Below are 69,370 nucleotides of genomic sequence, written 5' to 3'. Positions count from 1 at the left end.
TGATAAAACAAACAAAGTAATCAAACCAGCTTGCACCCGTATATTATATTGAGATAGAGTCTGAATTGATCACAGAAGCTATTTCAAGAAGGCAGTCTATATGTGCATGCTATCCAGCACGCATATATATGTAGTTAGACTTATTGTAAATAATTTGATTAAATACATAAACTTGGTACAAGCATTATAGAGAAAAATTAAATCCAATATGTTTCTACACTCCCCGCAAAAAAATAAATGTTTCTACACTAAACATTTCTGAGTTTATCAAATAAAAGCATGTTGTGCCCATGCAGATCGATGCACGGTTGATGACTACTACATTCGTTTCATATTATAAGTCGTTTTGAGGTTTTTTTAAGTTAAAATTCTTCAAGATTGATCAAGTTTATATAAAAAAATACAGTAACATTTTCAACACAAATCAAATATATTATAAAAATATATCAAAGTTAGTTTTAATGAAACTAATATGGTGTTGTAGATGTATTAAATTTTTCTATAAACTTGATCAAACTTAAAAAAAATAATAAAAAAGAAAAATCAAAACGAATTATAATACTGGTATGAAACAGAGGGAGCATTATATATATAAACATATTGAAGGAATAAAATGGAATGTGTATAATTGATTTGTACCATATATCTATATCCAAAATATATAATTGCCGAAGGACTAGTAGTTAATTAGTAGTACTAGCTAGGCAGACCTAATGAGGGTTAGATGCAAAGCACCAGGTAAAGATTCTTTTGTGATCTGCCTTCTGCTACTTAAGTCATCCTGACAATGTCGTTGCTATCGCTAGAAACATTACAACTATCGCATAAAACCAGCCAATAGTAATCAATGGGCATCTTAGTCATCATGCCATACCTACTCTCTCCTGGAGTCCTGGTCTCTCCTAAACTATAAGGCCTAATTATCTTCTCACCACACAAGTACTACTTAGTAGAGTAATTGCTAACAACACAATTATCAGTTCCATCAAAGCTATAGCATATATAAGCAAAAATGCCAGTGGGTTCTCCACCAGTAAGTACCCCCAATAAAAATATGATTTTTTTCAGACCAATCAACAACAGTGGTTTGCTTCCATACATATACAATTAATTAATTAATACTCCCAAAAGTTCAGTAGTTGCACAAATAATCCTCAAGCTCAGTCAGGCAACGCCAATTAAATTAATGTTACCAAAATCTGCACTTAAAAATTACTGATCAGACTAACAGGGAGCTAGTCAGCTAGCTTAGTCTGATTGGCACCTAACCAACACTACTAGTACTGGCTAAGCTCCCCAAACCAACATTTATCTTTCTTTTTTATATATGTTTTTTTACTATCAGTAAATAATAATCATCCGCAATTAATACTTCCTCTACTCTCCCCTCCACCACTCCACTGGATAGGCACCATCTAATTCTACTAGAGCTTGAGAGGACATTCTTTCTTCTTCCCCTTCCCTACCTAGGCCAACCCTTCTCCTATAAGTACAACCCCTCACAAGGACATGAGTGTGCAAGCATGGTTTAATTGTTGTTGCCTCCTCTCAAGCTAGCTAGCTATACTACTCCGATCCTCTCTCGCTTATTGAAACCTAGCTACTGCTTCACACGTAGCGCGTGCTGCAACTCGTGTTGTGTCACTCACACACACATCCAAGAACCAAGATTCCGAGGTAACCAACGCTCGATCTTTTACTTACCCTATCTCCCGACGATCGATCGATCGATCGATGGAGGGGAGCAGTAATAGCCCGGATAGGCAGTCGTCGGGCGGCAGCCCGCCGGAGGAGCGCGGCGGCGGGGGAAGCGGTGGAGGAGGAGGGCGGAGCGCCGCCGGCGAGCCGGTGCGGTCGCGGTGGACGCCCAAGCCGGAGCAGATACTGATCCTGGAGTCCATCTTCAACAGCGGCATGGTCAACCCGCCCAAGGACGAGACCGTCCGCATCCGCAAGCTGCTCGAGAGGTTCGGCGCCGTCGGCGACGCCAACGTCTTCTACTGGTTCCAGAACCGCCGCTCGCGCTCGCGCCGCCGCCAGCGCCAGATGCAGGCGGCCGCCGCCGCCGCCGCAGCGGCGGCCTCTTCCTCTTCCCCATCCGCCAACACCTCTCCCGCAGCCGCGAGCGCCGCCACCGTGCAGGTGGGCCTCCCGCCCGGCGCCGTCGTCCACACCATGGCCATGGGTGGGAGCGCGTGCCAGTACGAGCAGCAGGCGAGCTCGTCGTCGTCGTCCGGCAGCACGGGAGGTTCGTCGCTGGGGCTGTTCGCGCACGGCGCGGGGGCCTCCGGCGCCGGCGGGTACCTGCAGGCGTCGTGCGGCGCGTCCGCGTCGGCGTCGTCGGCGCTGGCGCCCGGGCTGATGGGGGATGTGGTGGACAGCGGGGGAAGCGACGATCTCTTCGCCATCTCGAGGCAGATGGGGTTTGTGGGGAGCCCTCGCTGCTCGCCGGCCAGCTCGCCGGCGACGCCGAGCTCCGCGGCCACCGCCGCGCAGCAGCAGTTCTACTCATGCCAATTACCTGCAGGTGATTTGATCAGTTACCACATCAATCTTGGTTTTGGCCATTGCTAATTTGCTATTTCTTCCCTTCAATATTTGGTTGGTTAGCTACTCAGTACTCACCGATCAATCTCGTATTCTCATGCATGTGTTTCCCATGTCTCGATCGCTTAAGGGATTAGGTTATTTATTAATTTGTTCATCTTTTCATCGAAATGGCTCTAATCTTAACACACTTACTCTTGTGATTTTACAAGTTATTGTGATTTCTACTACTATACTGCATATATCACCTGATCGAAGAAACTTATGAAGGTGTAAATATGCTGATCATTTCACCACTAAAATTTTGTTTGTTTGTATTGTAGTGCTGCAGAATTCAAGGAGATCTAGTTTGGATCTTTTGCGTGTGCATACTTTATTTGGCCTTCCATATAATTAATTGTGTCAGTTCTTGTTCTTTAGCTCTTCACTATACTATTTCGGTTACAACTTACACTTCCTAGCTAGTGTACCGGCACATAAGATCATACTACATAATAATTCACCATGCATGACACTTTCCTTTTGAAAGATCACAATGATATGTTCCTACGTTTTGCGAAGCCTTGCTCTTGTGTCTAGCTATGTTCTTAATTACTTGTACGGTGTATTCCAGACTGAATTGTACAATTTTCAAAATTTTAGGGAGCCTTGCCTGGGGTGTTAATGATATGCATACACTAGAAATTACTCCCTCCATCTTAAAAATATAAGAATCTAGTAATGGATGGAACATATCCTACTTCGAATCTGGATAGATAGTCTATCCAAATTCGTAGTATTAGAATGTGTCCCATCTAATATTATGTTGCTATATTATAGGACGGAGGAAATACTCCTATAATTCTAGGATGTATCATACAATTTTAAAAATTAACCAATACCCAAAAATGAGAATTACAAAATAAACACATTAGTAATTTTCCATAGATTCTAAGCATGCATGCACTCACCCAACTGTCTTCAGATTCTTCTCACCGTGTATATGTTTTTTTGTCAATTATATCCATTTGAAGCTCCATGTAGCACACAATAGAGTTAGCACACATGTTTATGAATGATCCAATCATTTGATGCCTGTATGTCAAATAGTAAATTAATTTTGGCAATGTAACTTTGGTTACATTATTATGATTTACTAAATGCATGCATGCATGAGCAATCCATCCTACTTTGGTAATTTTTCTTGCTTTCTTACTGACATGTTATATGTACAATCTATCATCAATTAATTTACCAACTAGCTACTTAATTCTGAGCTAAAAACAAGCCACAGTATAATTCATGCATGTCGCATGCATGCAAATGTGTGTAATGCCCATGCATGCTATTGCAGATGGAGCAACAATATAATTTCAGAATATCCTCTCATGCATTTGCAGAACTCTTATTGGAATCAAATAGACTAGGTGCATATGCCAATATGATAAAGGATTAGAGGTCCCAAAGTCCCAACTCCCAACTGGGGAGTAAACGGTAGTACCGAGTACCGACCAACTAATTAACGATATTGATAATCTCATCATTGGATAATTTGTTTGGCTAGCTTCTGCATCTGTTTGTTGCTAATTTTGTCGTCAATGAGCTGTTGATATTTCTTGTGAGTGGATTATATATATGCTGGCTAGATGCTGATTGGTTGCTGGTTTGATTGCCTGCTAATTCCAGCGACGATCACGGTGTTCATCAACGGAGTCCCAATGGAGATGCCGAGGGGTCCAATAGACTTGCGAGCCATGTTCGGCCAGGATGTGATGCTCGTCCACTCTACTGGGGCCCTCCTCCCAGTCAACGACTATGGAATCCTAATGCAGAGCCTCCAAATCGGAGAGAGCTACTTTCTGGTAACCATCCATCTCCAAGCTCTTACTAGCTGGTCTCATCGCTCTCTCTCTACTCCGATCAGTCAATGCAGTTTCGTCTTCATGAAAGCACCACATTTTTAGGCATGCATTCATGCTTATATATGTGTATCATGTTTGAAATGTGCAAAACTAATTACTATTAATTTAATTAATTGCATGCATGTTTGTGTGAATTGTGAAATGCATAGCTAGCTATTGTTGTGATCTTCTTAATTTCCTGCTTAATGAGGAGTACATTTATATGTGTGTATGTGTGTTTCTGATCATCTTCAATGTGTTGTGTTTCCTGATCGACAGGTCGCTAGGCCAACTTAAAAACGAGCTCTCGATCTATCCTTGCAGTAGATAGTCAGATATATATCTCTACTCGATACTCGTTGGATCAGATGCATGAGCCGGCCGGGGTGCAGCTAGTTCTCAGTTAATCATCAATCAAGAATGCTGTCTTGGATTCAAGACCTTGGAGTATGTCTAAATCGATCAATCGTCTATCGAGAACAAGACTATATATATTAGCTAGGTACGAGAAGCAAATTAATGCATGCATTGTAGCATATCGATCGGCAAAAGTACAACTACGTACTTATATATATGCCCCTTATTTAAAAACCTATGAAAGCGTGGGCGGTCGAGTTTGTTGTCCTTAGAATACAGATTACAATATGGTCGCGTCTCTTCTCATCATTTTCGCAATTCCATTACAATATGCATGTATGCATGCCTGCCCTTGGCAGTCGAGCTATATATATTCTTTAATTTGTGCTAGCTATAGATGCACGTTTGTATTGTTTTTTTTTTTTACCGTGTGATGTAATGCTATATGTGTCAGCCAAACGCGCCTGGAATGTTGGTGCTTGATTCAAGGCCGGTTGGAATTTAAACTACCATTTTTCTTTGTACTTAATTTGTCTTTAGCGTGCAGCCGTGCATATGTCGGCAAAGGCTTGACTCCTTTTCACTCTACAGCTAAGCTATCAATGTTCAAGTGTATACTATATATGATATCAACAATATATTGAGTAGTGAAGATTCTAATGTTTGTATGCATCATGCATATTTCAAATAATGTTCAGGTGTAGGGTTTGTTGCACCAGGGTATGTGTGTGTATGACCAATAGTGCAGACCATATGGCCCATATGCATGCATATATACATGAAACAAACACTAGTGATCACCAAAAAGTTTTGGTGTTATATATACAGTGCAAGAAAATTTGTAGTCGATCGATGGAGCCAAACAACGCCGGGTGGCCGCGACTAAAAAAAAGTAAGAAGCACTCGAGCACATGATCGTACTTGGTGTCGTCTCATCATCCAGCATGGTTTCCACGAAGCTTAGTCCATGTTACACTTTTGCTAAGCAAAAGGTTAAGGCTTCAATTCCTTTGGCTAATCCTCCCCCTGATGTTTCCCCTTTTAAATTGTTCCCCGTCTAGGTGTCAAGACCGTGGCACCCAGCACATGCATGTTGCACATGAACTCACATGCCTGCAGGAGATCACCACAAATATCATAATGTTTTTTGTTTCACACTCCGGCCCGTCGTCGCATGCATGCATGAGGGGATCAAATTGATAAATACTCTCAGGTAGTATGTACTTTTCGCAATTATGTCACTGATTCGCAGCGACGGGTACCGGTGCATTGAACATTGCTGCAATATAATGTGATGCGATCGATGAGCAGGTTAAGAAGTGGTTAATTAACCGATTTCAATTCCGGACGGGACGCGATCTGTATACGTGCAGGTGCAGCGGCCGTGGGCGAAATCAGGACGTGTCAAGCCCCAGCGCGCGCGGCCGGCGCCGCACGCGCGCGTGCTGGTCGCTGGCCGGCACGGCATGGGATGCGCCTGTGCAGTGGCGCACCCGGCGGCCCGCATCGCCACCGCCCCATGTAGCCTATCGCGACGGGAATCGCGTCGGTTTCCTGCGATTGTTTCGGGCCGCCCCGCACGACGGTTTTTGGGCGTTTTCTGCTGGCGAACACGCGGTTTTGGAGCCTTGGATCTGGTGGGTAAATTAAAACTAGCTCGTATATATGTATGATTAAACCAAATCTGCTCCTTGGAAGTACAATGTGCGTTGCATGCGGTTGGGTTAGTTAAAGGTTAAGCTAAAATTTACATAGGATCTGCGAATTTATCCTAAGCTGTGAGGAGATCGATGACGAGATGTCGATCGGGTGTCATATCATGTTCTCTGGTACCCATCATCCTTCCTAGCTTTCCTTCCTCGTCTTGCCAAATTAAGTTTGGCGTTCTCTAGCTACCAAAGGCAGCTGGGCCTTGTGGAATAAAGGCATTTCCGCCATCCCAAGCAAGCGAGTCAAATTATTTTAGACTATTCTCTCGGTTGCTTTGAATAGTCACCAGAATTCAGATTTTTATTTTTCATGCATGCATGTATACCGATGTACCAGCTGTCAGCCTGTCGAACTGCTTGCCTAACATTGAGATCGGTCACTCTCGCGATCCGTCCGACTGGTCTTAGTTTGTGCATACAACAATAATGCACAACATATGTCCTGCATCACAAACGATGAGATTAATTGTCGTGGCCCTTATACCTGTAGATTTTGATTCTTTTGATGAGGAGCCAGAAATGATCACTGTAACTAGTACTGTATGTCTGTATCTATCTTCTCTCTAGATCAATGTGCGTATTTAACATCGGTGCAGATATATAGATGCTGGGTGAAGAACAACTGAACATTGAGCACGCTATAGCTAGAGTACTGTTATTTATCTCTTCTCTAGAAGCATATCCCTAACTACTCCTGCAGTGACCAATCTGAATGCCAGAAGTAATATTAAGTTCCATTTGGAGGACAAGCTAGGACAAAGTAATGAAAGTGCAAAGCAGGAGTCTGACGTAGCAAGCCGAAAAGGAGCGATGCTAGTTGCCATCCTACATTACCTTCGCTAGCTATCTCATCTCCGAAGAACTTAATTAGAGTACTTAGCTAGTGAATCATAAAGTGTGCTTTACGACTTGAGCGGCTTGATAAGAAATTAAGATGCTGACAGGAAAGCATCATGCGAGAGGATGATGATCGATGGAGCTTGGATAATACGCATTAAGCGAACTGATGTGTGGACTAATCGCACTGCAGAGTTCGCAGAGTGGCCAAGTCAAGCGTAGGTAGAGTAGTCTATTCCAAAGTAGCATTTGAAAGAAAAGCACCAGGGGTTATCATCCATGCCGGATCGAGAGTGAGTGCGTGCAGAATTAGGCAGCCAAATTCTGCAACGACCTGCAGTTGCGGTACAGCTAAACTGAAGAGGACCCTAAGCTCATAGACGGCCTACCTCCTGTGTGAGATGAATAATCTTTTGTCAATACTTGCCAGTTGCATCGGCCTTTTTTTCTGGCTGGGTTAGCTTAGCATTTGACACAATTCTACTACTAGATTGGTAGCTTGGTGAATGTTTTTGGTAGAGCCGGGACAGCGGCACGAATGCAGAGCTAACTGACGGCCGGTGTACGCTGCATGCCGCTGCGCATGATCAGCGACATCTATCTCTGCATGATTAACTGGTACGTGGTGCTCAGATGGATCATGTCTTGGCGTGGTGTGTGTATCCAGGTTGGTTCGTAGGTTAGCTCGCACATGATCCTGGCCATGTGATTGAAATGCACAGGAGGATTAACAGAATTTTGCGGCGCTAATGCTGGGTCGGTGTATCGGTCAGTTCGGAAAGCAGAGTAACATGCTGGAGCTTTTTTTTTTCTTGAAACCCCATATTGTACTTAGATCATCCTTAAACACTGAATTATTTAATTATTCCCTATGCTTTAAATATAATAATATTTAACTATATATAAGTATATATTCAAATATACAACTAAAAGACTAGTATATTTTAAAATGGATGTAGTAATTCAACTATACATTTGATTATTTTTACTCAAGAGAAGGAAGGAACTACCGAACTGATGAGCTAAAATATGGAGATAAAAGTTCACTTTTGGTATCTCATCTAAGGGCATGTTGACTGGTCCTCATCCAATATGACGCTTCAAGCCTACATGGGCTGAAAAGGTGGGCCAAATTCTCTTCAAGGCCCAGCTTAGTACAGAAAGGACAAATGGGCCAGCACCAGAAGCTACCTCATGCTGGCCTTCTAGCAACCGGCGGCCCTCAAAAAAAAAGAAAGAAAGAAAGAAAGAAAGAAATGCAACACCGGCGGCGGCGCGGCGGCTCTCCCTCCCAGGGTAGCGGAGGAGGCGGCTGTGTAGGGGCGGCGAGCTAGGGGAGGGGCCACTTGCTACCTCACCATGGAGCTCGACGCCGCCGCTGGGAGATTCCTCGCCGGGAGATCGATGCCGTCGCGCAGCCCGCCGGTGCGTGTTTTTCCTTCTTTTTTTGTTATTATTTGTTTGGGAGCCCTATTTGTTTCCAGATTCGATTTGGTTTTCTGTATTTCTTTCCCGGATACTTCGCGCATGCACCGACGATACAATACAATCATACAAGTGCTAGACCGATGGTTATAATCAGCGTTACACTGATGAAACAGAAACAACCAAATGAAGCATCTGAAGCTCTCTCTGATGCTTTGTGCTACAGTTAAATTTAGGCTAGCTGCACCCAACTAATCGGTAGCCATCGTTTATATCCAAGTCTAGTAATGTAGTTAATCATTGGATTTGTATCTGGGCATCGCGCTCTCGGATTGCCATCGCAAATATGGTCATGACGAAAGAAATTAAGACGGTTGTGCTTCAGGATGCAGTAATCGTTAATTTCTGGAGGAGAGTCAAGAGTGTAAGGAAGATGCGTAAGTCCACCCTCCGCAGTCTCGTGGATCGATAAATTCCAGAGTCTAAGCATGACATATTGCTAATGGAACAAAGAGAGCAAAAGATCAGTTCAATGGCACGGCCAATTGACAGTAGTAACTAGTAATCATTAGCTCAAATGGAATTTTTAACAAAATTTGTTATATTTCTATGGTACAAACTACAATCACGGTAAGGCAGAATAATGGAGAATGCCAAGTTCTCAAATGCTATCGACTCCGGGAATGGGATCTACATGGCCAAATTGGTAACTTGTGTGGTGCACAAGAAGCATCTTATCGCTAATTCCATCACTTATTTCAGTGAATTACCATTTTATAACAGCAGAGATGGTCAAATTGTGAAGTGGCGTTGATCTTTCAATCGAAGGCATGGCAATACCATTGATCATCGGAAGAAAAAATCTGTTTTCACTTGTTCTCACTGATAGTGCTAAAGGACATGGCAATTGTTAGTGCTCATTTCCTAGGCCCAGCTGAACCCGTTTAAATCAAATTTCTTGCAGTGTTTAGGCCCGTCATAAGTGTCGTTCATGTTCAGATCCAAGTTTGCTGTCTGGCATGACATACTAAAGCCACCTCTCCTCTGACACCTTTCTGGATGATTTGAAGGCCTTCTGTTTAGCTTGTTGAGAAACAAATCCTCACTTCCTCTTTCTTTCACATGCATATCAAATGACATGCAACCAATCTCTTTTCCTTTTTGGGCTGAAAGGCTAATTGATAGGATATCTTGATCCTTCTGGGAACCATCACATGCAGTTAAACAGCTGTCAACCGATCCATCACCGAGATGCATGGTGTGCCCTTGTAGCATTTGTGAACTTTCAATCTCCTCAAAGCCTGAAAAAGCATGCTGGAGGCATTCGGTTGATACTTTGGAGACCAATTCTGACAGTTCCATCTTTGCAGTTTCAAGACCAACCGAACCTGCATTCTGCTTTGCAAGTGTCTCCTGTGCCTTTTCCAGCACCGATTGTAGATACTTTCCTTGTGCTTCAATTCGGAGTTGCAGGTGTCTCTGTACCTGTTCAAAAGCCATTGTTAGCTCTTTGTATTTATTGGATATTTAATCATAAAATCCAACCTATATTATGTGCGCCTCTTTGCATTAATTTTTCAACCAAAATGTAATATTTCAATGAATTCAAAGGGATGTCAAAAGTGTTTGTGTTTATTACAATAAATATAAATTTATGTTATGAACTCGTGCTGTTTTTGTACCTCTAGTTGCTCATGTAGCCGTCTCTGAACTTCAATTTGCATTTGAAGGGCTTCACCTATGTGCACAGATCTGATAGAAATACAAAAGGGTGTTAACCTTCTGCGAACGCGCTTGAGCAAAAGTACACTTGTCTCTTACTTGTTTGTCTGGGTTCCAAGGTTTAGGTGACTAACTGGTGATCCATTTGCTTCAGATGGTTTCTCTGTTGCTGTGGTGCAGACTAGCGCTGACAAAATGGAAAGGAAGTTCAGTATTGAGCTTTATGGTAAGCTGATCATTTGAGAACTGAAATTTACCATTTTTCACATTTCCCGCATTGGCTTGAGCGTGGAGATTTTTGCTTAGTCTGTATTTCTAGTGCAAAAGAGAAAAAAAAATCAGTATATTGCTTGAAGGCATGTAAAATGAAAAGAAACCGAGTGGTGTCCCATTAAAACAAAGAGATGAAAGAACTGTGATACTAAGTTCCATGTATACCTGAAGATGACTCTTGAGATGATACAGTGTTAATCCAGGGACGCCCATGAGCCTCATGATTGTTTTTGGGGTAGCTTCTGCAAGATTGAAGTGTTTAGATGATGATTTTTATGTGCTTGCTCTTATGGCAGAAAGGTTTAATCGAATGCTCACTTTCTGGACCACCAAGTTGATTTACTGCCTCCACAAATCGCTCATGTAGCTCAGGGGTCCATTTTAACCTAGGCTTTGCATCAGTTGAGAGAACAAGCCCTGATTCCCCTGAAACACTTCCTCCTTGCATAAGCAAGTGCCGTTCTGAAGGGAAACTCTGCCTAGATGGCAAGAGTTGGTTGTGGCTTTGGAGCTGTTGTTGATGATGATACATCTGGCAAGAATATATCTCATGTTAGGATCTATACAAGATATCTCTTTTTCTATGTTTGAACAAACCAAACTTACTTGCAACACATAAACACATAACTCATACCTCTTTCAATTCCTCTTATGTACAATTTGCTTGTAGACTGCCACAACCCCCCTGTGAGGAACCGCCTGGTGATGTTTTATCAGCCCTCTGTTTCTGGTAATCAGGGGTAGTTCATGGTACGTTGCAGTTCTATTCTTTGGGAGTCAGATGGCCTTTAGCTGCTCTAACTAACTATGGCTACTCATGTCAAGATATTATGCAGAGACTGGTCTTATAAGGCAGGCAAGTGAGCAGAGAATTTCGAATCGTTGGAACAAACACTCAAGCCTGACCCAATCTTTGCATCAACTGAAAAGAGATATTATCCTTATTCCTTTAGGTACCTGTGGACCCTATGCACACTGATCTTTTTATTTGTCAATTCCATGAACACTCTTGCATTCTGATTCTGCACTAGCAAATATAGTTTATATTGCGTTAACTTGGCACACATGAATTGAAGGGAGAGGGGGAATTAGAGACAGTCATGTTATTTATTGGTGTTATAGATGAAAGTGAGAATCTTGTTCTCTTGAGAACTTTTGGGCTGTGGTTTGTAGTGTTGTCTTTACTAGATTCCTGGATTACATCTTACTCGTTGAGAACTAATTCCACTCTCCACTGCACTTATATTGTGAAATGAAAGGGCACCATTTACGGTTGGTCGGCATTGATTAGGATTCTGTATGTTCTGCAATCAGATATGGTATTGCATGTTGATATATGTTCAGCGTACACAAGTATTATAACAATTAATTAAGGAATATTTCTATCGGTTCACAAGAGAGCAAAGTTTTAAAATTCCTTCTTGACCAGATGCATCCAGAAGAAGAATTGGATAAAGTTTTGCATACAAACAAAGCGAAAAAGGAATTCATTCTATTAGTGATGCCTTTCTTGGAACTGCACAAAAGCAAAGCATGGAATAATAGAATAAGCATATGGTTCCCTTTTGTTTTCCTCTGGTAAGTTTTGTACTTGTTCAGCTATCAGGCAAAAGGAAAGTAGATAGGCGAATCTAATAGGACGTGCATGTGTATGAAACAGTCCTCTGAGTTTGATTGTTATCTGTTTGACATAGGGCGCAGAAAGTAGGAGCTTAAAATTGACGGTTCATTTTCTTGTATTCAGTTATGTTGCTTTTGCTTTATAGATGCGCTTCTACAGATGATTGCTTCTCTTACAATCTTATTCGCACTATTTTTCCTCCATGTTTTGACAAAAACTACAAGTCTAAGTCAAGTTTAACTGGCATACGTCAACAGTTTATACAATACACTGATCGGTTTTTACTAACTTTAGAGATCATACAATTTGGGAGGTTGGCGTTTGATGGATTGCCCCTCTATATATCTCACTGACATCTGGATCCTTGCCACAAGTGACAGACACAGGAATATAAAATCAACAAATCCTCCTTATAGAATTCAACCTGCTGTCATTCCTACCCTATTGATTTGTCCTGCAGTCCGTTTAATTTTCATGCTATGTTCTGTATTTTATTTGGAGGGTGCATCCCAATATTGCAAAAAGAATACGGCATGGTAAATAAAATAAAATAAAATTTAGTGAAATCTGATATTGTAGGACCTACTAAAAAAGAAAAAGCTTGACAAGCTTGTTCTTTCGAAAGTATAACTGATATGAGTGGTCCTTGCTGTTCTTTACAGTCTTCTGCTGGTTGTGTGCTACTGTGGTTTGCCTGCTTCTATTATGTGGATCAAACAGTCTTCCCCAAAGTTGTTCAGGGATTCCCTGTACTTAGCAATTGCGGTTGTCCTCTGCTCATTTGTTAAGACAAGCAGAAATGGTCCATGCGATATGATGATTGTACCTCGGTTCCTGTTCTAGTGCGGCATGCCGGTGCATATCTGTTGCTCCGAATTGCTGCTTGGTGCCTCGAGCATCGGCTTGGAATTGTGAACAATGATGGTCGATCATCAGGAGCATAAACTAAAACTACTATGCATTAGAACAATGGAATAAGCTCTTTCTGGCCATAGCTTTATCTTTTGTACTGAATCCAATGAAAGGGAGCCGCGGGGGGGGGGGGGGGGGGGGGGGGCCGCGGAGAACTTTACCTTTGTGCATGTATTAAATAGGTAGATTACATTCAGTTGTTACTTGTTAAGAGCTTGGAATCATATTCTCTCTATTTCTCTTCCTGTCCTTAGCTGAGCTCTTGACATAGCATCATCGTTTTGCGCAGGCAGGCACGCGATCACGGAAGGAGGAGTAAGGGAAAGTGATGCTGACAAAGCTGAAAGGAATCGCGACGCCGGCTCCTTTTTCCTTCGTAAAGATGAGGAGGAATATATCACCTCTTGAGGAGTTGAGAGTTGAGTGCGCGTGGCTGTTTTGTTCTCCGCTTATTAGCCTCCTTGTTCTCGGCGCCGGCGGTGCTATTCAAATGAACAGCACGTGTGAACTGTTGTTTGTGTAGGTGGGTAGGTTGGCTCTGGCTATATGTGTGTAGGTTGTAAAAGTGTTTCAAGTTCTTGTGCTGTAGTATTAAACTTGTGTCAGAAAGTGAACCAGAACAGCAGTGTTGGGAGTCTGTATGCAGACCATAGCTTTTCTCTTCTCTCTTTGGGGCAATTGTGTTTCTACCCTTAATTTACATCTCAATTGTGATTTTACCCCTACTTTTTAGGGTTTGTGATTTTGCCCCTGTTTTTTTTTTTAACGAAGCAGCCGTTTGGTTTGGACGGTAGTTTCGTGGGCCCGGGATTTCTGAATTAAACGATGAAAGAAAATGCTATTATAATTTGTGAATGACTATTCTAGCCTTGCTTCAATGAAACAACTAAATCCCCAAACCTTGCTGTCCCCGATCCAATCGAAAAACCATGCAAGCGGCGGCGGCAGGGGCTTACGCGATAGGCGGCGGTGCGCGGCAGGGAGGAGCGGCGGCTCGGGCCAGCGCGCGGTGGAGTCGGGCGCGGGCAGGCGCGGCGCGGCGGCCCCGAGGAGCAGCGCCTCCGTCGACGCGACGGTGCGGCGGCCCTGCGGAGCGGCGGTTCCGTCGGCGCGGCGGCGCGGCGGCCCCGCGGGTTGCAAGCGCAGGGAGGCACGGCGGCCGGCGGCCCCGTGACCGAGGAGCGGCGGAAAGGAGCGGCACGGCTCTGTCGGCGCGTCGGCGCGGCGGCTCCGTCGGTGCGGCCCCGCGGTGTTGCACGCGCAGGAGACGCGGCGGCCGGCGGCGCCGCGGCCGAGGAGCAGCGGAGAGGAGCGGCGGCTCCGTCGGCGCGTCGGCGCGGCGGCTCCGTAGGCGCGGCCCCGCGGTGTTGCACGCGCAGGGAGACGCCACGGCCGGCGGCCCCGCAGCCAGCCAGCTAGCAAGCAGCGAGCAGGAAGTGTGCTTGCAGCGAGCTAGCAAGCAGCGAGCAGAAATTAGTGCTGAAATTTTGTCCTTGATAGTGTGCTGTTATCTTCTATAATTTGTGTCCAAATTATTGATGAATTTCTGTCAAAATTTTGTCAAAAATATTGTTCTGACATCGTTTATAAACTGTGTTCAAATTATTGCGAAAATTCTATCAAAATTATCCAAAATATTGTGTTCTGTCAACTTTTACAAAATTTGTGAACATTTATTTCCCATATGAAATTTGCTCAAAATTAACTTGAAACATGTATCCTGTGCAAGCCCAAACATGTCCAGGGGTATACTTGTCCATTCACCACACATTTAACACCGTTACCATCAGTTAACAGAGTAGGGGCATGCAGCTGCTTCGTTTAAAAAAAACAGGGGCAAAATCACAAACCCTAAAAAACAGGGATAAAATCACAATTGAGATGTAAAGTAAGGGCAGAAACACAATTGCCCCTTTCTCTTTACATGCTATATGGTTTATGTAGGTGATGCCTTCATGAGCATCATATGTAGGCCCTTTGTTTCAGATGCTTTGTTTTGATTGGGTGCGACGCGAACTTGGTGAGGCAAAGCAGCAAAGGTGAGAAAGAGAAGCTCTCGATCATGTCGCTGTTGGGCTCGCTGATGTGACTGAGAACGAACTAAGGCTTGGCGACCAGCAATCGCGCGGCCTATTTTTTCTGTTTACCCACCATATTATTGTTACAACTTATTTGTTCTTGAATCCATAAAATATGATTTATCATATAATTTTATTCTACTACATTTGTTAGACCACTTATTTTAAGCTGTTTGTTAGGCTTATAATATATAGTATTTAATAGGAATAAGTCTACATAACCCCCCAACCTATTACCAGGTGATTGCTTAAACCCCTCACCTAACAAACCAGGTATTTAACCCCCTAACCTTACTAAAATCATTTAATTAACCCCTGACGGTGGTTTTGCACTCTTGTTTTGCCCAGCTGGCAGGCCACGCTTGCCTAGCTTGCCACGGTGGATCGACGCGTGTGTGGAGGATGGCGTGAATAAAAACATGAGCGAGAAAACGAGGCGAACAATCTGCTGATGACAAGGAGTGGATCCACTTGATTGGATTGCAGGGTGAGGTAAAGGTGAGTCTCCACAATCCGTTTCTGTGTTTTTTTTTCCAACCAGATTATCTCTTCAAGGATTAGGGTTAAATCTACAAGGTCTTTTAGTGTGGATTATGTATTTTCTCTGTGAAATTTGGATAGTGCTATGTTGTAGGTAGTAAAATTCTCATCACCTTTTGTGAATTTCTCGGTAATTTTACCGTCTTGATGATTTTAGGTTTAGGGCTTATGAACACAGAAATTTGCTCCTATGTTGGTACTAGAGGACACATAAATTTGTTCTGTTTTGTGTATGATCTTGCTTTGGTTTTTTTAAGACTAACGGAGGCTAGAAGCCTCAGATAATATATAGTGTACGATCTTGCTGGTTGTAGTAATATAATCTCATCAAAAGTTAGGATTAATTTTGTTTCTTATTTTTGCAGGAATGGATCCATCGGATTTTCTTCCGGTCAGGTTTCACTATGGTGGGGAATTCATGTTTTCTAGGGGGCAATTGCATTATGTGGCAGAGCGTACTGCATTGTCATACATAGAACTTGATAAGATATCTTTACCTGAGATTATAGGTTTCCTCAGTGACCACATGCCAGTTAGTGGATTGTTACACTTGCATTGGCTATATCCTGGAAAGCAGTTGTCAGATGGGCTAAGGTTTTTGCTTGATGACAATGCTTGCATAGAAATGGCAAATCATATGTCTAATAATGGTCAAGTTGCAGAAATTTATGTTGAGCACGTAGCAATTGATGAGGGTCAAGATGATAATCAGATTGCTGATTGGGGCTATGACATGGTAGAAGCTGACGATGAAGCGAAATCAGATTCAGAAGCAGAGGCAGAGCTACATCCTACTGTTGTTCTATGTACAGATAAGAAGGGAAAATTGAAACCAAGAAGAGCATCATCTCAAATTCTAGAGAAGCCTGAAGATGTAGATGGGCCTGAAACTAATAGCAACCCTGAAGGGCAAGTATTTGATAGTTCAGACTCTGATTATAGGCAACCTATAGAGCAAAATAGCTTTGGAGATGATGAGGAAGCTGAACAACTTAGGAAATTTGCAAAGGAAATCAAGAGAAACATCAAGGCAAGGAAGCTAGGAGTGCATAGCAGCCAGGCTGTAGAGATACTTGATGATGCACTGGTGCCTGAAAATGTCAACTTAGAAGATGATGGCAGTCCATATTATAACTCAAGTGATGACTACTCCTATGAGGAGAATAGTGAAGGAGAAACAATTAGATGGAAGAGCACTAACAATAGGTTTGACAGAAATGCATCAGTTCATGTGTTCTCTCTTGGCATGGCATTTAGATCAAGTAGACAGTTCAAGAAGGCACTAGTGAAGTATGGGTTGACAACACACAGGCATATTATATTCCCAAAGGATGAAAGGGACAAGGTTAGGGCAACCTGCTCTTGGCCAGGATGTAAATGGCTAATATATGGGTCAAAGACAAGTAAGTCTGAATGGTTTCAAGTGGCCAGTTTTAATAATGAGCATTGTTGTCCACCTAGCTAGGAGAGATAACAAGCTAGTCACATCCTGGATCATAGCAAATAAATATTTTGATGTTATCAAGGATAATCCAACATGGAAAGTGGAACATATTAAGAAGTCAGTTCTAAAGGACATGCTTGCTGATGTGTCCATTTCGAAGTGCAAGCGGGCCAAAGCCTTGGTGCTACAGGAAGCATTGGATAAAACTAGGGGAGAGTACTCAAGAGTGTATGATTACCAATTGGAGTTGTTAAGGAGCAACCCTGGGAGTACTGTAGTTGTGACCCTTAATCCAGATATACTTGATAAGAAAGTATTTGAGAGGTTTTATGTATGCTTTGAGGCTTGCAGAAAAGGGTTTCTTGCTGGCTGTAGGAGAGTAATTGGGCTAGATGGTTGTTTCATCAAGGGTGCTTGTAATGGTGAGCTAATATGTGCTATTGGAAGAGATGCTAATAATCAGATGTATCCCATTGCATGGGCTTCGGTGGAGAAAGAAAGATATGATTCCTGGTATTGGTTTATTGGGTTGCTAAAAAAGATCTCAATATAAATGATGGAGGTGAAGGATGGGTGATAATTTCTGAGCAGTAAAAGGTATGATTTTTAACTGTTTATCTTTTAACAAAATGTGCAATAGGTCATAAGTTGTAATAAATATTTTGAATTTTGTCTTTTAGGGACTCTTGAAGGCAGTGGCTGAGCTTATCCCTAGAGTAGAACATAGGATGTGTGCAAGGCATATATATGCAAACTGGAGGAAAAAGTACACTAATCAGAAGCTTCAGAAAAAGTTTTGGAACTGTGCAAAGTCATCTTGTAGGGAGCTTTTCAACTATAATAGAGCAAAGCTAGCACAAGATACCCCTCAAGGAGCTAAGGACATGATTACCACTGCACCTGAACATTGGAGCAGGGCATTCTTCCAGCTAGGGTCAAATTGTGACTCCGTTGATAACAACATGTGTGAGTCTTTCAACAACTCTATCATGGATTCAAGGTTCTTTCCAGTCATCTCTATGAATGAGGCCATAAGATGCAAAGTTATGGTTAGAATTGCTGACAATATGACAAAGGCAGATAAGTGGCAAGGTACAATATGCCCAAACATATTCAAGAAGCTGAAACTTAACATTGAGAGATCTGGCCAGTGTTATGTGTTGTGGAATGGACAACATGGATTTGAGGTTCAAGAGAAAGAGAACAAGAAGTACACAGTCAACTTAGGACAGAAAACATGCAGCTGCAGGTATTGGCAACTATTAGGACTACCATGTTGTCATGCTATTAGTGCAATATACAAGGCATCCAAACAATTGGATGACTACATAGCATCAAGCTTCTCTATCTCAGAGTACATGAACACATACCAACATTGCTTGCAGCCTGTTGAAGGGCAGGACAAATGGCCAGTTTCTGACATGCCAAAGCCACATTCACCTGCTTATGTTAAAATGCCTGGGAGGCCTGAAGCATCTAGGCCCCCGGTGTTAATTTTGGTAATTAATGACAAGCACTAATTGTGGACTAACCGTTGTCTTTGAGCTATACATTTTAAGTTAGGTCCACGTCATATGTGCGCATGGATGATTATCGATGGATTAAAATTGATGGCGCAAAGCAAAGGGAAAGAAGACGGTAAAACTAGCGGTTTAATTTAGAATTGATCGAGGTGTAGGGCGATCAAATTTGCTAGTTTAATTTTAGTTTCGCCGTACTATTAAGAGGGGTAATGACCTAGCAAAGAGATGATTTTAATTGCCACATTAGGTCATTGCATTTTCATTTGTGCTCTCTTTTTCATTACACACACATTCACTTGCAAATTCACTAGGTTCGGCCTGACCAGGGGCGGTCAGACCGGCCACATAGTGGTGGTCTGACCGGCGTGCCCTGGCCGGTCAAACCGGCTACATAGTGGCGGTCTGACCGGCGGCACTTTCCCGGTCAGACCGGCCCCCTGGAGGCCGAGATGATGCTACTCGGGATGGCCGATACAGAGCCGATGGAGCCGTAGTCGGTCAGACCGAGCTGATGGCGGTCTGACCGAGCCGAGGCCGGTCTGACCGGCCACCCCATGTCGGTTTAACCGGTCAGGCCGATGGGGCCCTCTGACAGCACTTCAACGGCTAGTTTTCTAGCCGTTGCAGAGTAGCACGGTCTGACCGGCCACATACCTTCGGTCAGACCGACAGAGCACAAAGTTGGGGGATTTCGCCACCAACGGCTAGTTTTGGTGGGTGGGAGTATAAATACTCCCCCACCAACAGCAAGGGGGCTCTCTTGGCACCCAATTCAATTGCATACACCCCTTGCACCTCTCTCACACTCACTTGAGCTTTATGTTCATCCATCTAGTGTGTTAGAGGGTTGTTTAGCCAAGAGTCAAGTGCATTTGCTTCCATTGTAGAGCTAGTGTGGCACTTGATCATCTCCACACCGGGTCATTGCTTGTTACTCTTGGAGGTTGCCGCCTCCTAGACGGCTTGTGGAGGAGTTGCCCGGTGACCTCTCCGAGAAGATTGTGGAGGAGGCCCGACACCGGTTTGTGAGTGGTTTGGAGTTCACCACCTTCAGAGTGAAGGAAGAACTACCCCGAGTGATCGAGGCTTGGGTAGTCCTCTCCATGGGCCGGCTCCCGCCTTGCCCACCCCTTGACGAAGGGGGCGTGCGGTGGCTTCGTGGTTGAGCGGTGGAGTTGGGCTCGCCTCAACGGGGAGTAGGAAACCGGCGAGTTTCTGAACCTCGGTGAAAAATCTCTTGTCTCATTGTCTCATTTGATTGTCGCATTTACATTTGTGCAATTTACATTTCTAGAGACACACTTGAGATCATATCACCCTAGGATTGCAAAACATTTTACATAGGAGCGTGATTTACTTTCCTAGAGATATAATTGAGCCACTATCACCCTAGGTTTGCAAAACATAACTTAGTTGCTTAGTTAGAGTTCACCCTCACCAAGCCTAGCAACTTAGGTTAGATTTGATTAGGTGTTATTTAGTTTTAAATCGCCTATTCATCCCCCCTCTAGTCGACATCTCGATCCTACAAGGCCCAAAACTCAGAGAACAAGAGAGCCAACTGAGAAACCTAAGGGAGCTAAGGTAAGCAAGGTTGGCATCAAGATGAGATGTAAATTGTGCCACCAAACTAGTCATAACAGCCGGACCTGTGCTCGGAATAAAGAAGATGGGAGTAAGAGGAATGGTTATATCAGGAGGGATGCTACAAGAAAACGGAAGCAAAGTGAGGCAACAACTTCTGCTGCTGCTACTTCATTCACCATGGTATTATAAAGTTGTTATTCTCAGATTTTCTGTTGTTTTGCTCATTGGCTTAACCTAACTAAAGTATGTTTTTTTTCATCTTGTAGGGTGATGTGGGCACCCAACAGAGCATTAGCAGAAGCTCTCTGCCTCCAAGTGTTGCTGCTCCAAGCTCTGCTCCACTTGTGCAACAGAAGTGCAGGAAGAGGGCTAGACCAGCTTGAAACACTTCGAGACTTGCCCACCTACTGTTTTACTCTAGCATATGGAAATATAACCAGCATATGGAATTAAAACCAAAGATGTGTGTTGGGGAAAGATGAGATATTTGTTTTTTTATCAGGAATTAAATGCATCCTACTACATGTCTCTTGTTTTGTGAGAGATACTTGCTACTCTGCTTTGTCAAACCTGAATGCTACTTAGTCATTTTTTTTCTACTTGTTTCATGAAAGATTGTGGAGCATATTTGTGTGTGTAAATGGTTTGTCTAAAAATTTATGTTATGCCTCTTATTTTGTTCATGGTACTGAATTCTTGCACTTGTATGCAATTCCAACTTCAATGGCAATGTCAGGAACCATAAAAATGGTATAGATTTTCAATGTAAATAGAGGGATAGAGGAGAAGGCCTCGCCAGAGAAAATCAAGCGACCCTCACAGCATGCCTGTCAATCCATTTGTCCAACGTGGCATGCCAGCAAGGCAAAACCATCATAAGGGGTTAATTAAACGGTTTTAGTAAGATTAGGGGGTTAAATACCTGGTTTGTAAGGTGAGGGGGTTAAGTAATCTCCTGATAATAGGTTGGGGGGTTATGTAGACTTATTCCTATTTAATATAAGCTGTTGAGCATGATCTTCAAGACAGAGCTTATAAGGAGAATCTCTTACTATCGAAATCTGCGCAAATTAGAGGGCAATTAGCGAGGCCACGTGGCACAGCCCGATTCATGGGTTTGGTCCCTCGTGCGCAGCCGTCGGATCAAGTATGTACGGTGATATATCATGCGGTGGATGTCGTTGTAAAATAAAATCTTGAGAGGGAGTTTAATGCAAAAGTGTTGAGTATCCAAGCTCCAGAAACCCCTCGTTCGCTCATTCCCATCCGCCGCCAAGGCTCCAGCCTCCGCCTGTTCACCTCCCTCCCCCTCCGTAGCTCCGCCTTACCACGCCGCGGCCATCGCCTCGCTGTCGCCGGGCGGCTGCCGATCCCGCGCCATCAGCCCGCCTTTCTTCTGGCACGCCGTCGTTGAATCGTGCACAACGTCACCGTCGGATCGAGGGCGCCGCCTCGCCCCCAAGATTGTTGGCCCGTCGCTACTCTCCACATTCTCCTCACAATGGGGCGGCGCCGCTCCTACACCTCTTCATCAGCCGCGACGTCTGCTTTCTCCGCCACCGGCAGCGGAGGCGCTGCCTTCGCCCACATCGCAGCATTGACTTCTCCAGGTTGGCTCACCAAGTCCATCGGCTGTTCCAGGTCATCCACCATCTCACCCCTCTCAATGGCAAACTAATAGAGAACTTTTACGGTACAATATACTACCGGTATATACTACTGATAGTATATAGAAGGGTATATTAGGAATTCGATAGAAAATAAAATAACACTTTAGTAATTTTTAGTTCAGATTGAATCTAATTGGGAGTACCTGGTCCTAGATCTTATCGTGCACTAGGGGAGGAGCATCCTGAGCGCCATCCGATGACAAAGCACGTGACGATAGCACGATTTGATGATAGAATAACGAAGAAAAGACAAAATTACCCTTTCAAATTTTATACTGCAAGCTAATTAACTAAAAAATCAAATCAATCTATACCGTTAGATCATATATACTTGCAGTATATACTATCAGTATATACCGTAAAATTTCCCAACTAATATCCCCTGCTGCACTCTGCTTGTTTGTTTTAATGCTTATTAGTGGAAAATAGTTCAACAATGCCATCTGCCAACGATTAGTAAAACCTACTATGTGAATCCATGTGTTGTTTGCCTATGACCACTGAAAGTTTAATAATGCTTATTAATATTTTGGCATGCGAATGCTTCTAACAGTCCAAAATGTAGTCTCTGATTTTCTTGGGTTTCTTTATAACCATCTGAATTTAAATCAGTAGATTACTTATCTGTTGTATGTAAGGAATAGATTTCAGAAGTTTAAAATTGCAAACGTCAAGATGGGGCTATCTCATGATAACCTTAAGTGGTGAGATGAGGTTGGGGGGTACAATTCATATCAATATTTTACTGATCTGTACAAATTATCATGTACAATTTTAAAATGACACAAATAAATATTATATAGACATGAACAGCGAAAACATATATGGTGATTACATACTTGGATCAATGAGAGAGAATCCTTGCTTACTTAGGTGGTGCAAGATTAAAGATTAAAACAAACAGTAAAGTCATCCTTTCACCTTGAGGGGGTTTTTTTTTTTTTTGGTGATTTCACCTTGAGGGGTTGAGAAGTGTTTTAGGGTCTGTTTACTTTATTACTACTTTCAACCCTACCAAATTTTGATAGGGTAACAATCATTACCTTACCAATGCCATCCTACAAAAATTTGGTAGTTCCGTAACTTTCCTCTCACATCAAACTACTAAATTTTGTAAAGGCATCAAACTAGATACATCCAACGCTACTAAAATTTAGTAGTACCAAAACTTAACAAAATTTGGTATTGCCATAATTTGGTAAGGTTGAAATTGGCAACAAAGTGACCAGACCCTTAAAACAATAGGGTATTGAGAAATCTCCCTCATAAATTGAGGAAGGTGACACTGCAGAATTGGGTATTGTATAATGTAGCTGTATATTTGTACTGTTCTCTTATTTAGTAACATTTTTTTAGATATTATCTCTGCTTCATTCTGCCTTCTGAATCTAAATAGGTTAGAATATTTCTAATATCTAGGCTGAATATATCATTGTGTGTTATGAATGGAATGTGCTAGGCCTGTTTATGGGGTTACAGTGTCCATGCTTGTTTGTTGTAGGGTTTATTGGTTACAAATTTGGATTGAGGTCCTACTCACCATGGCACTTTCCGGATGATGGTTGACAGTTCAGCTGCATATATAAATTACAATGTGCAATATGTAAGACCAAGCTTTTTTGCAATCATTTATCCACGAAGCATCAAGTAGTAGAAGAGGATTAGGCGGCACCAGCATCTTCTCCTCCTGCTTGAGGTAAACGCTATTCCAAAATTTTAAACGAATAATCAATTCCTCAATCTCCTTGTGTAAACTGAAATGCACTCAAAACGTGATGTTTAAATAATAATAAGAGAAAGTTATTAAAAAAATATTTCCTGAGTTCTTATAGACATGTGGAGGGATAAAATGAAGATAAGTACTTTCATCACTTTGATTCATTGGAATTTAGAATTTGTGCGCACATATTCAACTTTCAACTTATGTCCACTAACTCACTGTCTTGCAGCCTTCGATTGATCCGAATAAAACTTATGCCAGAACCTATGTCATATCCTAGAACAATTAGATATTGGAAGTAAATTAAATTCATATTACAGAGCAAAAATTGGTACTAGAATTGTTATGTCGTTAGCATTATTATGGTACTCTACATTGCAGATTGTTTCTGCATTTTCTCAGCACACAAGTGGAAAATTGAAGCTGGAAATATGTAAATTAATAAATTTGTAAACTAATAAATAACCTATGGAGAACTTCCTCATACATTGTAGTGTCGTCGAAACGGAAGTATTGTTGAATTATTACCATGATTAATTGTAGCTTCATGCACCTTTTCTTTTGGGCAATGGTCTCTATGTGTACTCTTTTATTCATGCAATGACGACATGATACTGAATACCGAGTATTGAGTTCTTAAACTGAACTGGCATTATTTTGTAGAAAAAAATAAAGATAAGTAAAAAATCCCAATCATGTTATCATATTAAGCAACAAGATCAGTGATCAGGGCTCAAGTTGATATGGAGCCATATTATTAAATGTTTAATTTTGATTTGTTTTCCTAGCCAGGTACTGAAGTACTGTCTAATTAATGACCCTGGCATATGCAATTTGACCTCTTTGAAGTACTTGTCATTTGATTTTTTTTCTACCTTTGCCATGACGATTTTGTAAGGTTTCCTTTTGTGATACCTGTACAGTTAGATGCAACATTTAACCAATCGAAGTAGACGCATTTTTGTGTATTTCTTAATATTATTTTTTGCTTTTCAGAAATCCAGAAGAAACACAAATTGCAAAATTTGACGCTAACAAAGCATCCATCCAGGGTATTACATTGTTTTTTCATGTTAGAAATGGTGTAATTAATACTCACCTGGTAAATACATACAATATATTCATTGCCAATGGTACTATCGAGTCCATTTTCTTGCTCGTGTGCAAGAACATTTTATTTTCCTTGCACAATTGTGATCTCAAGACCCAACGCCTATTAATTCATTTGTTTATGTTTTTGTTCAAACCTTGAAATAAGTTAACGTGGCACACCATATGCTCGATCCTAAATAAGGCTGTTGACAAAATAGATTGGCCTAATCTAAATTGGGCGTGGCAAGGCCGCGCGTCGTTTCTAATACAACATCTAAAATATTGTCAACGCTTGTTCAGAACACCAAACTAGGTTTTTACTCGAAGGGAGAGAAAGCCACATGAAAATGCCTCTAAGGAGGAAAACGGTGCACCATAGACGTTTGATGTTGTTAGCACCACCAGCCAGAGACCGGGCAAGATTTTCACCATAAGCTCTTTCAACTACTGATCACCTCTACGTTCTTAAGAGACTTAGAGTAAAAGCGTTGTGGGTTATTGTTGCCTAGTTAGCCACATCCAATGCAATAGCTCCAATTCTGCCACAACTCTAAAGATATTGCACCGATGAAACAAACAATACTATTCCACACACACCAAACTACGTTGCTAGAACAAAGGGGGTTGGAAATTTTCAATGCTGAGCAAGCCACACGCGACCAAACAGTTCCGACTCTGCCCCAACTATGAACGTTTGGCTGTGCAGAAGAAATATCATAGACCGGCACTCCCCCATACGAATCTGCGCCCTGCATGAGCTAGGTGATCATAACACATCTCTCAGTCTTTCACCTGGTAGCCTTTCGCACATATTTAGTGTATATTTTTTATTTTATTATATATAAGAGTAATTGTCTACACTAATTTCACTTTGTAACAAGATATACCAAAAGACCTATAGAAAATCTCATAAAATCCCATAAAAGACACGTGAGAATGTCCATCCTTAAGAAACTTAGTCGAAATTGGCGCAGGTCCTATGGTACCATAATTAGAGCCCTAACTCTCACACGGCCAGGTAGCATTTCGCACGGGACGGCGGGACCACCCAAAATCATGCGCAAAATATGCTACTCTACCGTTCATTCATACTTCATGGGGCAGGTTGATTCTGCTTTCTTCGGAGATTCTGCACCTCCTTGCTCCTGATGCTGCTGCTCCTGCTGCAGCTGCTGCCTGGTTACATGATCCCAAACTTTCTTCAATCTTTCAACTGAAAATACAGCAGAGAATATCAGCTCTTCGGTAAAAAAAACTTTTGACCCAAGAAACAAATAAATATGACGTCACAATTACGACAAGAATGTATTCGATCAGAAACCAGGTCTAGAGCCATATGTAACATTAGAAACCAGGTATATGTGACATAAATAACACAAAACACCAATTTTTAAGCTCCACACACTGACACTTGTCTGGTGATTACAGCAGCGTTGAACTGCTGTCTAGCAGTAGATGGACGGAGCAACCCCATGGCGACCACAGAATACACAAGCATCGACATGATCGGACGCAGGTTTACACAGTTCCGAGATGGCCTTCCGTTTCGGGCTCTGGCGGAATGACGGTTTTCGATAGAAAGCCGGTAGATTCCGAAAAAAATTCATAAACCAAAATTTGACTACAAATTCCCAAAAACCAGTCGGCTTTAGCAAAATTTCGAGCGAAATAATCGAAATTTCAATCAGTAACTAGAAAAGGAGGTAAGCTAATTTTTTTCCTTTTTTTAATTCGTTATTCTTTTATTTTCTAATGTAAATTTTAGTAAATACACAGAATACATCATTTTTTTTCGAAAACTTGCATCCAATAGGTTTTATGAATATCATATTGTTTATAAGATTTTTTTCCCTTTTTATCAATTCAAATTTAAATTTGGATGAAACTCATCGAAATCTCAGACGACTTCTACTTTCGAGCCTCGTTGAAACCTTGAAATTTCGTAGAACTCGACCGGTTTTCGTCAAAATTGTGAACCTGATCGGACGATCCCAAAGACAGAAGACCAAACATGAGCCAAGTGATGGCGATTCGGTGCAGTTTGGTCTGGATTGGTGGAGATCGTTGGTTTTAGCTCCACGGACCTATGTCACTATGAAGGTTAAAGAACTGGTGTTTTGTGTAATATGTGTCACATAACAAGTTTTATATGAGGCAAAAAAAAAAATGGAAACTGGTGTTTTGTGTTACATATGGCTGTTTTCATGGTGTTTTGCAAAAATTTGCTCACTTTTATATAGCCTGGACAAAAGAAACATCCTATCCAATTATTGCGATTGAAGGATACTCCATAGATTACAGTACGTACCGGTGCTACGCGTGACGGGAATCATAGACAAGCTGAATCAAAAGAAGAGAGGGGTATTAGGCCTTCCAAAATTTAAGGATATGCAAAATAAGTCACCTGCTCTTATTAGCAGCAATCGCCTTCTCCTGCCTTAAGCATGTTGATACAAAGTCAGGCCCTTTAAAGACAAGAAATCACAACGGTTATATGTAAGCTGAGAGCAACTGGTTAACCCTTCAACCAAGATTTATAAGCATTATAAAATGGTTAAATATTCTATGGAGAAACGCCTAAAAAGATAATTAGTTCCCCATAAAACCAAGTGGTCCATGTGACTTATACGCACGAGAGCGTATTCTATTCGCAAAAGCTTTCCATGCATATCAACTAGCAAATATCATAGAAAATTCTATAAAAAATTGAACACATACTTCCAATAGTATTACACATATGTGTTAAATTTTATCTTTAAATCCATTATAGTTTAGCCTAAAAAAAGATAAAATTCGAACGGATTTGTCAGATTTTTCAAATTTTGTTACAGTTAAAATATAATGTATTTGAATATGGGATTTTACAGATATATGTAATACTATTGGAAGTACATGTCAATATTTTTTAAAAAAAAATTTGTGACATTTGCTAGCTAGTTGGTATGCATAGGATATGTTCCCATGCACAAATGTAAAAGATATACCCCCCCCCCCCGGCCTATATAATGAATTCTAGCATTTAAAATTTATCTCGGCGAGTTCATCTATTTTCTCATATCTTATTTAATTTCTTCGTAACTATCACACATTCACACTATCTAACTCATAAAGCATTCCAGAATTTGTGAATCTTCAAGGTAAAATTATTTGGAAACCAGGGCAGGATTTCTGGTCTTGTTTTAGTTCAGGGGTTCTGATTATTTTTATATATTTATTTGTTTTTGAAACAGGATTCTGAAGTTTTTGATAGAGGTTCAATGTGCTTATATCAACACAACTGCCAGTAGCTCGGTGAAATTAATCCATGCTAATGATAATTGGCAGGAACGTCTGAACACACAAGCTATCGTCATCTGAACGCACCAAGATAAAGAGATGGAAGGGCAGAGACGAACAAAATATACATACGACTGCTTGAAGGACCATACTGCCATGCGTGGACGAAGTGGGAGGAGCGCTTCAGCCGAAGTTCACGCGGCGGGTCGAGCATCTCCAACCGATCGAACGCCACCATCTTCCTCAGCCGTAGCCCGTAGGTCGACGGCGAAGATGCAAGATCGGAGGAAGAAGAAGACCCCGTCCGGATCCGTGGGGTGGAGGAGCTTAAGTGCAGGGACGCTCAGCTCCGCGGCAGCATGGCGTCCGCGTAGTTCCGGTCCATCCAGACCTCGGCCAATGGCACGCTGCGCTCGGGGTTCCACCTGCAGGTGGATTCGGCGAGCGCCCACGTGCTGACCACCGGCGCGTCGGGTTCGCCGTGGATCTGCGCGTACCTCAGCCTTCCTCCGCTCACCTTCACCGCAGCGATGGCCGCCGCGGTCAGGCCGACCGTGAAAGGGAGCTGCTCGTCGGGGGGACACGCGGGAGCGGGACGTGGAGCAGGTTGGGCTCCTCGGCGAAGGGATCGCAGGCGAGGAGGCCCTAGGAGAGGTCGATCCACCAGAGCATCGTCCCGACGTGGGAGACGACGCCCTCGATCGGGGTACCAGTCCCGGGTGAGCAGGGCCGAGCAGGTGGTGAGCTCCCTCTCGCGCCACTCGCAGCACTCCCCGACCTTGTAGCTGTGTGCAGCGTGGCGCCGCCGGTGGCGTCTCGCACCGGGGCTGGAGCTCAGCGACCATACAGGTAGTCAGGTACAGCCGCCGCCGTCGTCGTCCTTCACGATGAGGCCGACGTTGGCGGCGCCGTAGAAGGCCATGGGGCGCCGCGTTAGGTCGCGCTCGCGGAGGGAGACTACCTTGCAGGTGCGCGCGTCGCAGATGTGGCAGGAGACCATAGGTGGAGGCGGAGGTGACAGAGGATGCGTGCCGAGGAGGATGAGAAGGCCGGAGCCGTCGGCGGCGGCGATCGTAGGGGTAGGATCCAAGGCAGGCCGGGACTCCGGGAGGGAGATGTGGAGCGGCACGGTGAGGACGGAGGCCCGCGGGACGTCGTTGCGGTCGACAGAGATGTCGGCCCACCACGTTGGGGATTGTGGCCAGGATGGCCCAGGGGCTCCTGCGCCGGCGGCGGCATGGCTGCATTTATAATCTCTTAGTTGCTTGTTTGTGATTACGTTGTGCTTATGTCGGAATCATAAAGTTTTACACTTAACGGCATTATGTTACTTTATTGCTTGCTTGTGATTAATTACCTTGTGTTCATATCGGAATCATAAAGTTTTAGACTTAGCGGCATCCTGTTATTTTGTGATTATAATGTTGGTGTTTATGGTTCTGATTAGATGGCATGAATAAGTAAAAATTTAAACTTTAGACTTTGTAACTTGTCTTGATGACATAATCATAAATATTTAGACTTTGACTTTGTGGGTTTCTCCTGGAATCTAGGAGGTTCAAATTTAGGTTTTAGTGTATTTTCAGAATATGAGCACTCTGTTTTATTGTCAAGGGGACCTGCACGATTTGGCATTATATTTCTTTTATATTATTACTATTTCTTTTGCCAAGGCATATGATTATTGTTGGCATATTTATTGCATATGCAACTGACAAATCCTTATATAATTGGCACCAAAAGCTTGACATGCATTGAGCCACATCATCTAGAAAATAGTAGCTTTTGGATCTCTCTCATGCTTTAATCTCAACCATCCAATCATCATATGCATTTACAACCCACTAAGTGTAGTTGTTGCTGTAAAACTTAATGGGCATTGAACCATGAGTCCATGACAAAAAAAAATAAAGAGTAAATTGCATCCATGGTGCATCAACTTGGCATGTGGGTGCAATTTGGTGCAATAACTTGAGAAATGAGCGTTCTAGTGCAACAACTTGGTAGATAGGTGCAATTTAGTATAAGAACTTTGTAAGTAATCGTATAAATGCAACAGCTTGCAAGGTAGATATGATTTTGATACAATAAATTAAAAAGTTATACGGCAACTTAATTATTTGGAGCATTTTTTATATAAATTCAATTTTTAAGTACTTATTTTGACAATATAGTAGCACGGATTTGTATAAGTATATTTATATTTTTATCCTAATAAATAATAATTGAAAGTCAATTAAAGTGGATGTAAAAATTATTATATTTTGGTTGATATTTGAGAAGGTGAAGAAAACAAAAAAAAATCTTAAAGGTAATTGGATGTAAATTGTACTAGAACGCACCCATTTGTCAAGTTATTACACTCAGACGTTCAATTCCCAAGTTCTTGCACTACCGCACCCACCTGCTAATTTGTTGTATTGTGGGTGCAATTTACTCAAAAATAAAAAATAAAAGTCATACATAACTATCCAAGTGCCATGTAGAATTATAATTTCACATCAACTACTACTATACAAATATTGTTCATTTAGATATTACAAGTATACAATTTACAAATTGTTTTCTTCGAGTGTTCTTTAATGTATTTCTAAATTCTCCGCTGCAACGTGTGTTTTCCACTAGTTAGGATTTATTTCACTGCCATATGTTGCTTATTACGTTAGGTTACTACATTTGGTTTCATGCAATGCATAAAGCTATTTGAACATCCATCAAAATTCAATGTGGTGACGGAGAATGAAGAAATATGCAAAATTGTTTCTTTATTGTGCATGAAATTAACTATGTTTGCAACAGGGACCAGAGATCCGCACAGGCTTTTTGAAAGATGGCAAACCCATACAGATGAAGCAGGGGAAAGAAATTACCATCACCATAGATTATTCCATAAAGGGGGATGAGAACTTGATTTCCATGAGCTACCATAAGTTGGCTATAGACTTGAAGCCTGGGAGCACTATACTATGTGCTGATGGCACCATCGCACTCACGGTGCTTTCTTGTGATTGTGAGCAAGGCCTAGTTCGGTGTCGATGTGAGAATTCTGCTATGCTAGGTGAGAGAAAGAATGTCAATCTTCCTGGGGTTATTGTGGATCTCCCAACACTAACAGAAAAGGACAAGGTGGACATCCTTCAATGGGGTGTGCCAAATAAGATTGACATGATTGCACTCTCCTTTGTGCGTAAAGGATCAGACCTTATGCTGGTTCGAAGTGTGCTCGGTGAACATGCTAAGTCGATTCTACTCATGTCAAAGGTTAGTTTCTCTTTACATGCTTTACACATTTGTTATTATATGTTGATGTTAATCTGTTATGATGTTTTTTTGTGTAGGTTGAAAATCAAGAAGGTGTTGCTAATGTTGATGAAATAATTGCAAATTCAGATGCTTTCATGGATGCAAGAGGAGATTTGGGAATGGAGATCCCAATTGAGAAGATATTCTATGCACAAAAGGTGATGATTCATAAATGCAATATACATGGAAAGCCTGTTGTTACTGCAACCCAGATGCTTGAATCAATGATTAAATCCCCTCGTCCTACACGGGCAGAGGCTACTGATGTAGCTAATGCTGTCCTTGATGGAACTGACTGCGTGATGTTTAGTGGTGAGACTGCAGCAGGGGCATATCCAGAGTTAGCAGTGCAGACCATGGCGAATATTTGTTTAAGAGCAGAGTCATACCTGGACTACCCTTTCATTTTCAAGAAACTTAGTTCAGAAGCTCCAGTTCCTCTTAGCCCACTTGAGAGTTTGGCATCATCAGCCGTTCAGACAGCCAATATATCCAAAGCTTCACTCATCTTGGTTCTTACCAGGGGTGGTACAACTGCAAGGCTCATTGCGAAGTACAGGCCAGCCATGCCGGTGCTGTCTGTGGTTGTTCCAGAACTAAAAGCTGATGATAGTTTTAACTGGACTTGCAGTGATGAGGCACCTGCAAGACAGAGTCTCATTGTCAGGGGTTTGATCCCAATGCTGAGCACCGCTACACCAAAGGCATTTGATATTGAATCCACCGATGAAGCTATATTATCTGGCATAGATTATGCAAAGAAACTTGGTCTTTGCAATTCAAGAGATTCAGTCGTTGTGATGCATCGCATCGGCGGATATTCTATAGTTAAGATAGTGACCGTCAACTAGTTCATAGTGATCATTCATTTTCATTTAGTGATGAGAGTAATTTTTTGTGAGAGAAAGTATGTTGGGATGTTTGCTTTTATTTGGTTAGCTAATTCTAACGTGCTAGTACTATGTATATATTACCTACGTACTACGTTTAGCTACCTGTCTTATTGTGTACTTTGTGTTCAGCTACCCATTTTATGCTTTTCGTTTGTGTTTTTCCTTTTTAGAAAAAGGAAATGGTGTATATTTTTGTTCTGGTCTGATTGTTACATGAGGTTGTTGCGTAGCACCTCTATGAAAGCACAACACAGCCAGCCACTGGGATTGCCCGATGTCCGTGACAGGTACATATCCCCTCCCCAGCCGTTAGCTGCGAAACATGGTTAAGTTGAAATTATTTATATGTATAGATAAATTTCAGATACGTGCGGGAGCTACAAGCTACTAGTTCTTAAATAAACTTTCATAAACTCTCTATAAACAATACAATAGTTAAACTTTGTGTTATATGCCCTCGGTAAGTCTTGTTGATCCATTGATTTGGTTGTTTATGAATACACACTGATGTAAAGATTTATAACTTTTTTTAATTAACATGTGAAGATATAAAGATTTATACTAGGATCGTCTATTGATCTGGTTGTTTGTGTTATACTCCCTCCGTTTCGAAATATTTGACGCTGTTGACTTTTTTAAACATGTTTGACCGTTCGTCTTATTCTAATTATTAATTATTTTCCTATCATTTGATTCATTGTTAAATATATTTTTATGTAGGCATATAATTTTACATATTTCACAAAAATTTTTGAATAAAACGAACGGTCAAATATGTGCTAAAAAGTTAACGGTGTTAAATATTTCGAAACAGAGGGAGTATTGACGGAAAGATTTATGCTAGGATGGCCATCCGCCAGGCTGTTAAATCAGGTAACACAGGTTCTGCATTTGGCTTTATCATCCATGTGTTTGACGCGGGTGCACACGATTGCCGAAGGAAATTCAACAACATGATTCAGTATTCCATTCTGGAAAGCTCAAGATAAGACCAAATGATGTGGTTGATGACGACGTCTAACTCCTATTGCTAAGAGTCCCTATAATGGTAAAATAAGGTGTTCTCTATCAAATATGTACATCTCAGCAATAGACTAGATTAATAGTAAACCACCTCAATAGTATGTCTACATGGGTATCTATAGCTCTCTCATCCATTGTCTCGTTTTTTTCTATAGACTATCTCCTGGTTAGTAAATAGCTTTACTCTCTCTCTTTATTTAATCTCTTCCAAGTAGGAAAATATGCTGACATAGATCTTTTTGTAGAGAGCCTATAGATAACCATTGCGGGTGCCCTAATAAAATAAACCGTGCCATTCTCAAGCATGGTACCGGCGTACATTTTGATTTTCGACAAGTCAGAGCCGTGTGGTCTCACAATACTAGGTTCAACACATGAACTGGCAATCAGTTACTGTATCTATCTAGTCATTTATGGGCAGAGGCAAGATACTAACAGGCAGAAAGCAATATACGTAGATTGCTGCGTACCGAATCCTGACTGGATCATAGTATCATACTATTAGTACCGAATTGATACTTAACTAATGTCTCGCTTAAACTGGTGTTTCAAACTGTTTATCACAGATGCTCACCTTAACCACCCAAAAATTACAGTTTCAAGTTTCGACCAAAGAACAAATGCAGCTATCCAACTATACAAGAATGCACTGATGCAGGGACATACAACTACTCAACTAGACAACTGAACTAATCACATTGTTTGCTGCATTTTGCCGTCACGACGAGGAGGAGCTCCCGCTCGATCTGTGCGAGAATAACCCGCCAAAAGGCCACGAGAGCCAGCGCCTCCTGCCACTGCTTCCTCCGTCGCCATCACCATCGCCGCCGCCGCCGCGTGCATTGCCAATGAGCTCGTCGCCGCCCTCGGCTGCAACGACGACGTTGCCGGCGGTGGGCTCGTCGTCCGTGGGCAGCTGGTACCTGCACACGGGGCAGGAGCTGTGCGCCTCCAGCCACGGCAGGATGCAGCCGTCGTGGAACCTGTGCTTGCACGGCATCTCCCTCGCCTCGCCGCCGGCCTCGAACTCGTCCAGGCACACCGGGCACGTCGCGCCGGCCGCGTCGTGTGCCCGGACCGTCGGCAGCGCGGCCACGGCCTCCTTCCTGGCCGGCGGCGTGCCCTGACGGTTCGGGTCGGTGTCGGCCAGGTAGTCCAGCAGCAGGTCCAGCCCGGGGCCGAGGAACAGGTCGCCGAGCGTGAAGCCGGACGTCGCGGCGGCGCCATTGCCGTCCGCGGGGGTAACCAGAACGAGCCGCTCGCGCCCCGAGTCGCCGGGCGTGTCGCCGCCGGCTTCGTCGTCGTCCTGGAGCGCGCTGAGCAGCTGCAGGAAGGCGATGTTGCGGTACTGCCTCCGCGCGAAGGCGGCGAGGTCGCTGCTGCCATCATCGAGGCCGTGGCGTCGGGACGAGACGCCGAGGAGGTCTATGAGCATAGGCGCCCAAGGAGGCGGAGCGGGCGTCGCCTCGTCGTCGGCGTTCTCCTCACTGGCAGCGCCGCGGCCTCCGGCGGCGGCGTTGCCGCTTCGCCGTCCATCGTCGTCGTCGCCGCCGACCATCTCTTCCACGAAGCCGGAGTGGCAGTGGGGGCACTTCACCTCCTCGATGCCCATCTCCGGCCTCACGATCAGCGAGCACATGTGGCAAAAGTACCTACACGTTGCACTCGGTTCTTCCTCCATTGATCCTCTGTACTGCTGTGTCGTCTTCTTCCTCCTGCTTGTAGAGAGCTACACGCAAGAACACAAATTTCCACCATCAGGTGAATTTCTTACAAAACACACACACAATTTACCGAGATGGATATTCCTCCACAAAAGATCGATCTTAAGTATGCAACATATGAATCATGCCATCAGAAATTGCATGTATGCCCTTTAAATGTCTCATATAGAAGAAGCCCATTTTATCCTCTCTGCAGATAGCTGCAGAAACTAATGATTTTTTGAAGCTTCAGAATTCAGACAGAATCACAGAAACAAAAGAACACATGATCATTCACAGAACAGAACAGAAAACGGAAAAACCGAAACATGGGTACAAAATTTTACCTGCCAAGGGAGATGATTCTCCTCCAAGAACCAAGAACAACCTCCAATCCTCTGTTCAATCACCAGAGAATACAGCTCTGTCTGCTATAAGGCCAAGACAGCTAGACCAGGGCAAATATCAAGAAGAGGCAAGCAGGAAGAAGAATCTAGAACAGCAACGAAACTAGTTTATCTGGACACGGCCATAGTCCAGAGGAAGAGGTCAGCGAAAGGAGAGGAGACGACGCACGCAACTAGTGGGCATTAAACTTGTGGGCGCTTTGGGATAACTGATAGCTTCTTGTTTGCGCATATCAACCGGTTTTCTTGATAATTATGGAGCGTGTTTTGTTTTCTTTTGCTTTGTTTGCACCGAGCCGATGCTTGCCAAGGCCAACGATGAGTTCTACGGAGACTCTGAAGCTTCTTCTTTTTTCTTTTTTTTTTTTTTTGTTATGGCTTCCGTTGCTGTCATGGGCCACGAGGGGGGAGAGGTCATTGCATATGGTGTAACCTGACCGAACACAACGAACAGGACAGGTGGTTTGGACAAGTTGATCTCTCTGGCGGCTCGTATCCATGATGAAATGGGTGACATTGCTCTGATGAACTGAACTTTGATTCGATCAACTGGGTAGTAGCAGAATCGAGTATATAAAAGCCAGATTATATATTCAGGAGGCTGATGTCAGTAATGTCCCTGCACGTCTTCTATTTCGTTTCAGCCTTCTTCTCCTTGCAGTTTTTTTTAATCCCTGAAAGCCGGTTTTTGAAGTAACTAATAACCTTTTTAATTGGCAAACAATCCTATAATAATTTTGCTAACAGATCTGTGTCATCATCGTGTCACCAGCTGCCGTGGACGATAATTAATAACATTACTCTATATGCTAATCTTTTTCATGACACATTTTGTTTCCTAAACAATCAAACCCTATATACTCGCTCACTCCCTGTCCTTTTCAGAAATTGTTTTAATTGCTAGGTGCTTATTAAATTTTTTTAATTGTGTTTGACATGTTTATGGATCCAATTAATAGTTTGCATCCATCTCATTTATGTATAATTCAATTTATTTTTGAAATGCGAATCCTAAAATCCATCTAAGTAAATGGAAAAAATGTTATTTGGCGCACTCTCCCATAAAGACCCACGTTGCATGCGTTGGGCAGCTGCGCCACCACCACTATCTGACGAGTTAGGTTCGGCGGTGGGTAGCAGCTAGCGGGTAGAGGATGGAGGGGGTTGGTTTCAGGCTTAGAGGAATAGTCGGCGAGGTGGCACCAGTTTCAGCTCTAGCTCTACCAGAACTGTGTGGCTAGAGTAGAGGACGACGTTGAGAGCGTTATATTAAAGTGGTTAGGAGCAGGGTCGAAGGTGATATCTTGACGACAAAATCCACCGGAGATGAAGACAACGGGTGGGGTGGAACACTAACAAATGTTAGGACGTGCGGAGAGAATGGCGCAAGCGGTCACGGGAGATGGGGGCATAGCGAGGAGGTGCAGGATGAGGCACGGAGTAGCAGCAGCGCCACGTGTCTGTACTGCCGATGGACGAAATCGCTAATAAGTGGATAGCCGCACGCGGTCTCATGCACACGACCAGCCCAATCGTTCCTTTTTGGGCCAGGTTGAATGCGATTGGATTTTCTATTTTTGGCCCTTCACATATTGGCCTGTATGCTCTTTGCCCTTTTTGGTAAGTGGTCCAGAATAAGTCTACTTTGCATCCCTCATATATTGGTGCTGATTGAATCACCTCCCTCAACCGCAAAACCAAGTATAGCGCCACCACCTCCATCTTCGAAAACCGGTACAAATCATCTCCTTCAGTGGTTTTGGAAGTGGTTTTCAACTGACGTGACAGATTAACTCGCTGAGTCAGCATGTGGGTCCCATATGTTAGTGATTTCCAACTTATCTCTTCTTCCTCACCTCCCCCTTCTCAGATGCACGCGGATCCTAGGGAATGGAGGGAAAAAAGAATGTGAGCCGCGCTGCGGATCCTGCTGAACACAAAAAAAACTGCTACTTCGGTTTGGTTCGGTGCGGTTCGGCTCGGTGATCGGTTTTCAGAAAATTTGTGCCCACTTGCGTAATAGATGAGACTAGAGATGGAAGTGGTCGCGTGGTTGACCACGGATCAGCCACCCCAGCGGTGGGCCTCCGCAGCTGGCACACCTACACGAAATAGCAGTTCCCAATTGGAATAAGTTCACTTCAGGTCCCTCAATTTGTCACCGAGTTCGAAATTCGTCCCAACAGCATAAAACCGGATACAACGCTTCCTCCAACCTACAAAACCGTGCAAACGAGGTCCCTCGACAGTATTGTCCCCGGTTTTAGCTGACGTGGCGCCTACGTGGCACTCTATTGACTAGGTCTTCGTCCCACGTGGCATTGACGTGGCGCTTACGTGGCAATTCAATCCGAAAAATAATAAAACCCGTGGGACCCACGTTAGTTAAAAAAAAATGGTGGGCCCATGCGGCCCCACATGTCATCCTCACTACTCCCCTCTTCTCTCTATCTATCTTTTTCTTTTCTTTTTCATTCTTTTTTCTTCTTTTGCTTCTACTACTAGATGGCATCAGGCGATGGCGGGAGCGCCGCGCCAACGGAGAGGGCGACCGACAGGAGCGTTGCACGGGTGGAGAGGGTGGCCGATGGGAGCGTCACAAGGGAGGAGGCGAGCTCGTCGGGCCAGCCGACGGGAGAGGAGCAGCGGCGCGCAGTGGCCGGCGGGAGAGGATCGGTGGCGCACGCCAACTCGCGGGTGGGAGGGAGAGGAGCACCGGCGCATGCCGCGCTAGCGGAGAGGGCAACCAACGAGAGCGCCGCGAGGGAGGAGGCGAGCTAGTCGGGGTGGCCGGGGGGAGAGGAGCAGCGGCGCGCGGGGGGCGGCGGGAGAGGAGGCAGTGCGCGCCGTTCGATGGGAGGGAGATAGAGGAGGAGCGGTGCGTGGGGTCAGCGGCCGGCGGGAGGGCAGAAGAGGAGCGGCAGCTCGCTGGCCTCTCCGCCCTAGTCGGCATCCCCGTCTCATCCCTCCCCGCATGTCCCTCTACAGTCCCGTGAAGAGCTGGAGGAAATAGAAAGGGTGGAGAGTGGGACCCACTGACGGGTGGGTCCCATATATTTTATTTTTTTAGTTTTCAGTTTTGCTTATTTATTTATTTTTGGGTCAAACTGCCACGTCAATGCAACGTGGAACGAAGACCTAGTTAAAGGAGACACATAGGCGCCACGTCGGCTAAAACCGGGGTCAATACTGCCGAGAGACCTCGTTTGCACTGGTTTTGTAAGTTGGAGGACGGGTTGCAACTGGTTTTCTGGACCAAGGATGAAATCAGACTTGGGCGACAAATTGAGGGATCTAGAATGAACTTATGCCTTCCCTATTTGGAAAAAGAAATTTCTCATGGAGGCCCAAATCCACGATTCGCCTGGTCTATACATGGGCCATGCTTGAATGGGCCCAAACCAGCAGGAGCCAGGAGCCGAACAAAGAAGTGTGGAGCTTTCTGGAGGCGACGCCAACGCCACGGCCGAAAGCTTTTCTCAGCCCGAGAGATCCGCTGCGAGGGCGCCCCCAACCCGACGGTCGCCGGAGAAGCAGCAGCCGCCGCCCACCCACCCATCCAGTCGATGGCGCCGCCGGATACCAGCCGCGCGCCGGCGCAAGGCGAGGAAGCCGCCTCCACATCCCCGTGGCCTCTCCGGAAGCTCCAGGTCTCGATCCCCTCTCCGTAATCCTATCGAAAGGTCCCGGTTGTTTTTTTCTTCCAATCCCGGATGGATTAGTGTTCGTGGGCACCTATATTTACTCATATGTGGTGTCAGATTGCGCGGGATCACGTAATTTGGTCGAACCGATCTGTCGCTAACATTACGAGTTCGCTCGATTAGTGGTTTTTTTGTGTTAAGGCGTTAATAGGATTGTTCGTGTTCTTTTTTTTTTTCGTGGAAAACTAATTCCATTTTCCCCTTGCGCGAGATGCTTGCAAAGCTGCATTCTCATTGCTTTGCAGTTTTGTTATATTGGATTAACAAGACATTTGCATTTGCTTATGAAGGCCTAAATATTTATGCTTTTTGTTACTCCCTGCTCACCCTCTTTGTGTTTGCATATGTAGAGTTTTACACCAGGGTTGTGTTCGCAGTACAAAGCTTATGAGAATGCATTTGTGGATATGGCTAAAGGTGAGAGTTGTTTTCCCCCTTGTGCATTTGTTGCATTTTGATGTATAGATAATCAGTACCTGGTTTTATTTCCATTGTAGGAACTATTTCGGATGCAATGGTTCTTGTGAACGAGCACCAGACAGAGGCAATTGGATGTGCCACTGTGGCAGGATTCATCTTATTGAGAGGTACATTTCTGGTGTTATCGTGGAAGCTTACTTTTATCGTGGATGTGCCACTGCTTTTGGCTGTGCTTGTATGAGGAATCATCTGGACAACTCATAATTGGTTAATTGCTTTATTGTACTTCCATTTTAGACACGTTGCAGATGTATTTATCTGCTTTCACTGGGTGCCATCTCATAAGTTTGATCTTTGACATGTTTATTAAAAAACGCAAGGTTATGCTATGAGCCTGGATAGGCAGATGGATAAATGTAGGGGAATTTATTCGATAGGAATTAATAAGTGTATAAGAACATGGTATTTTGGTAAATCATGAATTCTGAAGGTGTGATCCACCCACAGCCGCAGGACAGTTTATTTTTCCTTAGGTTTTTTGGAACTGCTGGGGTTACATTCTTGGGGAATGATGTGGACCGGAGAAAGCAATCTAGATACCCCTGCGTTTTGCAGTATTTGTCCACATTATTGTGATATCTTCTTCACAAAATTTTATGTTTCATCCATTGAAAAGAGTACAATACAGTATAGCAGATTTTGTTCCATCTTGTGCTCTTGCTAGTAAGAATATGGGTAGGCAATTAAGCATGGTCCAATTCCATTAACTAGCATCTAGATTTTTTGTCTCCTTGGTCTGTGCTCAAGAGATTGGTGAGGAAATATTATGAACTGAGGGAATACTCTTCATAGATCTAGCATTAGTAGACTTACTAATTTGATACATTATCCCTCAGGTGGTTCATTATGCACATAATGTGGAATATACTATGTTTTATTCTACAAGAATCAAAATGCTCCTTGAAGTAGGAGAGCAAGGCAAATTCTTTGGAGGATAACAAGTTCTGTTGTAGCAATTTCTGTAGAATAAAGTTGCCATTCATTTATGTGTTGAATTAAATGTACTAGTATAGACAGCATTCATGCCATATGGAACTCATATTACATAACTATTGGAAATGGTTATAATTTTGATGCCAGGTGATATTCTTGTGAATTATCAGTTTGAGTTACTTCCGTGTAATTTGATAACAAAAGTTCGAATCCTGACCGACCCAGGCCCATATCAAGCACAGTGGGGTGTATCTGGTAGGAGGCAGCTAGTATTCTCTTCTTGGTTTGACAATTCGTTGTTAGATGTGGCATCAGTAAATGAAAATTATACTTAATAGCATTGTTGGAGGATCAATATCAATCATAAAATTCTGCAAAAACATGCCTTCGTTTTGTGAAAGGAATTTTACTTGTGAAGAATGGACTTTTGGCAAAGTTATGTGCATTATTGACTGCAATGGAGCCCTCCATCTGGCAATAGTGGATTAGTGATTGTTCTACTCTGCATCGTGGCCTTGCTACATTTCCAGTGATCCAGGAATTCGTAGAATTACAGGTAAAAAAGGATTGTGAATATTATGCAGATGAAGGCGGTTGTAGGTTTGGGCTCTGCTTTTCAGCATGGAGGATAGGCTAGCTTAATTAGGATCACGCAGTCATGTATTCATGTGAAGAGAGATGTTGTTTACCCTTCAGTTGCTTTGAAGTTCAGCATGCTTTATACTTTTATCAGTTGGGCATGGAAGCCCATTTCCTCTTTTACTGAAACAGTGTTGTGTTTTTGTTCTCATGAAGCAAACGAAATACTAACTTTTGCCTCAAATGCTAATGAATTTTGTCAGGTCCTCGGAGATTTTTATACCGCAATACTCTGGGGCGTTTCAAGACTGAGAAGGTACTGTTCTTATATATGTAGCATCCATTATATTATGCATGCTTACATAATTTCTATATGCTTATAGTTATGATGTCACAGCATGTAACAATGATTTCTCCAAGTATTAAGTGTTATTTCAGTGATTGGGATAGTAAATACTATTGTATGTTTGAATTGCATAATCATGATTATGATTTTTTTTGTTGGTGCCAACGCAGACAGGCTTTCTTCCCTCCATGATATCAGAAATTCTGACCAAACATTTTTTTAATAGGATTTACTGAATGATGCTGAGCAAAGTATGATGGAGTACAAAACATCTATCGAACAGTTGAAAAAAGATTCAAAATACACCCTAGGCAAAATAGCTGTTGGTGAAAGTGATTTGCAGCGTGGACAAACTGATTTGAGGTAATATGCAATTACATATACAGTTTGGGCTGGACAATATTTGCTTTTATATCCATCTTCTGTTCTTTTTATGAATAACACCACTTTTTCTTACCAATATGTTGTCAATGTCATGCTCATGTTTTTTTCCAGGTCTACTGGTAAGCAGATTCGATCTCTTATTGGTTCCATTTACAAGGCTGAATCCACAGCTACAGGTATTGAGTTCCTTCTCAAAGCATATAGTTCATTGATCATACTTTTAATAGTTTGGCAAGATGTATCTGCATATAAGAGGTACCATACATCATTTGATGATTTACTCTTGTTTTATATGACACTTGCTCTTATGGCCCCAGGTTTGATGGATCGACTCCGGACAATTCCAACCAGACAATCTCTTGAACTGCGAGCAGAGGTAAGTTCGAGGGCTTTACGTATATTGCATTGTCACCATCTAGATTTCAAACTTAGTCATGCTCTTTTCACTTTTCAGGTGGCTTCCATGGCCTCTGATTTGAAAAACCAGAGATGTGTTCTACAAGAAAGGATCAACAAAATATCTGAATATGGTGTCCGCGTCTGAACTTCAGTAATCATATTTCCCATGATACCACACTTTGCCCTTCCAAGGTGGCAATAAACTGAATCACTGCAGGAGATGCTGTTTATCGTTTGATCAGGCCAGTACCATCTCCGGACTCTTAACCTTTTCTGTAAGCATTTTAAATAGGAGAGCAAACAAAATCACTCGCCATAACCATGGATTTCATGGCATATTCACTGTATTTCTGTGCTGCGCTTGCGCATTGTTCCTTCAGCTTATGTGATGTGTTTCCTGTAAGCAATCTTTTTGGCATTCTGGTTCAGAAGAACCCTCCGGCTGCTTTTTCCCACATGGGCCCCCTCATCGTACTACCAAGTTATGTGATATTCTGATGTAAGACATCTCTGCTCCAAGCCTCCAGGAAGGCCATAGGACAATGAAATTATGTCTCATTCTTCAGTTACTCTTATTTATATTTTCAGAAATCAAGTTAAAATCTAGAGTGTTGGCTTTTCGGAAACGGCAGCAACGTAGGTATTTTGCACCATACAAAACGTCATCCCCAAGTCGAGCGCTGTTGTCCTGACCAGGGTTAAAGGTTTAGCCGATTTGATCGGACCTCATCGAAATGCTGAAATTTCGGTCCGAAATTTTAAACAAAATTTAGTTAAATTTGAACAAATATTATCAAAATTCATGAAAAAAATTTAAAAAATTTTAGCCGAAATAATATCGTATCGGAGGGTCCGAAATGACCGTTCCGGAATTTCCAACCCTGGTCCTGACTCGTGTCGTGCGAAACCCTGTGGTTCCGTTGGGACCAGACCAGTCTGGAATTTTACTTGGGGAGTGGACTGGCCAACAAGCAACTTAGCTTGGCCGCATTTAGGCAATTCAGAAGTTCGGATCAGTTTCATCACCCCACAATTCATGCTTTGAATTCTGTAGAGAAAAAATGGATATAATCTGGCAAGGTACCAAAATGTTCTCTCTAAGCTGAATTACACCTGTAAATTGTGAGCTTCAGTAGATAGCTGAATTACACCTGTAAATCGTGAACTTCCGATGAAGTGAACCAATTTGCAACCAAATGTATTACATTTATAATATCCTAGAATATACAGCTTGTGACCCAAAATTTATTGTCCCTATCTGCGGCTCAGTGGAAAGTTCGTAAAAGAATGAGAAGGAAAAAAAAAATGCCTCTCATATCTGTGATACTGTGACGCCAAAATGTATAATGTGTGCTTGTACTCCATTAATCTCTTGCGACTATAGCATTTGCCCCCCTGCTTGTGGTCTGAGCTCACCCTTTCATTATCGATACTCCCATCTTGCAGAGGATCAAAACTTGCCGAGAGTGTATCCCTCTAAGATCAGCTAGGTTGATTTTCTAGCCAAGAAGATCTTGTCGGAGTCTCATCTGTTCTGTTAGTTTCAAACCGAGAAAATCTTCGTAATCTGTTCACCTTCAACCGAATTGAGGGCGCCTTTCGAGCTATGGCCTTCCAGATCATCTGAACAGCATCATCATTTTGAGATGGGTACTGGTATTCGAAGTGCCTTTCTACTTCCTTCAGCCTGTTCCACATGCGTGTCCAGTCTTCTCGGCTTATTCCATTAATCAGATTCATAAGAAAACCCTTCTTGACAGCATCCGCACCACGCACTATGATGCAGAACTTGGAGTAGTCAAGGACATCTTCAAATGGGAGCTCAATCTCATCGCTGATGATGATGGGAACGCAGTGGCTGACTATGGAATCAAACAGGCGATTGGATGATGGCGTGTCGCCTGCAATGTTGAGGCAGAACTTGGAAGCCCTCATCCCCTGTGTTGCTTGCTCAATTCCATTACCCACCACACTTCCAAATGAAAAATGTACATCTTTCTCATCTTTGAGGAGATAATACAGTTCCTGTCTGATGAAACCTCCCTGCAATTTTGTGCAATTAATAGGTCAAAATTGCGTCGACGATAAAAGAATCTGAATCACAAATATTGCTCCATAGTTCCTCAATTCTCAATACAAGTTAATCAGTTCTCAGAACAACAGGAATATAATTCAGACTGATCATAAACCGTAATATATATATCTTATATTTTCCTTGTTAAATGCGCACAGATACTTCAATCATGGTTTCGATTGTAGCAGTAAGACTCTAATACTATGAAGTATTACGTACTGACAGTCTAAACCTAATGACAGCCTGCAATATCTTGTGACATGAATGGCAAGTATGCTGGTGGGTGACCATATGACAAGTGATTTCTTAGCAAAGTGAGATGGATTAATAAACAAGACAAACATTCCATTTTTTGGAAAGCATTAATTAGTAGCAATGGCACTTCCCCCTTGCCGAAATTAATGAACTGCTTCAAAGTAAGTAGGAGTACAATTGAAGGGGGTACTAACTGAGAACTTAATCATCAAAGTAGAACTAGTAGCACATGGCAAAAATTATCAATTCCGTTTTGAGGGAGATCACATGGAAAACATTCATTTGAAAATAGAGATACGATAACACAACCACATATTATGGGTATCAAAATTTCCCGAATTGGCTTAAACCTAATAATCTTTTCACAAAAGAGTACAGTAAGTAACAAGGCACTCACATCTTTCCGGTAAATGGCACCCTGGAAGTAGAGCAGCGTCGGCCGGTCATCGTAGCCGGCGGAGTCATTGGCGAAGTTGGGGACGACGTGCCGGTACGGCGCGATGACGTCCTTGTCGAGGCCGGCGACGCTGGGCGGGTACCTCCCGAAGTCGCAGAGCACGAAGACGCATGGCCAGAGCTTGTAGCGGGCGTCGAGCATCCCGTTGGGGTGGTGGGCGAGCACGACGTGGTCTCTCCCGCCGGACCTCCGCCACTCGGGGCGCGCGGCGAGGTAATCGAGCAGCCTCCGCTGCAGCGCGCGGTCCTCGCTGGCCCGCGCGGGCGGCACCACCTTGGAGTGGCGGTTGAAGCTGAGCGAGGCGAAGAAGGGCACGAAGACGACGTCGGCCGCGGCGGCGTGGCGCACCCTGACGGCGCCGCACGGCGTGGGCGCGCCCTGCTCGGAGGCCAGCAGGTCCAGCGTGAGCCAGTACTCGATGCTGTGCTGCAGGTTCAGCCCCCCCGGGTACTCCGGCACGCCGCCGCCCCTGACATCCGGCCACACGCCGCCGCCGCCGCCGCCCCCGCCCTGTGGCTCCCAGTCGAGCAGGCCGAAGTGGAACTCGGCGGGCAGGTCATACATGAACACCCGCAGCGCCGCGGTGGCCGGGTCGCATTTCCGGCCCGAGGAGCCAACGCGGAGGCCCTGACCCCGCGCGGCCAGCAGCGGTTCGGGCGTGACGGCGGCGGAGTCGAGGAGGAGGTACCAGGAGAAGAAGAAGAGCAGCGCGGCGATGGCGAAGAACCAGGCGATCGGGCGGCGGCGGCAGGAGGCGGAGGCGGCGGCGGCGGCCATGGGCGCGCGCGCGCGCGCTAGCAGCGTGGGCAATGCGGGTGGAGGAGGCGCGCGGCCATGGCCGGGGATCTGGTCGCGGTGGGGGCCGACAGGTGGGGCGGATCTGAGGAAGGGGAGGCGGCCGCTGCTTGGGTCCTTGTCGTCCTCCTTCCCGATGGAGCTGCGAGGGGGTCGGATCTGGGGGTGGAGGAAAGGAAAGCGGTTGGGGTTGGGAGCGGCGCGGCTTTCCAAAACCACGCAAGCGGACGCACGCGCACTTCCACGGTCGGGGTCAGTCCTGTCGCGGTCGCAGGGTCTCTAGTCTCTCTCTCCTCTCCATGTGGTTTGTGAAGAGGACCTTCTTCTTTGGTTGGGTTTGGCATGGAGCCAAGAGGAGGGACGGCCGGAGTACATGCGTGCTGCGTGCACCAAAGGCTGCTGATAGGCCTGATATAGCACGTGAAGTTGTGAACTGAACCGGTGAACCCCCTTCCATTTGTTTCATCCGCTCGGTCTGCCTCATGTTTTAACCAGTTTTCTTTTCACCTTTGAGTAAACCAAAAAAGGCTTTCAGCCTTATCGATTGACCTAATAATACAAAGCGAAAGCGAAAATTTGAATTTTTGAATCTGATTTTGAAGTTGACTTTCAGATATTTTGATGTAGTTTCTTTTTAGCATTGGCTTTTAAGTCGTTGCGAAAATATATATAAAAGTTTTACCTATACATTAATTTTTGCCCCTCCTAATAAACTGTTTTGGCTTATTAAGGAATATGTGCAACTGATAAGGCTCTTTCAGCTTACCGAAACGAATGCAGTGCATTTTAACTTTCACGGGATAGAAATTTAAATTTCATGTAAGTGATTTTTTTTATTTCTGCCATGTTCTTTCTAGTTTATTCACTGGATTATTGAAATGGAGTTTTTCCACTCTTTAAAGAGTATGTTTTCTTAAAAAAAATCCTTCTGCCATGTTACTAGGGCCACTTGTTTTAAATTTATTAAGTTTGTATTTTTAAAGTATTTAATTTATCCACATAGTTAAGTAGAGAATTCACTCTATAATCTAAATCAAACAGATCTTGTCCGTCCATCCTTTCCATGTCAAAGATAATAAATATCATGCGTTCATAAATGATACTAGTGCTTTTGACAATATAATAATACATGTAACTTGTTTGTTATAGATATGGAGGCAATAAATGGTCAAGTTTTCTGGAAGTTGATCAACATTTAGACATAGTCCTGAATATATGGTGTGCGGAGATCACTAAAGATAGTATTACTTGTCATCTTTATTGGAATGTTTTATAAAAAAATAATCACACCTTGTTTTCTCTTTGAAATTATCATACTACCGATACCCCATATTTTAACTAGTTGATTTATCAATTCCACACATTATGTCCGGCAATATAAACAATTTCTCTTCATTAACATTTTTCAAGAATTGCGTCTTAATACTCCAAGCACTATGCTTAGTTTATACGTAACTTAGCCCCCTTTTGTTTTTTTTTCTTCTTTCAAAGTTCACCTCTACCAAAGGAGAGCGCCGAAAAGGCTAGTTGGCGCACACGCGCCGGCGGCGCGCGTTTTAGGCCCAGGAGGCCCAGCGCCGGCGCGTGCGCCCTTCTGCACGCTCTTTTTTTTTCTTTTTTTTCGTTTTTTTCCTCCCTTTTTTTCTGATTTTTTTTATCTTTTAGCATGTTTTGAGTTCGAAAGTTTTTAAATTTTGAGTTAAAAATTTTCAAATCTGGATTTGAAAGTTTTCGAATCTTGATTTGAAAATTTTCAAATTTTTCAAATCTGGATTTGAAACTTTTCGAATATTGATTTGAAAATTTCTAATTTTTTCAAATCTGGATTTGAAAGTTTTCGAATCTCGGGTTGAAAGTTTTTCAAATCTCAAATTGAAAGTTTTCAATTTTTTTCAAATCTGGACTTGAAAGTTTTTGAACCTCGATTCTCGAGTTGAAAGTTTTTCAAATCTGAGTTGAAAGTTTTCAAATCTGGATTTGAAAGTTTTCAAATCTCGAGTTGAAAGTTTTCAAATCTCAAATTGAAAGTTTTCAATTTTTTTCAAATCTGGACTTGAAAGTTTTTGAATCTTGATTCTCGAGTTGAAAGTTTTAAATCTGAGTTGAAAGTTTTCAAATCTTAGTTGAAAGTTTTTAAAATTTGACTTTAAAATTTAAAACTTAAATCGAAAGTTTTCAAATCTAACTTCAAAAATTTTCAATATGTTAGTAAAAAGATCTCCCAAAAAAATTTCCGAATATTTTCTTGATTACTATCATTAGTGTTAAGTATATTAACTAATATACGTAATTAAGACTAAAAGGGATGAAGTGCTCGCCAGATGCACGCGCGCGCTAGCCATTCCCGGAGAGCGCAACTTGGTGGGGGCTAAAAACCGGGTCATGATCTTTTTACAAAATTAACATTACACCTGTCTATCTCCTATGTCATTTCTTGCCTTAACGTTTTTTTTTGTTTTTTTGGGATGGTAAGATTTGGTCATAGCAAAATTCTGACAAGGTTAATGTTTAGATTGTTGCCAAATTTTTTTCTTCTATATATAGCTATCAAAGGAGTGCCAAATTTAAATTGGCATGGTTGAGAATAGATACAAACCAAACAGGCCGTACATTGCATAGTGAAATATGAGTTATTGCCACTACTTAATTATATACTAATTACTGAGCATAGATCCACTGTTTGGATTACGTATGATAGAATCAGTCCACACAAGTTTAAGTTTCAGACTGATAAATGTGTTTGTATTTATGACTAATTATTTTTTCAATGATAGACAACGTAACTATCGCCGTTGTCGATAACAACGTGTCCATGGTGAGTTCATTAATCTTTAATATACTCAACGAGATGTATGTTGTGACTTTATTAATATCTAGATATCCATGATGGTTTCGTTAATTTTAAAATATGTCGGTCTAGTTTTTAAAATGTTAATAGGGGTAGCACGTGTGTTTACATATGTGAGTATAATGTGAGCACATATGTTTATACTTGTTTTTTTTAGAAAAAAACAGTAACAGGTTGGCACTAGTTAATTAGCACCTAAACGTTTTAGCTTTAGCTACCACTGCCTCTAAACACAGCGCTGCCGGCCCTCTTCTTTATCTGTTTACCACTGTGCATACGGCAGTTTTTTTAATACTCTCTCTATAGTCTATACAATGCAAGTGTACAGTACCCGTTAAAATAATTTCTGGATGATTAACGGTTGAAAGTGCCCCTGTTTAGCCCATTTCCACGTAGCTTCCCACGCGGATGCGGGGATTCCTCCTTTGGCTGCCTGCAACGCTGCATCTCGCTCTCGTCGCCCGCGCCATCTCGTCTCCCGCCGGGTCACCCCCAAGTCTCCTCCTCCCTCGCCGTAATCAGGCAAACGATCCTACTCCTCCTCCTCCTATGCATTCCCTTCTTGTGCTCGGCTCCGATCTCCTGCTCCACTCTCTGATTGCTGTAGAAATCACCACTCGTCTTTGCACGCCATGTGTTCGTTCGTTTGCCTGTGAGAAGCATTACCACCATACTTGCCAGGAAGCTTCTTCGCACGCCATGTGTTCGTTCGTTTGCCTGTGAGAAGCATCGCCACCGTACTTGCCAAGAAGCTTCACCGAGCTGCTTGCTACTACCTCTGCAAGATCCCTGCTTTTACCTCTGGCACGGCAGCTTAGTAGTAGTAGTCTCTCTGTAACTTCCCATCCAATTCCGAGCGGATAATCAGCTCAGCCCGCTACAAGAACCCGTTGAGGGGTTGAGCCAAGCAGCAATTGTCTCCTTCACCAGTTCCAGCCCCGAGTCTTTGAGTCAACGCCTCCGCATTCTTGGCTTCCGCCATGGGTTGGCTCCAGCAGCTCAAACCTCTGTCCGACGTCGCCGACAAGATCGGGGGTTTCCTCTTCAACCTCGCATGGTCCAAGGGGACCCGCCTGTGGAACGTCGAGGAGGAGGCCGAGAAGCTGCGGCGCACCGAGAAGCGCATCCGCGCGCTGCTCAGGGACGCCGAGGAGCGCCGCTACATCGACGACGAATCCGTCAAGCTCTGGCTCCTGGAGCTCAAGTCCGTCGCCTACGACGCCGAGACACTGCTCGACCGCCTGACCACCTTCACCGCCGTGGCCAGGCTGGAAAGCGCGGAGCCATCGCGGAAGCGGAAGCGCTCCTGGCTCAATTTGCAGCTCGGTCCCCGGCAGCGGTGGGGGCTGGACGCGAAGATCACCGAGATCAACGAACGGCTCGACGAGATCGCTAGGGGCCGCAAGAGGTTCAAGTTCCAGCCCGGGGATGCGGCGAGGAGGGCGCAGCCAGGACAGCGGCCGCGGTTTGTTGAAGTTGCGGCTTGCCATGATGAAAGCTCTCAGATTTTCGGTCGTGCCAAGGAGAAGGAGGAGGTTGTACAAGCACTTTTGTCGGATCACACCATCCCCCTGCCGGTGATCTCCATTTATGGCGCGGCAGGAATTGGGAAGACGACGTTGGCACGCTTGGTGTACAACAATGCTGAGGTACAGAGTTCTTTTCCAACTAGAATCTGGGTTTGTTTGTCTGACAAATGTGATGTGACAAAGGCTACAAAGATGATCATGGAAGCTATCACCAAAGTAAAATGTGATGCATTGAGCTTGGACATATTGCAGCAGCAGCTTCAGGAGCACCTGAGCACTACCAAGTTTTTACTGGTGATTGATAATCTCTGGGCTGAGGATTATAACTTCTGGGAACTGCTGCGGTGCCCATTGCTTGCTGGGGAAAAGGGAAGTAAGGTTTTAATAACAACTCGGAATGAAAGAGTTTGGAGGAGGACGACGTCTACAATCCTCCCTGTACATTTGAAGGGTTTGGATGATGAAGAATGCTGGCTTCTCCTAAAAAAGTATGCGTTCTTGCATGGGCAAGGTAGGGAGAATGATGCCTTGTCAAAAACTGGGAGGATGATTGCAGCGGACTGTCGAGGTTCCCCATTAGCAGCCAAATCACTCGGGATGCTTTTGTCTGATACTAATGGAGAGGAAGAAGAATGGCTCAATATATCAAACCAAATGCGGATTCTTAATGAAGACAACAACAGGATCTTGCCAAGTTTGCAGATAAGCTATCATCACTTGCCATATCATCTGAAGCAGTTGTTTACCCTTTGTTGCTTGTTTCCTGTTGGGCATGAATTTGAGAAGGATGAGGTGATCAGATTGTGGATTGCAGAAGGCCTGATTCAGTGCAATGCTAGGAGGCGTTTGGAGGCAGAAGCAGGAAGATTTTTTGATGAGCTTCTGTGGAGATCATTCTTTGAAACCTCTGGCAGTTCAACAAATCAAAGATACAGGGTGCCAAGCCTCATGAATGAGCTTGCATCGCTTGTTTCAAAATCTGAATGTTTGTGTATTGAGCCTGGTAACTTACAGGGTGGCATAAACCGTGACCTGGTCCGATATGTATCTATCCTGTGTCAAAAGGATGAACTCCCGGAGCTGACTATGATCTGCAACTATGAAAACATAAGAATATTGAAACTGTCTACTGAAGTAAGGATTTCTCTAAAATGTGTTCCCTCAGAGCTTTTCCACAAGTTAAGTTGTTTACGGACACTGGAAATGAGTAACAGTGAACTAGAGGAGTTGCCAGAGTCAGTTGGATGCTTGACACACCTTAGATACATTGGCCTACGCAAAACACTTATTAAAAGGCTTCCTGACTCAGTTAGCACCTTGTTCAACCTGCAGACTCTAGATCTCAGGGAATGCTACCGTCTTACTGAGTTACCTGAAGAGCTAAGTCGGTTAGTTAATTTACGTCACCTTGACTTGCACCTTGAATGGGATAGAATGGTACCAATACCAATGCCAAGAGGGATTGACAAGTTAACTTCCCTTCAAACACTTTCCAGATTTACTGTGACTGCTGATGCTGAGGGCTACTGCAACATGAAGGAATTGAAGGACATCAATATACGTGGTGAACTTTGCCTGCTGAAATTGGAATCTGCCACCCATGAGAATGCGGGGGAATCCAAGTTGAGTGAGAAGCAATATGTTGAAAATCTGATGCTGCAATGGAGTTACAATAATAATCAAGCAGTAGATGAAAGCATGCGGGTTATAGAATCACTCCGTCCTCATTCTAAGCTGAGGAGCCTATGGGTTGATTGGTACCCTGGGGAAAATTTTCCTGGATGGATGGGGGAAAGTTCTTTCACCTATCTTGAAAATCTGAGGATTTGTGACTGCAGAAATTCCCGGCTTCTTCCGTCTTTTGGAGAACTGCCAAAGCTAAAAAAATTGCATCTTGGAGGCATGCATAGCCTACAAAGCATGGGCACTCTTTTGGGTTTTCCATCTCTAGAGGTTTTGACTTTATGGGACATGCCTAATCTTCAGACATGGTGCGACTCGGAGGAAGCAGAACTTCCTAAGCTCAAGGAGCTTTATATAAGCCATTGCCCAAGATTGCAAAATGTGACAAATCTTCCTCGTGAGCTTGCTAAGCTGGAGATAAATAACTGTGGCATGTTGTGTTCTCTTCCTGGGCTTCAACACCTTCATGATCTAGTCGTTCGTAGAGGCAATGATCAACTAATCGGATGGATCAGCGAGCTGATGTCTCTGACTTCACTAACGCTGATGCATTCTACAGAAACGATGGATATACAGCAGTTACAACAGTTGAGTGCGTTGAAGAGATTAAAGATTGGAGGATTTAAACAGCTTTCCTCAGTGTCTGATAATAGCGGCATGGAGGCACTCTCTTCCCTTGAGTTCCTTGAGATATCATCCTGCACAGAACTCCAGCGATTTTCTGTTGTGGGCTTGCAATCACTGAAGGATTTCAAGCTTCGCCATTGCACCAAGCTGGAAGCTCTGCCAACAGGTTTGGGCAACTTGGGATCTCTTAGATGTGTTGAAATTCACGACATTCCTAACTTGAGAATAGACAATACTGGCACGGTATTGCCTGATAGTGTCTCCTATCTGACATTAAGTGGATGTCCGGATCTGGAGAGTTGGTGCAGGAACACGGGCGCCCAGAGAGTAAAGAAAATCCCTAATGTAAAGATTGGATTCTAATCGTTGCTGGAGTACCTTGTAAATCAGGACACTGTGGATGGGAGTCGTCCAAGTCTATTCTTCATTTGTGCATGTGCTCCCTCCTTGCGTAACATGTGTTCTCTATTTCATTTTTAACTTGTGAGAGTTAATTTTTTTTTGCCTTATTTCCTTTTGGAAGCTATGTCATTGTTGATCTGTTAATCTGTTTGAAATGTATTTGTGAAATTTGGTGTTACCAGCTTTGTTCTTGGGAAAATTTGAGCAACCTCGGTCCTCAAATGTGTATGGTTTGTTCAATTGTTTTGACGTTAATAAGTCGTTAATTTTATCTGATATATCTGTTTTAGCTCGTCAATGTAATTCATTTCAACAAGATAGATCTTTTTCCCCATTTGACTTGTTTTCAGAATAATTTTGTGACAGGACAACAAAAATGAACAAGAGCTAATTAATGTCTTAAATCTGAAAGCAATCATTTAATTAGCGATACATACGTAGACACTCAATGATCCAACTGCAAAGTTTTTTCAATTACAAGACTACAGGCCTAAGCACAATTGGATCATTGAGTCGTCTCTCCAAATATATTTTAAGGAGAAATCATATATTTTAATTACGATACATACGTAGGCACTCATCAATGATCCAACTGCAAAAAAAATTTTCAGTTACAAGACTACTGGCCTAAGCACAATTGGATCATTGAGACGTCTCTCCAAATACTCCCTCCTTCCCAAATTAATTATCATGTAATAGAATATAAAATTTTTCAAATTAATCATCATATAACTGCATGGACACAGATTTCATCGGAATACAATTAATACAGCATGAGAGAATGTGTGCATATTTTTTCAGTTACAAGACTACGGGCCTAAGCACAATTGGATCATTGAGACGTTTCTCCAAATACTCTCTCCTTCCCAAATTGATTATCATGTAATAGAATCCAAAATTTCTCAAATTGATCATCATATAACTGCATGGATACAGATTTCATCGGAATACAATTAATACAGCATGAGAGAATGTGTGCATGGAATACAATTAATACAACATAAGAGCAAGTATAATAGTAGGCTATAAACCGGCTAAATGCTGAGGTGGAGGAGAGAAGAGAGGAGAGAGAGGAGAAGCGGGCTGTAAACTTACAGCCGGTTTGGACACAAGAACCAAGAAACTCTATGAGAGAGACAAGTGGGCCCTATATTAATTGTAAAGAACTAACTATTATATGGTAGACTAAGAGAAGACTATAAAGAACCTTATAGCCAACAGGTCGGCTGTATTATTATCCTTGCTCTAAGAGAATGTGTGCATGTTAGGGTGTTAATCGAGGCATGCATTGCGGGAGATACAATTAATGCAGCATGAGAGAATGTGTGCATGCATTGTGGGAGATACAATTAATGCAGCATGAAAGAATGTGTGTATGTTAGGGTGTAATTGGCATAGGGTTTTAATCAAGGCATGCATTGTAGGAGAATGTGTGTATGGTGTCTTATTGATGTGATTTAAATTATCCTTGGTCCTTTTGTCTCTTTCAAAAAAAAATATCCTTGGTCTTAGTGCATAAATATATATGATGATCAATTTGGGAATGATGGAGTATAGTTTAAGAAGAAATTATACTACTCCCTCCGGATTTATTTTAATTGACGTTTTGGACAATGGCACGGTCTACAAGATACATTTTTGACCTTATTTTTCTATTATAATATATATAATAAATAAATGCATGTTTACTTTTATTATAGTATTTTAAAAGACAAATCTATATATGTTGTTCCAGTTCCTTTAAACTGAATACTTTTAAAGTTATTGATAGTCTAAGTTATAAAAGTTTGACATCAACCTTGTCCAAAAGGTCAATTAATATGGAACCGGAGGAAGTATATTTTAAGAACAAATTATGACCGTGTTAGGATTGAACACGGGACCTCGGAGTTTAAACCATACATCCCTTGCCACACTATGCATCTCAATGCTTGCCGTACAGGATGAAACTATACAAGTTTGTTGCATCTAAGCACTCCACAGACTATAGAATCTAAGAACTAGAACAGTACAAGTTGTTCTCCAAACAGATTTGTAACGCAGCAGCAGTAATCAACAAGTTCCTCTCTGAACATGATACAAACGCAGGACTCCAGAAGCCGTAATCGTCACCAAGGTGGAGACGCAAAAGAACGTTGTCCATCCAGATCACTACCAGAGACGGAGAACCGATCCTTCCGCATGGACCACACCACCCAAACCTTTGGGCTGATCTAAATCAGGCACCGCCTTCCGCCGGCCATCTCCGATGACGCCGACGGACGGCGTCGTCGGCTTCTTATTGCTCCACCCAATCCCACTGATCCTGTCCATGCACGGGCAGATGCTCACGATGCCGCCATGCTCAGACGAGTCATCGTCAGTGCTGCACTCCAACGATGCCTTCTTGCTCCCGAGATCAGTCTCCAGGCATGGACAGGTCCTCTCGACGACGCCGAACTCAGCGCTCCGGTCGCGTCGCAGCAGCAATGTCGGGCACGCGAATGTGTCAACCAAGTCGGGGCCGAGGACCTGCACGCCGCCGTCGGCGACCCCAGGCACGAACGGCAGACGGCCGTGCTCCATCGATCGATCAGCTCGTATGACCTCTCTTGCTTCCTTCGATCGATGGGAACGGGATCGCGGGCAGGGCGAAACGTGCACTGGAGCACAAGCTGCTGGATCGGGGAGACGACCGAATCGAGAGCTCGTAACGAGACGATGCGAGAACGCAGTGGTTCGCCTGAACATATAGCGCGGGAGAACTAGAAGTCAGAAGTGTTTCTCCTGTACGGAATTGGACTCCGCAGCACACGAAATTCGAGTCGGACAGGGTGCGTGACCGTGCATAGTCTATGGGCCGAACTGACCATGGTCGATGTGCTTCGATATTTCACCTCCAGTAGCTACTTCAGAGTTCTTACTCTCTTTTTTTTAATAATGGAATAGAATCTTGGCCTTTGTTTAAAAAGCTAGAACCAATTATCTCTATCTCTATCTCTTCTCTTTCTCTACTATTATAAAAACTGCAAATATTTTAGCTGGTATTTTGGTATATCATCCGTATTTGATTAGTTTTTTAAGTTTGTTCACTTTTAGAAATACATATCCGTATTTGAGTCGGATTTTAAGTTCGTTTGCTTTTGGAAATATAAAAGGAGTCGTATAAGAAATATCTTTAAAAAAACTCGCATGCTAACTTGAGATGAAAGTCGTACTCTTAATTGTAGTTCATGATTTTCTAAAAAAAATATCCAAGCGAATTTCATCTTAGCTAAACCGTATAATAATAATAAGATTAAAATAACATTCACCCGTTACAACGCACGGACATTTTTTCTAGTAAAAAAAAGTTCAAAAACGCAAGCACACCCCCAACAAGTCATGAATAACATGACTAAAAAGACTTCAGAGTTGTTATTGGGAATAAGTTCACTTTAGGCCTCATAAATTGTCACTGTTTGAATTTTATCCCTGAACCACAATAATAGATATGACAAGTCTCTCAACTCTTAAAACCAGTACAAATAAGGTCCCGAGGCGGTTTAGATGACTATTTCTGGTGACGTGGCACTTAAAGTTAGGAAAAACATTAAACCCACATGCTAGTGAGTGTTTAGTTCAAAATTAAAAAAAAATTACAGTGGGACCCACGTCATCCCTCGTCTCTCTCTTTCCCTTCTCCATCCGGACCATTTCTTCAAGAAAATTCAATACATAGTATAGAAAAAAAAAGGTGGTACCAAAAAATGACACAAAATTTTCCCCTTGTGTGGCACGCCTGTTGGAGGTACGGCTAATGCGGCGACGCGGCGTAGCAGTTAAGGCATGGTCCGGTTGCGCGCAACGCTGCTGCCATGACTAAGGCCAGCACTGCAGCCAGCGTGTGAGGCGCACAACACAACACAACAGCGGTGAGGCGCGTGGCGACCGACATGGCTTCTAGTCACAACATTCGATGTGGCTGCTCATCATGGTGGGTGCATAGCTTCCAGGCAGTTTGCGGCGTGTAGCCTAGTCATCGGCTACACCTCGTCCTCATCTGCTGCCATCGCTGTCGGCCACCCTGCCGCCACTGCCACGGCCTCCGCTTCTTCGGCTATCTCACCCACCCACTCATCCTCACCGTTCATTAGGATCAAGCCGAGCCAAATAGCCGAGGAGTCTGAATTCATCTCATCCCTCCTCCTTCCTCCTCCGTCTGAGGCACGTTTCTTCAACGACTGCTGCCTCACCCTCGCAGGTGCGTCCTCGACAAGAAGCAGGCCGCTGCTCCGATTCGGTAGCCGTCCCCAAGCCCCATCTCCGCCACCCTTCCCTAGGCTCCATCTCCGTTGTCCGTGAGCTAGAGCTTGAGCTGTTGTTGAGCCTTGGTGCTACCTCCACGAGACCAGTGTTTCGCCGCATCGGCTTCTACCAACGGCTTGGGAAGAAGCGGTTGCGTGGCAGCCTTGCAGTCGATGACATCGACCACAACGACAGCACCACCGTCTGCAGCTGGAAGTCGGCGGGATGGCGCAATGGGACCGGGGCCACGAGGAGGAAGCAGACGGCGGCGGCGAGGGCGCCATCTCTACATGCGCTGATGACCATGAGGAAAGGGAGAGAGGAGGGGAAAGAGGGGGTTGATGATGTGGGTCCCAATATTATTTTTTATTTTTCACTGGACACTCACTAGCACGTAGGTCCTACTATTCTATTTTTTCTGACTTTAAGTACAACGTCTATATGTCACGTAGGTGCCATATCAGCCGAAACCACCATCCAAACTATCTCAGGATCTTATTTACACTGGTTTTGGCTGTTAAGGGACGTGTTATACCTGGTATTGCGGTTCACGTAAGAAATTTTAGATTCAATTACAAATTGAGGGATCTAAGTTGAACTTATTCCTTCTTACTATAACAGCAAGAAACCCATAAAGCATAGAAGGACCAGGTGATACGTAAGCCCATGTATAACAAAAACTGAATTCCTAACTGCAAACAATAAAGTTCAACAATAAAACCTGAATTCCTCATTGCGATAGCAACATTGACAACACGTACGGCCCATCAGCCGAAATCTGGGTGCACTGCACCAAGACGTCAGCTATCACTCTCAAACCACCAAAGTATGCACATGCGAATCTTTGCTCCTAACAAAAAACAGGAGATTAATAGGCCGGTTTACATTACTACTGCATATATCTCCACTTGCCATGTAAATTTCGTTGTCATGATGTGACGCAGGCTGCAACTCGCAACTCAATTTGCCCTGGTGGTTACCGCCACTAAGGGAGAAAGCCGATGCGTCATGCACTAGTTGCACCGGCAACCTGCTTGCTAGTGGCCATCTCCAACTTGCAGATGGCAATTAAACCCTATGCACAAAATCTGAGTAGTAAAACCCTGTACATGCATATATGCATCAGGGGAAGCAGCATATAGGTACTTGCTGTAACCTGTCACGCTCTTCGTCAAGTGGCGCGAAAACAAGTTGGACACTTGGACAAGAACTGTTCTCTAGTCTCTATTTTGGCCGTTTTTCTACGGGAATGCACGGCGCATTGGTGCAGCGGAGAAGAAATGTGCAGCGATTCAGAGCCTTTTTATTTGTAGGGAAAACACAAAGAATGTATTGGACTTTAACCCTATTGAATTTTTTTCTAAAAATGCCTGTGAAACAAAGGGTTTGATCCTATCCTTTCCCTTTGAAAATTCGTATGGAATAGATTTCTCAATAGATAATTCTATAAATATTTTAGGGAAAAGTAAGCATAAGGTTATACCGTAAGTTTTCTTCTTTTTATGACTCTAACTTCCTATGTTTCTCCTATTCGTCAAACAAACAACAATTTTAATTTATGTAGGAATTTAATGAGCATATGCTATTTTATTTTTACCTTTTTCTTTCTATTCATGTGTTTTCACTGTCGTGCATTTTTAAGTGGCAGTACTAGAAGTACTAGTACTGTTACTGTACTCCAGTTCTGTTCCTATCCTTTTTTTTTTCTTTTTGCAGGGAAGTTCTGTTCCTACCTGACGAAAGAGTTGAAGCTGTCAGAGAGAAGCGGCATGCAGGAACAGATTTTACCGGTGCACTGTACCACTGTGCACAGCACAGTCACACAACCTGTGACCTGCCCAGCAGCAGCCAGTACTACTAGGGGTCTAGGAGGACGCATATCGGCATATGGGGAGGTAGGCTAGCTAGGCCTAGGAGTGGTTTGGCCCAACTTGGTAGGCACCAGACCACCAGTCAAGTCAGGGGAATCCAGATGCCTGCCTGCCCGTTATCATCATGGGGCGCGCGCCCCCGAGAGCGCGCGCACACGGCGAGTGCGCGCCACGGAATATGCTGCCTCCGCGCGCAACGCGACTTGGTCCATCCATCCTTTGCTTCCCCACCGAGTCATCGGTCGCCCACCAACGCTGCGCCCACCCACCAAACCTTTCCCTGCGCTGATCGGACGGTCCCCAGCCGATCCGATCCCCGGATCACCGATCCGGCGACATGCCTCCCCTCCATCATCCGCCGATCGATACACGCGCCACCGAACGGCAGGTGAAAGATTTACGCACGCCGCCCGCCCAACAGCCAAACGGTAGCAGTACACGATCATCCCGTCTGATGCGCGCGTGCGCCCCACCACCTCCTCCTCCTCGATAGATCGATCGGTCGTCCGTGTCCCCACTCCGCTCATCACCGAGAGGCGACTGCATTGATGATCGATCGTAGCCAGCGACGAGACGACGGGGCTAGCGCGGCGCTGTGTCGATCCAGCCAGGCTGGGTCGCGCCGCACCACGTACGTACGGGCTCTCTCGTCAAACGCGTTTGATCGATCCGTCCCCCCGCTAAGCCGCCGTACCCCCCTGTTGCTTTCGGGCAAGGCAGGCGGGCGCGAGCGGCGGCAGCCGGGCACCACCTGCCAACCTGTGTGCATGCATGCGCCCCAGCTGCACGGGGGCTTGAAACCGAATCGCGTCGCGTCTTCTTCTCACTCGCATTACCTCATCAGCCGCGCGCTCTGCAGGCGTCAATCCGGCACGCCACATCGTCCGTCAGCGCGGTTCAGCTAGCAAACCAATGGCGCGTACGTGCACGCACGCACGCACGCGCACGTAGAGAGAGGATCCAGGAGGTGCATGCACGGGCTAATTCGCTCCAGTAGCTGACGCTTTTGTTAGGCCGGTGATGACCTGATGACGAGGAGAAGAAGATCGATCGAACTAATTTTGATTAGGCAACGAACTAATTTTGAGATTGATTATTGCGGGGTAATTCGATCTCGCGCGCCACACGTTTTCCGTTTTGTTTATGCGCAGTTGATACTGTCCTTTTGCTCCACCTCTTTTGGTCATTTTATTAGTGCCCTCTTGACGCTAAACAATGATTAGGGGTTGCTTTCTCATCTCTGTTTCGTTTTTAAGCTCATAGGGCTTGTGGCCGGTCCAAACGACTCGACCAATAAACAACATCCTATACAAGCCCAAATAAAGAATGGAAGGGTCCTAAGCACGTGTTAGCACGCCCGTGTTGCGGAATAAGTAGTGATTAACTTTAGTGAGTTGTTCTCTAATCTCGTCATCAAACTTAAAAATTGTCTATATAAAATGTCTTTTTAGGTTAATTATAGAGTTTAAGCTTTTGGGGGCAATTTTAGGTCAACAATAAGCTATTAATGGATTGATTTTTCAAGGTCGTTACAATTGAACTTCGACCATCATTCTCTTCCATTTCGAATATGCTATGAACGACAACTATGAAACTAGAATCTTGTACATGGAAGTATTTTCAAACATGTCAATACTATTTTAACGGCAGTAAATATGGATGCTTCCAGACTGACTATTCTAAAATCGCAAAGTTTAAATTTAGAACACATCACGCACTTCTCATATTTATCCACAGATCAGGATGCCTCAAGAATGCCCCAAAGGCAAATTGACCATTTCAAGTCACATTAGCCATTTCCTTTTCTTATATTATCTTGCATGGAACTCTTTGCATAAAACTATTATAAGGGGTTACTTAGGGCAGATTAAGCAGATCTCGAGAAGGATTTGTAGCCGACAGAGCCCTGATTTGGTGGCCTCACAAGGCCTAATCCTTACTACCTTTCAACTGACTCAACTGTTCACCTTTCCCTAGAGTTTCTCCATCCCCAAACTCCCCAACGTTTTTCACCCCAAGTTACCCCAAGATTTGTCTTCCAAGGGAGAAGAAGAGAAGAAAATGGTCCCAGTAGATGAGGCTTTTCTTGTGGCCAAGCGACTGGATCCGTTGCCACGTTAACTCGGCAAGTGCTGTCGACTAAGCTGTCCCTGTCCCTGATCTCTATCTCTCTATCTATCTATCCCCATGATAGGGGGCGTCCCTGTTAGCATGTGAGGAGGGGTCACAAGTGACAAGTCCCACCACCTTCACAGGCTAAGGGATAAGATGAGGACGGATGATAAGTGCCACCTTGCAAGCAATAAAGGGCCATGGGAGATATGGAGATGGAGGAGAGATGGGGTTCTTTGGAGTTGTGATCAAACAAGGGACCATCCATCAATCCATCCGAAATTCATCTTCTTCCCTTTTTAAGATAAGCCATCAAGGGAAGCTTAGCTTTGGACTGCCTAACTTTTCTTAGGGTTGCAGCTTTGCATTGACCCGGCTTTACGAAAAGCTGAGACTATCAAATCCTACCTTTCCAAGCATCTTTGATGTGAAAGACATTGAGATCATTGACGGGAAACAAGAGAAGCAACTCGAACAGGATATGTCTTTTTTACCACCAATGAGGGAATGGAGATGGGATCTTGGGTTAGTGCCACTGGCAAAGTGGCAACATCAATATCGAAGTGAATTGGAGTCCAGGTAAATTGAACATTTCTTCTGATGAACTGGCAGAAACAAATGTCTAGTTACCATCTTGACAAAATTTCCAGGCATGAAAGATACAGCGGGAGGAAAATTTTCCACAGGTTAGGTTGATATTTAACCCCAACTGGAAATTGACATCTATAGAGGAAGACGGCCAAATGTACCGCAGCAATCAAACATGAAGCATGTATAGGCAAAACATGAACATCAGTAGAAGGCTTACCAGGTAGAAGTAGAGCCGTAGAGTTACTCAAGAGAGCACTTCATACATTCACCGGATGATAAAGATACAAACCACATACCCAAACAAGCACAGGTGACTTAACAACCAGACATATGAACAGCATTTAACTAACAAATTAAACTAGAAATAACATTAAGTTTCCATAGGAGGTTTACTGGCTGGACGGACATACATGTATAAACCAGTTCCAAGTTCCAGCCATTTTGCAACTAATGCAAAACCTATATGAGAAAGACCTATAGAATTACCGGGTTCACAGGAGACGCTTCCACCATGGAAGCAGAGGGATGACCATGGTGAACTTTAAAAGCTTAAGGTGCTCTTTCTTTAAACGCTACAAGTTTATTCTTCAGTACTCTCAGTAGTACCAATTCGAGCCGTCATTCTTCTGCTGGCCCTGCATTGCGCCAGGGTATTCGACGGCACCTGACATGTTGAAACCAGAGCCGAACCTGAACTCCGATGCGCCATTGATGTCGCCCATCTGGTTACCGAATGGAGTATCGTCGCGGATGAAGAACTGCTGCTGTGCCGGGGTGGTCTGCTGCGGTTGCTGCATCATGCCATTGACATCTTCGAACACACCTCCGTTGCTGCCGCTGATGCCACTTCCCTGTCCAAAAAAGCCTTCTTCAATCTGTATCCTTGGGTTGACTGCATTAGGCCTCTCCATGATCGTGGCATTGTCATTGCTAAGGTTCTTGTTGGCCACGAAGTTGTTGTCGTACATGTTCATCAGCTCTGTAATTGACCTCTGGCCATCCATGGGCAGGCCGAAATCCAGATTGTTCAGAGCCTGGTTCGGCGTGTTGTAGGTTGCCGGGAAGATGGCCGGTGGCGATGGCTTGTTCTCCGTGCTCTGCTGGAGTGGATCATTGTACTTGCAAGTGTATTGGTGGCTGTTGCGCGCGTTCCGGTCAAGGAACCCGTATCCATAGTCGCTATGCGGGCACTGGACATTGTTGCAGGTGTAGACACGGTTGTTCAGCATCAGCTCAGGCTCCGCGCCAGACGCGCTCCTCTTCTGGATGAACTCGACATCGGTGGCCTCCTCCTTCATGGACGCCGGCATGAGGAACTTGTCGTTCAGCATAGCCGCGCCGAGGTTGAACGCGGTCGGGTCGGCGACAACAACAGCCTTCTGGTTGCCGGCCTCGTCGCCCTTGCAGTCGTCGACGACGTCGACGTCGTACTCACTTGAGCTGGCGTTGAACGATATGGCGCTGGTGATGCCGCCGGTAGGTGCCGGAGGGCGGGCACCGGGGTTCAGCTTCAGGTACAGCTCCTCTTCCTGCTTGACGACGGCCAGCCAGGTGGAGATCTCCTTGGCGGTCATCTTGTCCTGGAGGCACTTGGACTGCCGGACCAGCCGGCGGATCTTCTCGATGTCCGGCGACATGTGCTTGATGACAGCGGTGAGCACGCTTACCTTCCAGGCCTTCTTGAGGTCATGGGGCTTCTTGTACGGAGGCGGGCCCTGGTCCTTGGGGATGCCGAGCTCCGGCCACCACTCCTCGTCGCCGGTGGGCCACCACGGCGGAGGGACGCCCTTCTCGAGCGGGTACCGCCGCTGCGGAGGGTCGCAGTGCTGCATGAGCGCCGAGAGCAGCGACCCGAGGGTGGTGTCCTGCAGCTCCTGCAGCGAGTGCGGGCTCCCGGTGCCGGAGGCGAGCTCGCTCTCGCAGCCCGGGACGGCGTTGTCGGCCTGGTACTTGGCGATGGCGGCGGGGCCGTTGCGGTCGAAGCGGACCTTCTCCTTCCACCAGCCGCGGAGGTTGTCGGAGGCGCCGCTCACCGGCTTGCCCTTCTCCGGGATGATCCCGTACACGAACCCCTGCGCGCGGCACACCTCCATCATCTTGAGCATGTACTTGAGGATGCCGTCCTGCGCGCGCGACATCTTCTTCCGCCGCGCCTGCTCCTGCGACTGCCGCGGCTTGGACGGGTCGCCCACGACGCCGCCCGCGGGGTCCTTGCCCCGGCTCAGCTGCAGCTCCTTGAGCCGCTTCAGCTTCATGCGGTCGCGCCACATGCGGCGCTCCAGCTCCTCGATGTCCTCCACGTCGTCGTCGCTGTCGTCCTCACCGGCGTCCGGGAAGCTCTCCGGCGGCGGGTCCACGAGGTCGCCCTCCCCCATCACGCACTGCTCCCCCGACGACGTCTGCGGCACGAGCGCGCCGAAGCCGAGGTTCTTGTCGCCGCCGTTCTGCTGCAGGAGATCCACGAAGTTGTGCACGCCGGGGAACATCATGCCCTGGTCCATCACCAGACCACCTCCCATCATCGCAACGCACAACCTCGAAATAATTCGCTCACAGGTAGACGACGACTCTTCTTGTACCACTTCTACTCAAGTGGTAATTCACCTGCACACAAGCAAGAGAAGAAGCTGATGTTAATTACAGAAATCAAAACCAAGTTTAAGCAACTGATTACTTCGTCTAAACGCAATAAGTGTTACTACTACCTCCTTAACTGAGAATACATGCGCAACACGACTACGGTTACCGCAGCATCCTAATGCGGCAATTACGCCATTACCAAAAATAAAGAGGCAGTACTGGTTTGTTTCCCTTCAGAAAACATTCTAAGATCTAGAAAGCCAGGAGACCAGGAGATTATCGCGCGAGTAAAATTAGGTTTGCCTATTGAAGCAAGGGCCAGAGCCTAATTTTGCATGTGTTTGGTGAAACAGAGAGGTCTTTATCTGATCAGACATATCTCCTGCAATCCTCTCACAGAGTTAAGAGCACGCAATTAACAGTCATATAGGACATGGTTATCTTTTGTTGTGACATAATCATACTACACAGCATAAAGGTATCATGATTCAGACATGATCATAAATAAAGTACTAACGGAAGAATTAGTCAAAGCCGAAGCATGAAAACATTTTGTGATGCACGGGATTAGCTGAAACGGTATTTCCATGCTGCTTTGAAACAAGTAGGGATCAAAAGAAACTTAAACATGTGAAATTTCTCCTTTTCTTATCCTTTCCGTGAAGTATTTTGAAACACATGAAACAACAAGCCTTGATCAGATCAAAGTGGGAGATGAAAAAGGAATAGAAAAGCACGGGAAAAACATTTCAGAAAAGGATATATTTTTATGGATTATTTTTTCGGTCTACCACGACCGGCATGGACTGTTGGAAACAAGAACATGTACCCATGTGCTTATCAAAAGGAATCGGAGGCCATCTAAAAGAACAGAAGAAAACAAGAGACGAAAATGGATCAAGAACACATCAAATGGAGAACAGAGGAAAACATACACCGCCTTAGAGGAAGCATCAATGATTGTTTTTGGCCATAAACTCGATGCAAAACAAGATGCTTCCTTACACCCAACCACTTTACATTTCCAGAGCAGGATTTACAACATGTGTTCCTTAAATTAGGTTAATCTCTGAGATCTAATGAACACAACAAGAGAAAACTAGTAGAAAATTTCTAAGTTTTTTTCCCTTTCTCCTTTGGCTGGCAGCAAATCGTATAATCTGAAAAAAGCTAAGCTTTGACCTCTGCCATGGATTTACTCAAGTTTGGCAGAAACAATTCTACGCACAAGAACAGAAAATCACGGAATAAAATTAGAAGGGAATAAAGGGCAACGAAGAAGTAGCCAAACAGGAATTGGCTACCGCAGGCAGCTCTAGCATCCACGAAATATCTGAAAAAGAGGACAAAAGATCTAGCCAAACAGATCACAGACCACCAACCTATCACGAACACAACCACATCCTCTCCAAGCAAAAAAAAAAAAAAAAAAAAAAAAAAAACTCGAACACAAGCAACCATCAACAGGAGGACATGGAGAACACAAGCCCACAACAGAAAGAGAAGGGGATAGCAGCAAGCAAGCAAAGGCGAGATCGAGCTCCCTACCTCTCCCTGCCGATCTCCCACTTGCTGTTTTCCCTTCCCCAAGCCCGCTAGCTGTTATTTCTCCTTTGCCATGACCTTGGAGGAGAGGGGAGAGAGAGGAGAGGAGAAAGGGAGAGAGAGAGAGAGAGCCAGGCACGAGTGGGGAAGATAAGAACAGCGGAGCCAAAGCCAGGGCCAAAGCCAAGGCGCCCAGCGCGCCGGGGGGCAAAAAAGTAATCGGCAAGTGGAGGGAAGGGTGTGCCGAAATGGGTGGTGGCTTGGGTGCAACAGCGACAGGGACCTTCTCCTCCCCCTCCCCCTTTTATAATCCCGCCCTAAAACTAGTCTTCCTCCCACGAACGAACCGCCCTGCGCCGCTGCGCTGCGGCGGCGGCGGCGGCTCGCTCCGGTAAGCCGGTAACTGCGTTGCTTTGGGAGGGTGAAAAGGTGAAACACAGGCATCTGTGCGTGACATGTGGGGTCCCAGGATCAGATAGCTAATAGCTAGGTGTACTGTGTCCAGGCCCTCCAGGGGCTGCAGGGAGGCCGGTTTACCGTTTTGCCCTCGGTAGGGTTCTGTTTAGTACTGTATGTAGTACAGTATCAGATTGGTTCTCCCTCCCGGAGGCTACATGGGGGAGAGACTGATTTTCTGCGCGCTTTTCAAGTTTTTTTATGGGAGCACGTACATCGGTAGGCATGCAAAAATAGGGCAAAACGTGTGAGTACACGTACGTGTTTGGCGGGAGTTTTTTTTAATGAGTTCTCTAAACTGTTATTGAATTTAAAATATGATTAATTAGTTTTTGGCTGGAAGCATACAAACTAGGACAAACTATCCAATGAACGTTGTCTAGTTTGAATGTGTAGGAAAATGTGATTATCCACGTTAATTTTATATGTGGCTATCTATTTAGATTTAGTTGTTATGTAAATATTAAGAAGTTTAAGAGATAATATGTAAAAATTGCAATGGGAGTATGTGTTGATGGCAGCTTCAATACCACCACCATTGAATTCTTTTTAGAGGAGTATAGATAATATCTTATTGGGAGTATATTAATCGATGTTTCAACTCGCATACATCTTGTTTCTAAAATTGTTCATTTCAATCAAAGTAAAAAAATAAGTTCGCTATACATTTATTATTGAAACGCTCAGTTAGGAAAAAACCAAACTAGACATAAATGAGTAAAACATTACGACAAGTTTTTCTTTTAATGGTATGCAAACTTAAATGTAAGCTAGATTTTGTTAATTTGTAGAATATACTACAAACTATAATTGTTTGGCCAGCAAACACTAAGTTTAGTGATCAATTTACTCAGACAATTTAATATCCTACTGTCATTGTAACATACTATACCATTTACAAAGAGAGTAAAGTACTCAAATGTTTTTTAATTCACTGCCAAACATTTCCTACTTTTTTCACATCACAAAAAATTACCTTTTGGTTTATAGCCATATTTGTGCTCCCCTCAATCTACAAAATAGAGCATCCTTCATATTGCTAGCTAAGGTGTGCTCCATTTTTATATACCATAGGCAACTTAAACATAGCAAACTTATATATACTTAAGGCTAAGTTCGGGAGAGCGGTTGGGCTAAGCTTTTTAGTGATACCTGAAATGAGATAAACCTTTGATGCATGGTTAATCGAGTATTAATTATTACAGATTTGAAAAATAGATAACTTTTATTATTTTACATGAAGCACAATGTTTAGCTGTTCGGGATGTGTCATTACAAAGAACGAGAAAGTAGTCAATCATAAAATCAGTTTAGAACTCACCACTAGAGCAAGTACTATAGACCTCAATGCTCTTGCCCCCAAGATGCCCGATCACATGAGATGGAGAAGAGAGGAGTCACCTCTTATGTATGAGGTAACATATATACACACTTCTTAGTGCAAGTTTAATAATAAAGCCAATTACTAGTAGTTCCAAAAATTAAAACATCATCTATATCCAACCTAAAAACACTCATACAGTAGTAAGCTGTAAACATATATTGCATTATTAATATCTAATCCACCCAATAGTTTATCGGAGCTCGTGGTGTAGTTGGCTACAAATCTATAGCCCGCTTTTTTTCTATCTCCTCTCCTTTTTCTTCCGCATAAATACAAATATGATGTTGCAACTTATATAGCTTGCTTACATCATCTTGTTGTACTCGCTCTTAAAGAGATGAGAAATAGACCAATAAATTGAATGAAAATAAATAAAGTAAAATTATTATAATATATTAGGACAAATGTATTAAAGATAATATGTTGTATGTGTTACCTCTTAATTAATGAGCATTAGGCAGAGTTTTCTTAGGGTGTTGGAACCCTTTTCTTTGGTACACAAAACAAACCGATGTATTAGCATGTGATTACATATGTACTAGCTAAAGAGATTTTTTAAACCAACTTTCCTATAGAATTTTTTTTGAAAAGAATATATCACTCGACTTATGAGCTGGAAAGTCTAAGAGTAAACAAATATGCAGATTTTTCGTTTGGTATTTTTTTAAAACCATAAGTCACTATTGCACTGTTAAGCCAAAGTTAGGTTGGAGGGTTTTTTTTTTTTTGCTTAATTGAGGTGAGGAATAACTCAACCTCAACCATTAAGTTTAGGTTTTCAAAGTCATCGGTCTATAAAACATATAAGAAAAAGATGAGTTAAAAGACTAAACCAATAAACCCAAGTCTAAAAAAGAGGACCTTAGCACTTCAGAAAAAAAAAATTAACATACATGTAAAAAATGAGAGAGTAAATTGCGAAAGTGTAGTTAAAAACGCACAGACTTGCTCCTAGTCCATCAAACGAACAGAACCAAATAGGTGCATGCGAGTCCTAACTCTTTCGGTTACTGCTGAGCTCAGTAGCACCTACATACAGCTAGACAATCCGCACAAGATCCAGCAGCTACAGCACAGCAAGGACAGCGCTAGCGCTAGCAGCAGCAGTGCGAGCGCTCACAGCTGCTACGGAGGGCAAAACGGTCATCGGCGAAGCCACACTTTCCTCATCAAATCCGGTTAACTTTGACGGCCTTCGATTCCGCAGCCGCCGCCGCAGCAGCGCGATCCTGAAGCACCACCACGTGCTGCCATATGGGCTTGGGCCACGTGTCCTGAACAAACCCGGGCCCACTCCCTCGGCCCTGTGTGGCTTTACACGCACGCCCACCTCACTCGGGCCCCACACAAACTCGGGTTCACACCTCCCCGGGAACGCGCGTACTACGCCTCGGTAGATTTTCTACCGCAGTAAAAGGATCCAACATTAACCACGCTAGTGTGGAGACAGAGAGTACGGTATTAATCGCACTGCAGGTAAATTATTAGAGCAAGTTTAATAGCATAGTCCACTACTAGCTCTAATTCA

General features: G+C 43.9%; 8 protein-coding genes, 1 long non-coding RNA gene and 1 pseudogene across 12 annotated transcripts; 5 read left to right on the top strand and 5 right to left on the bottom strand.

Moving 5' to 3' along the window:
* The first annotated feature begins 1,508 nt into the window (after nt 1-1,508).
* On the top strand, nt 1,509-5,344 carry LOC127767857 (WUSCHEL-related homeobox 6). 2 transcript variants are annotated; one of them, XM_052293319.1, is made up of 3 exons: nt 1,509-2,527; nt 4,213-4,388; nt 4,707-5,344. In XM_052293319.1, exons 1-3 carry the CDS (start codon nt 1,735-1,737, stop codon nt 4,722-4,724), a joined length of 987 nt encoding a protein of 328 aa, XP_052149279.1. In that variant the 5' UTR covers nt 1,509-1,734; the 3' UTR covers nt 4,725-5,344. The 2 variants fall into 2 exon arrangements, with proteins under 2 accessions (XP_052149279.1, XP_052149277.1); XM_052293317.1 differs by lacking the exon at nt 4,707-5,344 and having other exon boundaries at nt 4,213-4,682.
* Nucleotides 5,345-8,563: 3,219 nt separating this feature from the next.
* LOC127768419 (uncharacterized) lies at nt 8,564-14,008 on the top strand. The gene is made up of 5 exons (XR_008016581.1): nt 8,564-8,755; nt 10,632-10,703; nt 11,421-11,500; nt 11,576-11,703; nt 13,573-14,008. It is a non-coding gene; the product is annotated as an uncharacterized LOC127768419 (long non-coding RNA).
* Nucleotides 9,315-11,533, bottom strand: LOC127768417 (myb-related protein 2-like). Of its 2 annotated transcripts, none has more exons than XM_052293998.1 (7): nt 11,385-11,533; nt 11,069-11,282; nt 10,916-10,992; nt 10,735-10,792; nt 10,577-10,664; nt 10,438-10,507; nt 9,315-10,240 (listed from the first exon to the last, which is right to left on the bottom strand). In XM_052293998.1, exons 2-7 carry the CDS (start codon nt 11,280-11,282, stop codon nt 9,680-9,682), a joined length of 1,068 nt encoding a protein of 355 aa, XP_052149958.1. In that variant the 5' UTR covers nt 11,385-11,533; the 3' UTR covers nt 9,315-9,679. The 2 variants fall into 2 exon arrangements, with proteins under 2 accessions (XP_052149958.1, XP_052149959.1); XM_052293999.1 differs by having other exon boundaries at nt 9,315-10,234.
* An 11,558-nt stretch (nt 14,009-25,566) lies between the features above and the next one.
* On the bottom strand, nt 25,567-29,581 carry LOC127765356 (uncharacterized; annotated as a pseudogene).
* Nucleotides 29,582-31,060: 1,479 nt separating this feature from the next.
* Nucleotides 31,061-32,367, top strand: LOC127765351 (pyruvate kinase, cytosolic isozyme-like). Its single transcript, XM_052290226.1, has 2 exons — nt 31,061-31,474; nt 31,552-32,367. Exons 1-2 carry the CDS (start codon nt 31,061-31,063, stop codon nt 32,365-32,367), a joined length of 1,230 nt encoding a protein of 409 aa, XP_052146186.1.
* A 1,584-nt stretch (nt 32,368-33,951) lies between these two features.
* LOC127765990 (E3 ubiquitin-protein ligase SIRP1-like) lies at nt 33,952-36,037 on the bottom strand. Of its 2 annotated transcripts, none has more exons than XM_052290981.1 (2): nt 35,483-36,037; nt 33,952-35,365 (listed from the first exon to the last, which is right to left on the bottom strand). In XM_052290981.1, exon 2 carries the CDS (start codon nt 35,111-35,113, stop codon nt 34,151-34,153), a length of 963 nt encoding a protein of 320 aa, XP_052146941.1. In that variant the 5' UTR covers nt 35,114-35,365; nt 35,483-36,037; the 3' UTR covers nt 33,952-34,150. The 2 variants fall into 2 exon arrangements, with proteins under 2 accessions (XP_052146941.1, XP_052146940.1); XM_052290980.1 differs by having other exon boundaries at nt 33,952-35,161; nt 35,483-36,035.
* A 2,952-nt stretch (nt 36,038-38,989) lies between these two features.
* On the top strand, nt 38,990-42,936 carry LOC127767567 (RGS1-HXK1-interacting protein 1-like). Its single transcript, XM_052292943.1, has 8 exons — nt 38,990-39,192; nt 39,597-39,663; nt 39,744-39,833; nt 41,502-41,554; nt 41,811-41,947; nt 42,080-42,144; nt 42,286-42,344; nt 42,423-42,936. Exons 1-8 carry the CDS (start codon nt 39,109-39,111, stop codon nt 42,510-42,512), a joined length of 645 nt encoding a protein of 214 aa, XP_052148903.1. The 5' UTR covers nt 38,990-39,108; the 3' UTR covers nt 42,513-42,936.
* Nucleotides 42,937-43,504: 568 nt separating this feature from the next.
* Nucleotides 43,505-46,209, bottom strand: LOC127767566 (probable arabinosyltransferase ARAD1). The gene is made up of 2 exons (XM_052292942.1): nt 45,094-46,209; nt 43,505-44,410 (listed from the first exon to the last, which is right to left on the bottom strand). Exons 1-2 carry the CDS (start codon nt 45,928-45,930, stop codon nt 43,850-43,852), a joined length of 1,398 nt encoding a protein of 465 aa, XP_052148902.1. The 5' UTR covers nt 45,931-46,209; the 3' UTR covers nt 43,505-43,849.
* Nucleotides 46,210-49,776: 3,567 nt separating this feature from the next.
* Nucleotides 49,777-52,998, top strand: LOC127765348 (putative disease resistance RPP13-like protein 1). The gene is made up of 5 exons (XM_052290220.1): nt 49,777-51,360; nt 51,658-51,713; nt 51,822-52,029; nt 52,312-52,405; nt 52,568-52,998. The coding sequence occupies exons 1-5, from the start codon at nt 49,777-49,779 to the stop codon at nt 52,996-52,998; spliced, it is 2,373 nt and encodes a 790-aa protein (XP_052146180.1).
* A 9,208-nt stretch (nt 52,999-62,206) lies between these two features.
* LOC127766167 (protein ETHYLENE-INSENSITIVE 3-like 1a) lies at nt 62,207-66,284 on the bottom strand. Its single transcript, XM_052291236.1, has 2 exons — nt 66,006-66,284; nt 62,207-64,481 (listed from the first exon to the last, which is right to left on the bottom strand). Exon 2 carries the CDS (start codon nt 64,397-64,399, stop codon nt 62,474-62,476), a length of 1,926 nt encoding a protein of 641 aa, XP_052147196.1. The 5' UTR covers nt 64,400-64,481; nt 66,006-66,284; the 3' UTR covers nt 62,207-62,473.
* Nucleotides 66,285-69,370: the final 3,086 nt, after the last annotated feature.

The sequence above is a fragment of the Oryza glaberrima genome, chromosome 3, assembly GCF_000147395.1.
Source record: "Oryza glaberrima chromosome 3, OglaRS2, whole genome shotgun sequence".
NCBI lineage: Eukaryota > Viridiplantae > Streptophyta > Magnoliopsida > Poales > Poaceae > Oryza > Oryza glaberrima.
This window is presented reverse-complemented; position numbering and strand designations above follow the sequence as displayed.

Coding starts and splice junctions, on each gene's coding strand:
- LOC127765348 (XM_052290220.1), top strand. CDS start 49,777: ATGGGTTGGCTCCAGCAGCTCAAACCTCTGTCCGACGTCGCCGACAAG. Junction 51,361..51,657: donor GTGGCATAAACCGTGACCTG/GTCCGATATGTA, acceptor TTCAACCTGCAG/ACTCTAGATCTCAGGGAATG. Junction 52,406..52,567: donor AAATGTGACAAATCTTCCTC/GTGAGCTTGCTA, acceptor TGCATTCTACAG/AAACGATGGATATACAGCAG.
- LOC127767566 (XM_052292942.1), bottom strand. CDS start 45,930: ATGGCCGCCGCCGCCGCCTCCGCCTCCTGCCGCCGCCGCCCGATCGCC. Junction 44,411..45,093: donor GTGCCATTTACCGGAAAGAT/GTGAGTGCCTTG, acceptor ACAAAATTGCAG/GGAGGTTTCATCAGACAGGA.
- LOC127765990 (XM_052290981.1), bottom strand. CDS start 35,113: ATGGAGGAAGAACCGAGTGCAACGTGTAGGTACTTTTGCCACATGTGC.
- LOC127767857 (XM_052293317.1), top strand. CDS start 1,735: ATGGAGGGGAGCAGTAATAGCCCGGATAGGCAGTCGTCGGGCGGCAGC. Junction 2,528..4,212: donor CTCATGCCAATTACCTGCAG/GTGATTTGATCA, acceptor TGCTAATTCCAG/CGACGATCACGGTGTTCATC.
- LOC127767567 (XM_052292943.1), top strand. CDS start 39,109: ATGGCGCCGCCGGATACCAGCCGCGCGCCGGCGCAAGGCGAGGAAGCC. Junction 41,948..42,079: donor CGTGGACAAACTGATTTGAG/GTAATATGCAAT, acceptor GTTTTTTTCCAG/GTCTACTGGTAAGCAGATTC. Junction 42,145..42,285: donor GGCTGAATCCACAGCTACAG/GTATTGAGTTCC, acceptor TTATGGCCCCAG/GTTTGATGGATCGACTCCGG.
- LOC127768417 (XM_052293998.1), bottom strand. CDS start 11,282: ATGTATCATCATCAACAACAGCTCCAAAGCCACAACCAACTCTTGCCA. Junction 10,993..11,068: donor TCAACTTGGTGGTCCAGAAA/GTGAGCATTCGA, acceptor TCAATCTTGCAG/AAGCTACCCCAAAAACAATC. Junction 10,508..10,576: donor CTTGGAACCCAGACAAACAA/GTAAGAGACAAG, acceptor TATTTCTATCAG/ATCTGTGCACATAGGTGAAG.
- LOC127766167 (XM_052291236.1), bottom strand. CDS start 64,399: ATGATGGGAGGTGGTCTGGTGATGGACCAGGGCATGATGTTCCCCGGC.
- LOC127765351 (XM_052290226.1), top strand. CDS start 31,061: ATGAAGCAGGGGAAAGAAATTACCATCACCATAGATTATTCCATAAAG. Junction 31,475..31,551: donor CGATTCTACTCATGTCAAAG/GTTAGTTTCTCT, acceptor TTTTTTGTGTAG/GTTGAAAATCAAGAAGGTGT.